We start from the raw sequence: 72,089 nt of genomic DNA, 5'->3' as shown, positions 1-72,089 counted from the left end.
CTTGGCTTTTTCCCTTGAGGCTGGTAACCTTCTGCTATACTTTGGCTTCTGGCTTTTTGCTCATTAATTGGTGATAGGAATCTCTTGGCTTTCCCTGCCCTGGCTGGCTTCAAATAATGATCCTTAAAATCAGCTTCCATAGTAGCTAGGATTACAGGAATGAGCCATGAGTATTTGCTATCAGTGGTAGTTATTTGATATACATTGTAGTCCCATCCCAGCCTACTCAGTATGACACTATGAAGATAATTGCTCATGATATTTCTAAGCAAAGAAAGAAGTCCAGAGATGTAAAAAATATTTTCCTTTTCCTAACTTACATCATCTTTGGTCCAAGGCTTTGGTGGCCTGATAATAAAATACATTGGGAAATCAATCTGTTGTGTTATCCCTGGGTATTTTTTTAAACTCAATACATAAAAAGTACCAACTGACATATGTTTTGGGGCTATATCACTCATACCATAGACACTTCTATGAATACTTTTATATTTTGGAATGTTCCATTTTATAATGCTCATGCTTTACATTATGCTTTGCATTTCAGGCTAGGTACAGATACTTGCTAATTGTACAAGAAAGCTAATTGTGCAAGTTAGAAACTTAGATATGACCTAAATCTTGATGTAAAAGCGACATGTTCACCTCACAGCATTCTGTTTGCAGTTTGTTCTTTGGAATATGAGTTGATAAAAGGGTTTAGATTTTTTAATTGCTATCCTTTTATTCCCTTCTTTCAAAATAATTGTTTTGTAGATAAAAGTCTTGCATATAACTCATTTTTCTACTTTAGACTCTCCTCTAGGCACTTTTCAAGACCATAGAAATGTAAAGTGTTTCCTTCTTTCCTACCTAGGATCTTCAAAATGAAAGTAACCATATAGTAGTAAAAATCAACACAGTAAAAACAAAAACCCACAAAAATAAACAAAAATTAAAAAAAAATTCTAAAAGGGTAAGCCAAATAATTCTGGCTCTTCAGCTCAAGGCCACCACCCAACCCTTGAGCCAAGCCCCACTCACCCCCATTTTCTAGAGGTTAATTGGAGATAAGAGTCTCAGATTCTTTTGTGCCCAGGCTGGCTTTGAACTTTGATCCTCAGATCTCAGCCACCTGAATAGCTACGATTACAGGCGTGAGCTTCCTCAAACCTGGTTTTGCTTATCTTTTTAAAACTGAGACTTCTGTAGAGAAATATTTTAATACTAAATACTGATATGTTTGACCCATTCAAATAGCCATTTCCACTGTCTTAATTCCAGAGTTGGTTGGTTTATTTATTTATTTATTTATTTATTTTTCTACAAAAATAGATTCTACTTATCCCAAATAACTTTCAAAATTAAAAAAAAACACTCCACATATAAGTCAGGTGTTTAAATTATCAGCTCCCACTCTGAACCTTACTGATTCCATTAGCATGGCATTCTAATTGACTTGGTTATCTAGTTTCCCAGACCACAACAGATTAGAAACAGTAAAGAAGTAAAGCGTAGAGACACAGTGACAGCAGAAATGACAGGTGACATTGCAAAACAAGAGAAAAATAATGCGGGCATAGAACTATATAACCACATTGTGCGGTAATGGATGCTCACAAAGATGAGCCCTAAATCATTAATTAAGGGGATTCAACAGATAATATTATGTTTAGAGAGCTTTCTAAGTGAAAGAAGGAAGTAATTACATGTCATAGAGATTCTTATCTAATGTTTCTTCTTGAAACTGATATAAGCTGAAAAAATACAATTCTCTAGACTAGTCCAGCAAAATGAAGTGTTAGTAATCCCATCACTAAATTATTCTACTGAGTTTCTAACAACTTGGTCCTAGTTTCCATTTTTACTGGATTTTAGTAGCTGCCTTGTTAGAAGAAAAAAGAAACCAAAGCAATTCTGAAGAAAGTTATTTTCTCATCCTACACAATGCTAACAACATAATGATTCTGAATAGAAGGAATGGAGAAGGCACATACCAATGACCTAATATGGAGTTGTGGAAAGTCTTGCATTCTCATTTTAACCCGGACTAAAAAAAGGACCAGTAGAAAGGTTGAATACAGAGTTTCAATTTTACCAAACTCAACAAAATCTGCAAATATTAATTCTCATTTAGATGCATAGTACTGAAGAGGCCATGACCTAATCAACCCATCATTCCAATACATCTCGAGAGAGAGAAAGTCTTTGTTTCACCAACTTAGTGCCAGCCCCTACCAGTGACCAATAAGTCTATTATCTTCTCCCTGGGGAGGGAAGAGGGCTATGGAGGGTGTAGTAAGTGCTTTCTAAGAAATTGCATTTGAGAGTATGGACTTGTTGGATGTTGACTTTTATGTGTCCTTTTAATGTGTTTTTATGTAACATTTTACAGATTACTTTTTTAAAATATTGTTTCCATTTATTAAAGAAGATAACAGCCGTATTTTGCAGAAGGACAGAGGACTGGGAACAAGTGAGATAGGTTTTATTTTCTTTTTTTTCTGAGTTATGTGATAATATGTTGCAGAGACATGATTCTTTTTCCAAATATATATTGTAATATTAATTTCTACCAAAGAAACTCCTGCTAGAATGGCTTGAGAAATGTGAGGAAGATGTGCTATAATTTCTGCTTACAGATTTTAAGTACTTGCATGCTGTAATGCTGTAATTTAGAACAGTGGAACTTGACCAACAAAGCATTACATCTTCAGGGAACCTATGTGAACATGAATGTATTACTGAAATTTACATGAGCATCCTGAAATGTTCTAACTCCACTTGGTGTAAAAAGGACCTTATCTTTAATGTTGCCTGTTTGCTTTTGATTTGTCTTGGCTATCGCCTGCCAAGAGGCTGTATAGCTTTAAAAGAATAATTTGTTAATAGGATTTTATTTAATCTAAGCATTTTTATTTCAGGTATGGCTCTTGTAATAGAAATAAATGGACTGAGACATCACAGAATGTTAAAGTGGGTCAGGGTCAACCTGTGTTTTTCTCAGAGCTGTCTGTTTGAAATGCTTGCTCTTCTCCACCTTTGTATCTACCTGTTTCATAAATTACTATAATATAGTTTGATTCTGTTGAACCAACCCCTAAAGAAACCAGTTAAATATTATTTTAGAAAAAGACATAAATGGTTAGTAATATAAAGAAAGGTTCTGTGAATCAAAGACCCTACAGATAATGTAGATGAGGTAAGGAGATTTGATGTATAATGTTAAGTGTGGTAAAGTTTGTAAATCAGTGAATGTCAACTCCCTTGAATTCACCATTGGAAACCAGTGCAGTTCAAGAATGCAGACTCAACATGCCTACATGCTTTATTTTTATTTTATAAATGCTTTTCACTTTCTTCATTCTCCCCCATTTTCCCCTTTGGCTATACTGAGATTTGAACTCAGGGCTTTGTATTTTAGTTAGATTATTACTCAGCTAACATTTATTGGGACACAGTTGCAATTTCCATGCTGATTTCCAGCTGTAATGTAACAGTGACCACATCTAGTAATTCAAATTCCTATAAAAGTCATTGACTTATCATTAAGTCACTTGCTGTTATTAGTGATAGAAGTGTCATGGCTGCCAAATGCACTTATTACTATTAAGTAGTTTATCAAAACAAACTTCCCTTTTTCCCTTGTACTTCAAGATTTGGGGGCTTAAACTTTAAGGTAGGAAACTACTAACCACAGTAAAATTTATCCAACATCCAACAGACTGGAAGTGGTTAATATGAGAATATTGCTTTTAGACTGGAATTTATACATTTGGGCTCAATACATTATTGTCTTACTAGTATTTACTAAAATGCATTTAGTACATAGAATGATGTTCTATGCCTGACCAAAGAATAGATACTTATTCATAAGCCTGTCTTTCATGGCTTGATTCTGTAGAGTGATCTTTAATTGTACACTGGCATAACTATATCTCAGTTCACTTTTGCTTGACCTCCAAGTAGAACACATTGTTTAGCTCAATGTTTAGACTGACTGGCAAAACAAGATAATGAGAATAGACAAGTTCTTGTGTTTAGTATCAATTTTTTTTAAGGGATCATCATTCTATTTGTACTTAATCTTGTCTCTAATGCAAGTAATCTGTACTTCATAGACATGAGACATTTTGATAAAAAAGTAGAGAATCAGATAGATTTGTGTATTATTCTTACTATTAGTTTCATAAATTTCAAATAAAGGCAAATCATGTACAAACTTATTTCCTTGAGAGACCAGCTTCTCTGGTTTTAATGTCTTAGATGTAAGTTCATGAATAACTTCTTTGGGGTTACAATACACAGTCATAGAGAAATAAGGGTATTCTTGGGCTCACTTCATGTAAAGACAGAGTGGATGTTTGTAGGTACTTATTTGAAAATAAAGTATTCTCAAGTGAAGTAACCTCCTTCATCCTCAGGCAGGTCTCAGTGAGCTACTAGGCCACAGCTGATAATCATTTGGCTATAATTGCTGCTGGGCCATTGTAGAATTGAATAGCATAAATTGAATCTTAACAGAGTATACTTTTTCTTCCCATTGCTTGCTTCATCTACTCTTTTAAAGTAGCTTTAACTAAATTCATCCCCCAAAAGGCAAATTCCATACTCTATCACAAACTATTTTGATAAAGCTGTGCTAATTTCTTCTCTATAAGATGTCTGTCTCTTTGAGGGTGAATATTACCTTGAGTGCTATTCTATATACGCTATTATTTTTCTTTTATTGTCAGTCCTGGGGCTTGAACTCAGGCCTGAGTACTCTCCTTGGCCTTTCTCAAGGCTAGAACTCTACCACTTGAGCCACTTCACTATGCTGGCTTTTTCTATGTATGTGGTACTGAGGAATCGAAGCCCGGTCTTCATGCATGCTAGGCCAGCACTCTAGTACTAGGCCAAACTCCCGGCCCAGTCTACATTATTTTTGACTCCAAAATATCTTACCTTTAGTTCTTTTTATTTTTTTCATATATTTATTATTGTAATTAATAGAAGGGTTACATTATATTTGCCAGATAGATGGTGCATTAATTCCCATACATTGATACCCTTTCATATGTCTTGGTTCCCATTTCGTTCTTTTTAAAATATTCAATACAAATACAACTTTCCTACCCCCTTAAAATGCTTGAGTGTGTGGTGTGGCTAATGAATTTGAGAAAAAAAATCATGTAATTTAAAAATGTTTAAGTACGGGCCAGGAGTTTGGCCTAGTAGGAGAGTGCTTGCCTAGCATGCACAAAGACCTGGGTTCGATTCCTTGGTACCACATACATAGAATAAATAGTCAGAAGATAGAGCTCTAGCCTTGAGAAAGTCCAAGGGCAGTGGTCAGGCCCTGAGCTCGAGCCCAAGACTGGCCTAAATAAATAAATAAATAAATAAATAAATAAATAAAATGTTTGAGTATGTATGTAATTCAGAACTGTATGTAGTCATTAGAGGCACTATAATTAGGTACTTAATGTCCTGTTTCAAACAGATAATGCTATGTTAAATTTTCTTAAACTTAAGTTTAAAAAGAAAGTCATTGTGATCCTAAGGTGACCTGTAGAAATAATATAACCTAAAGAGTAGAAGTCTATCATTTTCTTTTTTTTTTTTTTGGCCAGTCCTGGGCTTGAGCTCAGGGCCTGAGCACTGTCCTTGGACTTTCTCAAGGCTAGATAGAGCTCTACCACTTGAGCCTCAGCACCATTTCTAGCTTTTTTTTTCTATGTATGTGGTATTGAAGAATCGAACCCTGGTGTTCGTGCATGCTAGGCAAGCACTCTACCAGTAGGCCAAACTCCCAGCCCCAAATTCTATCATTTTCAACCTTGAAATGCATGGAAATTACTTCAAATTTATGAGATTCATTTCTTCATATATATTTCCTTAAGCAGTAAAATGAAGATAATTTCCTTTACCTTTTAGAATTTTATGAAGACTGTGAAAGTACAGAGGAGAAAACTCCATGGCTTACTGCCATTAGTTTTAATCATCAATAATAAGTATTCTAACTGATTGCAGTATGTAGACTTTGTATGAAGGAAGTTAGTAATCACTCATGACATAAAACCACACTAAAACCTTAATTTGGGGAGAGGCAAAACACTTTATATTTTGTTTGTTTATCATTTATTATTTTATTCATATTGATTATATCATTTTTATTTATTATTTATTTTGATTTTCTTAAATATAGAATTTAGCTTTCTTCCTTATTCTATATTCTCAACAAAAAAATTACTTCTTTTTAATTTTTAATTCTATATAGCCTGGTTATCTCCTGGCTTAATCCTGACCATCCAAGTGAGAAACAATCTAAGCTTCTCTCTGGAAGTCTTCCTAGGGAGAGGTCTACCAAAGCTCAAGACCAGTTATCATCTGCAGCTATACTGATTGTCTAGCACATCATTTCTTTATAACTTTGTGGCTTCTAATTTTCATTCATCTTGCTTTACACTTGCACATTTACTCTTCCCTTGGCTTTCCTCTCTCCCAATGGCCCTATTCATCTGATGATTCATATTGGTGCTAAATTGGAAAACGGAAGAGTATTGCCTATTTAGTATCACTTAAACATGTCTCCACATTGTTATATGATCCTATGTGATATAAAAGATATGTGGGAAGGCTGATGTGGCTTGTACTGGTAGGGTACTAGCCTTTAGCAAAAACTGTTCAAGGACTGTGCTCAGCCCTGAGTTCAATATCATGATGGACTTCTGTGACTAGAGCTGTATAATTACTGTCATGAAGATCCAAATTTAAAAGATGCTAAGAAATTGAAAACAAATTGATTTTTAAAGCCAGATTCAGAGAGACTCACATGTCTTCTCTCTTGACTTACCTGGTAGTGAGAGCTAGAATTTAAAAAACGTACTATGATGTTTATGCATGTAGATATAAGCAAACTGGCTGAAGGATGGTATAGTTAGGAGAGAAATCCAAAGGTATGACTCCTATGAAGAAAATGCTGCACAAAATGAATACCAGGAAGCAGAAACTTTTTTGTGGGGGACGTTCAATAATGGGGAGCCACATAATAGAGAGAAAGCAGGTGAAAAAAGGTTTTAATCATATCCAATACATATTTCTGTGGAATTGAGTTATATAGCCTGAGAATAAGGGTAGATCTGAGAAAATGGAAGGGAATGAAGGAAGGAGTGCCACTGAGCCAGATATATATTATTCATAATCTGACATGGAATTACAATCTCATTGTACAACTCCTTAATAATAAAAGCTAAAAAAATACATTTGCCAACTTTGGTCATTGGTGTGGATGGCTAAAAAAAATTGCAAGAGTTGATTCTAGTTGAAATATGGAAAATGAACATATCCTAGCCCCTCAAAGCATCACCTTATGACTTTTGCCATTGGTATTAGAGCTGTGTGTGCCTCATTATTACAAGGTTGTCATTTAGACTAATAAAATCCTTTGTAAAGATCATCATTGTCAACCATGAAACTCATCTATATTCTGCAAGGAAGACCACTTTTCAAGTGAAATAGAATGAAAATTGTGATGCAGGTGTACGCATTTGTGCTGTATTAATCTAAACAATACTTGATCAGAATGTGTTGGTGAACATGCTCAACAAATGTGTTCCACCAAACAAAACACCAGATGCAGAGCTGAGAATGGTGACTTGTTAAAATTAGACTCATTGGATAGAAAAGAAAGTGGAATGCTCTAAATAAATGCCATCAGCATTTCAGGGAATGGAAGCAAATTATCCTGATAATATCTCTGACCTTTTCTCAATTGACATCTTTAAAAATTGTATTTTGGGTGCTAGATAAGGTGGGAGAATAAAAAGTACAAATAAAATTTTACCATGATCATTTTTAAAATATTTCCTCTTCCTATCAGCTGTTTCCAATGTATTTTTCACATGTTATAGGCTATTTGTTCAAATGTAAAAGTTCGCTAATAATATTTCTTTCATGATATACTTCAACTGAAAGAAAGAGTGGACATACACATGGGAATAGAAAGAGTAGAGAAGGAAAATTTTCCCAACTATTTCCCTGTGAAAAGGAATACCTTATGTTTGGACTGATTTCCATGAAACTATACATGACCTGAGATGATTATAAGATGTAAGGGGAACGGTAGTCTCTTTTTTTATGGGCTCGAAAACTACATTCAAGTACTCTGGTGTTAGCCAAGTGAGGTTTAAAAAAATCAATTAATTCAGTGAAAGTTCTCCAAACGAATTCAATTAAGTAAATCGATTGTCTGTGTGACTGAATTAGGCCAGTAAATTTCATCAAAATGGTAGACTTTTTAACAGAAAACTCTCTAATTGACAAAAGAGTTACAGTGTTAGGGAACAGGAAAGCCAGAATCAGACATTAGTGTATTCAAGTTAAAATATTGCATCTGACTTGCTTCACGGTCTTCCAAACATGCCCTAGTTAAATTCTAGAAGAAATATCAATTACTCATGAATGATCACACATTCATTCATGTCTCAAGGTTTTCTAAAATGAAGCGTTATTTACTGAATCAAGCCTATGTAATATGTCATGACCGTTAGTACCTGATCTCAAGCAATGATTCAATGTTTTCACATGTAGTATTAAAATATATTAGTGAATAATTAATGAACCAGGGACTTGTAAATAGCTTCTGTTTTCTTTTCACCTCACAAAGCTTATGTGGTTTTTCAAGATTCAACACAGAACCCATCAGATTCAGGCACAATTTTCTGTGTTTTTTGAGAGCTTTTTGCATATCATCATCATTTTTCTCCTTAATTAGTACAATAATAATTATGCTAGAGAAAATATTTAATGGTTACTATGCATAAGGCACATAAGTAACACATTATCACAGTCCATATCTTTTTGTCTGTAATTTTCATAGCAACTTGGGAAGTAGACAGAACATCACATTGTATAGATGAGAAAAATAGGGGCTCACCAGGTATAATTACATTATTAAAGTTACACAAGAGTGAAACTGAGAGTCAATCCCAATAGTCTACATTAAGGCCTATACTTATACTATTTTCTTCTTAGGGACCATTCTCTCATTACTTTGCTTTAGTGCATATTTTGTCTTCTTGATTACATCTTAAGTTTGAGTAACTCAGTCTGAGCAGAATCTTCATAGAGCTAGCCACAGTACAGATTAACATTTACATATCTTCTTAGCTAACATTCCTCCATTTGATTTTTGTTGTTAATAGTTACTAAAGTTCAGGTTTATTAAAGAGTAATGTGCTTATCTAACAATGATGATAAAGTAATTCATTGTTCAATTATCCTTTCTGCATCTCCTGTGGATTGACCTTAAGTTCTCCTGGATGCTCATACACATAAACTCTACCGTTGATGGAATTTTGAGATGATGGAAAATATCACCTTATTTACACTGCATAGTAATAGCTTAAGTTAACATAGTTTCATCTTGTTTTAAAGGAATCTTCTAGTTTGTTATCATTTCACTGGCCAAGTGCAAATGCTGAAATCTTTTTTTCCAAATTATGTTGCTTATTTATGCAGACAAACCACATCTAGTTGCTTTCTTGAAAAAGCACAAATTTACGCTGTTTTCCAAACAGTAGTAGTCTAGCACAACAAATGACATCACACACTTCAAATCTGTCAGTGTTTCTGTAATTGACTGGTAGTCCAAAATACTTGAACATCTTTTAAAATTGAAGAGCAATGCCAATCAGTTTGAAAATTTGTTGAATTCCTCATATTTGTGGTTTATGTGATTGATGATTTATTGCAATTCTTTTTTATATGAGTATGTTTTATTCTCTTACTGTTAAGAATATCTGCCGCTGAAGCTATTATCTTCCCTTCAAATATACCCGTCTTTGTTTTCATTGAGAAGGCTCCAGAGCCACCCAACCTAAGATCACCTTATTCCCTTTGAAATGGCTATGAGTTCACAATGTGTTCCTATTTCTGCTCCCAAGCCCTCTCAAATGTCCGTCCTCATCTCCATTCCATTATTGCTGTAACAGACCTAGCATTCCTCTTTACCTTAGTCTCCAAGCTTGCCTCCCTGACTTCTATTAACTTCCTTTACATTTTCTACTTATTAAAACTTCATCGGAGCTATGGAACGCTATTTAATTCATGTGTTCCTGTATAAGAGTTCCTGATACTCGTTGGTTTGCCGTCTACCTATCCTCTACAGTACTTCCCCTTACCATCCTCCATATCTAATCCCTGCTCCAGGCATGCAAATTGTACTTAGCAGTTCTTCATCGTTGCCATGTTGGCGAAGCCTCATTTTGTTGTTAATTAGGCCGCAATTGTCTAAAAAGAAGAAATCACCCTTACTTTATTCTACCTTTCTCTTTCCTGACACCATCACCAAAGATCACCAAAGGTGCCTTATTCCTGTCTGAATGGTTTTATCCCTCATTTCTGTCACCTATCAGGCTTCTATTCCATTCCATACTGTGCTGTTTTTTTTTCTTGTAGAACATTTCTTGAAATGGGAGGAAACGGAACCTATGTCTCATTTGCAATTTTATTCAATTATCCAAGTTAGATCCAGCTACGTGTAAAGTGTTTAATCAGTGGGTAGATGGGCTGATAGGTTCCTATCTGAAATAGGTGCACCCATTTTTTCTATAAAATACTTTTTCTGTATCTGAATATTCTACAAAATAAATATCCTTAAATCAGTTTAAGCATTTCACATATGCAATAGTAATTCTCATTCTACTTAATGTTAAATATCTTTTAGGACACTTCTGAAGATGATCTTTTCTTTGTATTCTGCATAAAGAGCTCATAGTATTTTGTATTCATTTCCACATGGACGGATAATTTAAGCATGTCATCATTGTCTAATTGGCTTTATATAAAAGTATAAATTCAGTATCACTGGCTTTATATTATTTTCAATTAATTATAATTCAAAATGTGTTTGATACAAGGTATAGAGGTGCATGCTTATATTCCCAGCACTTGGGAGGCTAAAGGAGGAAGATCCTGAGTTCAAGACCTTCCTGGGCTACATTAGGAGTCTGTTTCGAAATATCAAAACAAAGAAAATTGGTAATAGGAAATAACACAGATAAATTTAACCTTCTCAGCCACATTTCCTCATTTATATTCTTCAAACAAAAGAAATCTGTTCTTCAAATTTCTTTCTTTATCTCTAACTATCACGCATTCATTCTTAAAACTTGAATTCTCTTAGTTTATCAAAATCCTGGAAAATATTTATGGATAGTAGATACTTCTATAAGTAAGACCTTATGATTCATGACATTGTATACACACTGCTAAAATAGCAAGGTTCTATTCCAACAATTAGTTCTTTATTTTTGTGCTTAAAATGTACCATGTCAGTGCAATATTAAGGCCTTTCCCCAGCGCAGCAAGCTTTCCTATACAACAAATCTCACTCCAAGTTCTTACTATTGATAGCACATATTTAGTTACAAGATGTGCATGTAATAATAAAATATTGATTTGTGACTTGAGGCTTAGTAAATATTTAATAATTTGGTATAGCAAATATTTATCATCAGGAGAAAGAAATGATTAGAAAATAATAAACTTGAAAATATAAAATTAATCATGAGTAATATAAGGTAGCAATATTTGGCTTCACTTTAGGTATCAACCAGGGGGAATGATTTATGATTTTTCCATATAGAAAGCCAAATAGATTAAAAAGTAAAAGAATCTATTAAGTTCCTCCTACATTGTGCAGAATTTAAAGTGTTATTAATCTTCCATATTACTGTGGTTTCTATAGCAACCTGAAAAATCTTGTTAAAATAAATTCCCCAACAGTTGTTTGTATTGTCCCAGAAAAAAATAGATGAAAGAAAGTGCAGTGTATCTGAAGATTGTGGAAATCAGGTTTTTAAAGACATGTTTCATGGGCACATTTTGGTTTGCAGAAAAGTATGTTCAAAACAACCAAGATCTACAGATGAATGCTAAAAGTTGTAGGCAAAAGTTTTAGGAGGAAAAGTATATCTGCATTATCTTAACCCCCACATCTGGGATTTTAGCAACCACAGAGTGAAAACAGTTATTTTTACAGTAGAGAAATATAAGTTACCAAGGCAAAGAACAACACTAAAAAGACATACAAACATCAATGTCTCCAGAGGCATATTGCTCTGGGTAGGGAGGGCCACTTCTGGAATGTTTTTGCAAGCATGTAATCTCAATCTCATCATGAGAAAACCTCATGTGAGAAACCCACATTGAAAGATAGCCTACATGGTTCCTCAAAAGACTAAACATAGAGCTCCCCTATGACCCAGAAATTCCACTACTTAGCATTTACCCAATCGTCCAAATACAAGGACATACTAAACTCACCAGCACAATATTCATTGCAGCACTATTTCCCATAGCAAAGATATGGAACCAACCCAGATGCCCCTCAGTAGATGAATGAATCAAGAAGATGTGCTATTTATACACAATGGAACTCTATGCTACTGTCAGAAAGAATGACATTGCCCCATTTGTAAGGAAATGGAAAGACTTGGAAAAAATCATATTAAGTGAAGTAAGCCAGACCCAAAGGAATATAGGCTCAATCGTTTTCCTTATTTGTAATAATTAGTACATAACTTGGACTCTCCTAGCAGAGGATTATAATAGCTCAAAACCTAGATACATAAAACTATATAGGATGAGGCTAAATGAAAGGACCTCCAGGATATGGAAACAAGAGCTATATAATGAGTGAATGTTTTTCTTAATGTACATTATTTCTCATCTCTTTTGTTATCCCTTGGTTATTCTCATATTGTAAAAGTATCTTATCTTGTTATCTGGTATATTGTACATATGTTCATTTATTTGAAAGAATAGGAAAGGGATAGGGAAAAACAAGATGAGGGGAGGGAGTGGAGGGAGGAAAATGGAGACAAAAACATGAGAAGGGGTATCAATGTGTGTGAAGTAATGTGCCTTCTATCTGACAAATATAACTGTAACCCTCTATCAATTACAATAATAAAAAAGAAAGCCTACAGAATAACTGATGAATATGGGTCCAAACTGTGTCTAGTACCCAAGTACTAAGAAAGACATCAGAAATAAATGTAATGTGGTATCCTAAAATGATTTAATTTCAGAATAATAGTATTAATGGAAAACTCTGGAGCCTACATCAAGTGTGTAGTTTGGCTCATAGTTTTAAACCATTGTATCTGGGATAGTGAAAATGGAAGATTTTAACAGGAGAAGTAGAAGCAGAAGACACACCATAGCACACCCCACTATCTCCGTAAATTTTCTGTGAATCTAAAGTTGTTGAAGAAAACTTCTATTTGCACCATGTTTGGATTATATCATAAAGTCCATAACCAAGTATTGCTATAATTAATGAACATATCCATAGCATTAATGGTATGTCCTTTTTAATAATTAAGAAAACAATGATCAGTTTGTCAATATTCAAAGAGCAGGTTTGTTTTTTGTCTGAACCTACAAGAAGCTTTGGGACATTCTGCCATATTTCTAGGAGTTAGCACGGGGTGGAAAGGTAGAGACAACTCTTAGAAAATTGGTATGGTGAGCAAACACTTGTGTTTATTCTTCAGCTTGACAGCACTCGTTGGGAGATTACTGTTCTAACTTGAGTTCAGGTTGATTCTGTTGTTTTGTTTAGTTTTGGATTTTTTTGAGTAACTCTATACAGCCAATGTATTTTTGTCCAGAACCATTATTTGTATCTCAGCCTTTCCACCTATAGACTACTTTTGCTGTAATAATTTAGACTGACTGTATTTTAACATATGTTAACTGGTTTAGCAGTAGATGGGTATGAAAATAAACTAATAAAAATTATTGGAAAAATGCGCTCGATTATATTTTAATCAAGCAGCAGGTAAACAGCACTTAAACTATATCTAATTAAATTTTCTAATGTGGCATTGTTCAGCTTTATAGGCAATTAACATTTACATGATGTATGTGGTAGTTAGGGAAAGTTGGATTGGGTGTCTGTGTGTGATGAAGGTACCAGTATCAGGGCCTGAACTGGTTAAGGGTAATATTTGTATCTGTATACCAGTATTTCTCTCAAGGATAGCCTGCAGTAGTGACTTAATTTGCAAAATATAAATATTCAAACAAAAATTGTATAAATACTCTGTATTCACCTCTGTGAGCCGTTCTCTCAAACAGAATATTCTCAGGCACGGAGTACTTGAGTTAATAATTCTATTTGTATATTTAATTGTCCCAAGTATAAACAGTGATACTCTATGACACAGAAATAAGATGAGATTTGACAGATCAAACTGTACTATTATCTGGATAACAGTACAGGAAGCCTTTTGTAGCAAGGAAAAGAGAAGGGATGGTAAAATGCTCTGTGTACTCCTAGGACTGAATACCATCCAACATGCTACATAATTCCCATTGTTCCAAAGAGGCATTTTAATATTCCAGGGAAACCTAGTAGAAACCATGACTACAGGAGCACTTGGTTGAAGGCATCCTGCTACATTTTTAGCCGTTGTCTGAAACTAGATGACATGTTAGGCAAATGAAAATCATGACAAAGGTGGTATAGACATGGCACATGAGACACAACTAAATTAGATTGGGATTTACTAAATTCTGGGAAGTTCTGATGAAGTTGTAATATGTAAAAGACGTGAAGATGGATGAGTAGATAGCACTGTAAGACCTACTAGTAACATCAGAATATAGATGGTAAGGGAAGAAAGGAATACAAATAATTACCTAAACTGCAAGGCCTTGGGTTCAATCCCCAGAACTGCACACAAAAAGAAGACAGAAAATCCTAAATGGAAACAATTGAGAAAGGTTTGCAGAGAAGCTAACAAAAAATAAACAAAGAATTAATTTGGAAGCTACATTGTGTCAGTGAACTTCCTTTGGTTATTAAAATTATATGATATGTTACATCTTAATCTTTATAAGTTAGCAAAATAGCCTTTAATCCATTCATGTATTACTGCTTGCAGAATGTTATTTGTTTTACAGCAATTGATATAGTGAAAGAATCTAAGAGCATTTTCTGTATCTATGAACATGTTTAAACTGTGCTATGCCCTTTCAATACTTTGAAGACCTTTATTCATCAAATGCTTTGTAACATTTAAGTAAATGTTAATAGACATTATGTTACTTCTCTGAATATTGCAATCGTCAATTTGTTCCTGATGAATAGCAGACCATGCTGATAATGTAAAAACTCCAGTTTTTTTGCCATAGGAGTCCCCTTAAGCAGGCACCAGGCACAAGTAGCCACAGCCCCCACCCCACCCCGCCCCCGCCCCGCCCCCGCAGAGGGCACAAGGGTTGTGGCCCGGGGAAGGGGCGTGGTTTGGGAGTCACAGGGTGGGGGAGCCCAGGAATTCCCTCCTCCTGAAGTCAGGCATCCCAGGCCAGCTCCTCAGTCTTGGCTGCAGCCTGCCGCCCCGCGCCCCACGCCTCGCGCCCCCACGCCTAGGAGGTGGTCCGGGTGGACGGGGAGAGCGGGAGGGCCTAGGCAGGCATCTGCTCCGCCCGCCACCCCCTCTCTGTCCGGGCCAGAGCCACCGCCACAGCGACCCATGCGAGCTCAGCCAGAGGGCAGGTAAGGACCCGGTGGGGCCCTGCGGGCAGGGACTGCTGACCCCGCTCCCAGCGGGGCTGGGCCCAGGCGCCCTGATTGCGGCTCTCCACCAGCCCGGAGTCAGGAAGTTGGGGAGAAACTTCTCCCCTCCCCCGGCCAGGCGGGCCTGTGTCTTCTGCCCGCACTACCTGCTGGCTGCGGCCTTGGTCCCCGGCCCACCCCGGGCTTCCAGGTCCCTGCCAGCGTCCTCCCGGGCGTCGTGTGCCCACCCCGCCCCCGACGAGGTGTGCTTGTGGGTGGGGGAGGGAGGTTGGGTGGGAAATGTGTGTGTGTGAGTGGGGGGGGGCGTTGAACCTTCATTTGGATCCCCGAGCCCGATCAGGGGTCGCGGGGAGCGGCTCCTTTCTGCCCTGGAGAGTGGATGGAGGTCAGCGGGCCGCTGGGCTCAGGGGGCCGCTGAGCCGGGCTGGGAGGACCTGGGCGTGGGGACGAGCGGGGTGGGGGGGAGCTCCAAGCACCCCGGGTTTGATAGAAAACCGCAACCTGTGTAAAGTTTTCCTTTGTTTTGCCTGGGGGGTGGGGAGATCCACCCTTCCGCGGCCACTCCTGCGGCACCGGGCCCCTCTGCCGCCTCCCCTTATGTTTGGTTTCGGTCCACATGGGCTCAAGGAAATTTTGTTTTAAAAGTGTGTGTGTGTGTCTGTGTGTGTGTGTGTGTGTGTGTGTGTGTGTGTGTGTGTGTGTTTTCTTCTTGGTAATGGCTTCCAGCTTTTGCTTTATTGGGCAGAGTTGTTTTAAGGAGCTCCTGGAAAATCGTGTCTGGTTTGGAGGGATTGGTTTAGTTTTTGTTTTGTGAGTGGAGTGGGACGCGGCGTAGTTCAGCCTGGGTTATTTTCTGCAAAATTCATGGAACCAGTCATGGAATGACGTGCAGGCTGGTCACCTTGTAAGTTGCTCAGTGAAAAGTCTTCTAGTAGCACTGAAGCTAGCACATTCATGCCATTTAGTTTGTCTGCTGATGGGGGGAGGTTGTCATAGGTAATTTCAAGAATGTATGTCATGGTCGTATATACGTGCATGGTTGTGCTCAAAGTGTTTATACCATTCACTTCCTAAGAGTTAAATTACACACTTAGGAAAATACTGCTAAATGTGTGCATGTGACTGCATTTGCGAGAAAATACGTATTAAATCTAGGATATCAACCAACACAGTGCCTTGGCACACAGCAGACAGGAAACATTTTGAATGGAATAGATAATAATGGAATGTCTTGAATTAGAAGCCAGGGTTCTTCTGTTCTTCACATATATTCGTACATTATACTTTGAGACAAAGTTACATTTCACCAAGGCCAATTTAAAAAAAAAAAATTATGTGCGAACCCTGCCATATCAAAATTTAGTTTTATCAGAATTTTCAGACACTAGCTGAACCTCAGTGAAAAATTGATATGTTTGTTGAGGACACAGAGGGTCTTAAATTTAGAAAAAAAAATAAAACCCCAACCAATTGCTTTTGGTCGCAATCTTAAACACCGGAATGTTCATATACATGTTTCAAGAATAAAAGATGAAAGGCTCCTAAAATATGTATTTAGTTATAACTACCGTAATGTTATAATAACTTTAATTTGCTGCCTTCATAAACCACAAAATTGACTCCTTTCTGTTTGAACGAAAGTGAAATTACAGCTTTTATCTGTCTTCCTGGGACAGGTGGAATTTGTCTTATGGTTAGAGTATATATAATATTAATACATTGTTGGGGGAAAATGTCTAGTTCAGGAATCCTGAAACTGAAAAAAAAATCAGTGTTTATATAAATGAATTTGTATCTTATTATATGTAGTAGTAAAAGAATAAATATACTAAAAGAAAAGCAGTGACTGAGTAAGATACTTATTACCAATCCAACTTGTTTATTCATGGTTCATTTTCGTGGATCTTAAGTTATACATACTTTTTATATGAGTAATTTTTTCCTTAAAAATATAATTAGCTCTTACGTTGGGCACTGGTGGTGTAAGCCTTTGGTCCTAGCTAGTCAAAAGGATGAGACCTGAGGATCAGAGTTCAAAGCCAGCCAAGGCAGGAAATTCTGAGCAGACTCTAATCTCCAGTTAACCAGTAAAAGCAAGAAGTGGAGGCATGGTTCAAAAGGTAGAACACTACTCTTGAGTGAAAAAGATAAGTGAGACCTTGCCCTGAATTCAAGCCCTAGCAAAAAAAAAAACCCACACAAATATATTTAGGTCTTAATCTAGTCAATCAGTTCCGTGGACATCCCTTATTAGTCCAGTTAAGAAAGAAGCCTAGTAAAACATCTTGAAAAGCATTGTTAAGATTTGCTGTCTAGGAATATACATCTGTCTGTTAAGAGATACAATTTCAAAGAAATTATGCCTTTATAAGTTAAATATTTGCTGTCTTGGAATGCAAACTTGGGTGGCAAGACTACATTAAGAAATAAAAGTCTGCAGGAAACTTATTTCATTAAAAGATAGGTTAGGAAGGAGAAGGCTGTGATTGCTATTTTGTTTCTGAAGTGGCAGGGTGTTTTTGTTTTTCCACCATTTGTTTTTTAACCTAGTTGTGGTGCAGTGGAGTTGGCCTTTGTGTAATGCATTAAGCCGAATACCTCTTACGTGTGCTTTTCTATATCTGGGCTTTATTTTAGGTGGAAGTTTTCTTTAAAGAATGTGTGTAATGTATATAAGATACTTGGATTAAGAACTAAGTGTTTGGTGATTGGATTTAGAACTTTGGTGGGGCTTTACTTTGCCTTAGGGGTATACTTAAAAAAAATGGTTGGGGTGGGGTAATGTATTGAGGGGTTACAGTTACGCCCGGCAGGTAGTGGGTATATTACTTTTTGAATTTTGATACCTCTTCTCATGCTTTTCTCCCTCTTTTGCTCCCCAACCCCCTCCAAGTCATCTTGTTTTTCCCCCTTTCTTCCCTATTTCAAATAAATGCATACAGTAACAACAGGTAGGGTTAGGTTTATTTAATCTTAATTTTTATATACCATTTAGTGTGTATAATTGCCTTGAAAATGCTATGTACTCACTTCCAAATGTATAATAATTAGAGAATTTCAGAAAAGATATTTGCAATAAAGTTCTGGGTTCTTTTAGGATGATAATTACTTGACTATTTTGAGAGTAGACACTAGGTTTACTTACTTTAAATGTAAGTGAAAAATAAAATAAATACTGTTGTGTTGTCAAATACCCTGTTTTTCAGAAAACTGGTCAATATATCAACACGGCATTTTGGCATCACGGGAGTAATTTTTTTTTACTTTTGTCCATTTTTAGTTTTCTAGAGCAGAATGCTTTTAGACCAATAAATCCAGCCTTACATTTGACATTTGACATTGATTGTTAGGAAATTCTGTGAAAAATAAGTTGTCATTACTTAAATTTTATGAAAGTGTATATCAGCGCAAGGAAGATATACATCTTCCTTCAAGGGATATGTTTCAGAAGGAAGCAAATGACTGTATGGTGTTAGAGTTTCAGAAATGCAGATGGAAAGACTTAGAAAAAATCATATTAAGTGAAGTAAGCTAGACTCAAAGGAACTTAGGCTCAATTGTTTCCCTTATTCGTCATAATCAGTAGAAACCTTGGGCTCTACTAGCAATAGAGCAAAATCTTGATACATAAGGCCATATAATGTGAAGCTAATTGAAAGGACCTCCAGGATATTGAAACAAAAGCCATATAATGAATGATTGTTGTCTTTTTCTTTCTTTTTTCTTATTTTTATTACAATTAATAGAAGGGTTACGTCCTAATTAGCTAGGATTATAGGTGTGAGCCTCTGTGCCCAGCAAGTCCAGTTTTATTTTTTTTAATATTGATCTTTTACTCAGTGGCAAGGCATATGCATATGCATATATTCCTTTTTTGTGGATCATGGGTTCCTCAGCTTTTCAGCTCTGTCACTTTGAGCCACAGAACCACTCCTAGTTTTCTGGTAGTTAAGTGGAGATAAGAATCTCATGGACTTTTTTGCTGGGCTGGCTTTGAACCACAATCCTAGCTCTCAGCCAGTACCCAGCAACATAAAGATTTTGAGCCAGGCACCAGAAACTCATGCCTGTGATCCTAGCTACTCCAGAGGCTGAGATCTGAGGATCACAGTTTGAAGCCAGTAGTGGCAGCAAAGGGTCAGAAGTGGAGCTAATAGTCAAGTAGTAGGATGTTAGCCTAGACTGGAAAAAGGGAATGCATAACATTTAGACTCTACATTCAAGCCCCAGTACTGTGAAAAAAAAGACAATCTTGTATTTCAAGTTATCTGCTTTTTGGACTTTAGTTAACTAAGCTGATTTAAACATCTAGAAAAGTTCTATTAGTGAAGAAACTAATTCTCGGCAATAATACTAATTGCATCCAAAGGAAAAATCATGAGAAAATATATGTTTATTTATTATGAATTAGATACTTTCATTCTTTACCTATAGTCATTGGAATGTCTTAAGTTAAAAGACTGAGATTAGCCAAAGACATCTAAGGCTAGTGTTGTAGACTCTGGGTTAGAAATGCCAAGTACTTATTTTCCCTTTTAATTATTACACAAGCATTTTATTAAAATCTTAGAAGAGATTAATAGAAATGAATATAAAGGAAAAAAATCTAAAGTCATACAAATTGTCACCATCCAAACAATTAGGCACTAACTCATATCCTTCTTTAACCATATGGTTTCCTGATGCCTTTGAATTTTAATATGTTCAGCTGATTCCTTCCTATATACAAATACATATGATTTATACTCATTATCTATCTATCTATCATCTATCTATTCTCTGGACTCTTTCTTTGCTTTTTTTCTCAATGACTCACTTTTTTATCAATGAAATAAGCATCCTAAGTATGATTCTGTACACAGGAAAATATGTCTGGACATGTTTGGATTACTGGTCAGTGCCCTCCACATCCTAAAAAGATATACTGGATATAGAGGGCATATATGAGCCCCTGTATTCATGTGCTTTTGTTTCACATATATACTTCTCACATTTTCCTATTGCACTCCTTCTAAAAGAGGAAGTTCAAGCATCTCATCAGAATGTGATTCCCACATCTTCCCACAGCTTATTGTTCATCCCATTATTCTGCAGACTCCTTGCTTTGTTCTTTTAAAGAAGGGTGCTGCTCAATCCTCTGAGGCTGCAGATCTAACAACACGAAGTCCAGTAAAGGCACAAGTTCTAGGTAAGAAGTCCAATTTAATTCTAAAAATTTATTTGATAAATTTTCTTTGTAACGTATTGGCTGCCATGTTTCATAATCAATAAAAATGATAGCTAACAAAGGTAAATTTAAAAGGTGGATCCAAGGAACAATTACAATGGCATACTTCATTTTTTTTTTTTTGCCCATACTGGGACTTGAGCTCAGGGCCTGAGCGCTGTCATTGGGCTTTGTCAAGGCTAGAGCTCTACTATTTGAGCCACAGCACCACTTCTGGATTTTCCTATGTATGTGGCAACAAGGAATCAAACCTGGGTCTTTGTGCATGCTAGGCAAGCACTCTACCACTAGGTCAAACTCCTGGTCCCCCTTTTTCCTTATAGGCCAAAAGTCATTTTGTAAATTGACCAATTTTTTATCATCAAGTTCTTTGAATAGGTTCATTAGAGTATGCCACAGAATTGGATTCCATAATGAGTTTCAATTTAATGTGTTCTGATACAATAGGAATGTCATGGGATCACTTACAGGGGAGAAGAAGTGATAAGCTCACTTAGACAAGAGACTAGATTTAGGAAAATAAGGTATGGATATAGAAATGGCAATGAGCAGATGAAGAACTTTGTTGAAAAAGGAAAGTCACAGTGGACAATTATGAGAAAATATCAATTCACTTTCTAGAACAGCATCTTTTTTAAGAAATATAATAAATCACTCTCTCAGAAATGATGCTTAAAGTTGCGAGAGCTATTATTAATGGAGTGTCTGATCTGAAACACAGTCCTAAAGGTGCATGGTCACAAGGCCGTTCCTCCCTGGTCTTGTCAGAGAAAGTGACACAGTAGGAACCACCTTGCCACTAGGGAAGTGAAAACCATCTAAGGAAATATTGTTCATTCTGAAAGTTTTAGATGCAGTGCAAATTTGATAAAGAAGTAAACTTCACTTCAAAGAATGCCCGATCTGGGCAAGTAGGGAAAAAAGGCATCTTTAATGAGTGTTACAAATAGTAGATTAAGTCACAAAAGAGGAAAACTGATTGCCAAATAAGAGAAGAAATAGTTCTTGAAAACACTTGCTGTTGAGGTGAAAACAATTGGAATGAGCTGCTGATAGGTTACTTAAATGAGGCAGATAAGAATAGGGTGATTGTGGTTCTTAATGTACAGTTATTTCTTTTTTCTTTTTTCCCCTTCTGGTTAATCTCATGTAGTTACTGTATCTGGCTTTGTTACCTGGTATTTTATATATACATTTATTTGTATATTTGGGAGGGGTGCGTGGTGAGAAACGGGAAAACATGAGAAGGGTTATCAATGTGCAAGAAGTAATGTACCCATTACCTGACAAGTGTAACTATAATCCCCTATACATTACCCTGACAATAAAATAAAAATAAAAATAAAAGAATATGCACTTTGAATTTGCTCTTTTTTATTATTTTTTTTACATTTTATTTTTAGCCTTTATGTGTTGGTTCACTTGTATCAAATAAATTAATCACAGAAATGTTTCCATGTCTTCCTCTCAGATGATATTCAGTATATATTCAATTGATGAAAATCTGGGTCATTAAAGTAATTCCTGAAGGGAGAAATAAAAGTATTTTGCTCAGGGTTACTTTGAACACTTGAGGATAAACTTTTGTTATGTCTAATTTAAGAATAGACTTCTTTCTTTTACTATCATTTATCTGACTTCAGTAGATGACTGGTGAAAAATATGGTTTTCTCAGCAGGCCATGACTCTCAGTCTATTGCAGCAGAAGAGCAAGAGAGTTGTGAGGGCAGGGAACATAAACAGCCTTTGGTATGTTCATCATTTACATTCTATCTTCTCCTACAAGTGTATTTTATTTATTCAATAATATAACCAAAGGAATTTATTTACCTCACAGACTACTCTAAACAATCAATAGTTCAAAATAACAAGTGCTCTATAATTATTTTACTAAGTATGAATATTGAGACATTATTGCATCTGAAGGAGATGACTAACAAGGAAGGGTTTATAATATTACAACACAAACAAATTTTTTTTTGCCAGTCCTGGGCTTGAGCTCTGGGCCTGAGCACTGTCCTTGGACTTTCTCAAGGCTAGAGCTCTACCACTTTATCCTCAGCACCACTTCTGGACTTTTCTCTATGTATGTGGTACCGAGGAATCGAACCCCGGTCTTTGTGCATGCTAGGCAAGCACTCTACCACTAGGACAAACTCCCAGCCCAGAATTTTTTACTTTAATGAATGGAATCAGAAAATATAACTAAAAATTTATAGATGGATTTAATGATAACTTAGCATATGTTGATATTGGGTAATCTGCCGTGATTATACACATATGAATGATGTAGAGATTACCAAGTTGAAGAAAACCATTAGCCAATGCATCCTACAGGAACTTAGGGCTTGGTTTTTTTATAGCACATTAAAAATTGGTATGTGTTAGACACTGAATCCATTTCCTTTCCTGAATAATTACCTTTGGAGAGATAGACAGGAAACAAACAGGATGAATATTTACATGAGAGAGAAGGAATCTGTCAGCAAAGAATTTTCATCTCTAGAATCCCTTCCAGTGAAGATGTTAAAAAGGATTTCATTTTCTTGCTTGCGGAAATGGAAGCCATTAGGAAGAAAATTCTATATTCAGACAATGGGTTCCCTAATATGACATTGTATCAGACAAATGAATATCTAGGATACATTATCCAGGGAGACAGAGCAGAGAATGCCTAGGTTCATCATTTTATCCTTACAGTCATAGATTGAGCAGTTGATAGTGAGATACTCATTATCCTGGCACCTACATTGTTACAATGAATAAGAAAGGAATGATGGCAGAAAGACAAGACACATTTTTCACATTTAAGAAATAGCTTCTTACCAGATACAGAGGCTGGGAATTGGAAGGTCCAGGTTCAAAGCCAACCCCCACAACAGTCTGGGAGACTCCTGGTCAACAATAAGTAGCCAAAAAGGAGGCAGGCAGTGTACCTCATGGTGTAGAGTCCCCGAGTGGTCTAGAAAGCTGAACAAGAGTAAGAGGGGCCCTCAGTGTAAAGGTTGGAACCAGCTGAATCTGAAAACCAAAGAAACAAAAACTGTCCTATTGCTTTCATTCTTAAAACTTATTATAACTTTTCCTCCTAGGGAAGAGTTGTATATTGTGATAAAACTTTCAGTATTGAAATGTAATGTAAAGGGGGGCCTGGAGTTTGGCCTAGTGGTTGAAGTGCTTGCCTAGCATGCACGAAGACCCAGGTTCGATTCCACGGTACCACATACATAGAAAAAAGCCGGAAGTGGTGCTGAGGCTCAAGTGGTAGAGCTCCAGCCTTGAGAGAGTCCAAGGACAGTGCTCAGGCCCTGAGCTCAAGCCCAGGACTGGTAAAAAAAAATGTAATGTAAAGAACAAAATTTCCATTGAGCTCTCTGTGATTTACTGCTTTCTTCTCACTGAAAGCTTTTCCTTAATATATAGGTTCTGTACTTCTGTCTTTGTGTATCTAGGACAATACTCTTCTTTTTTCTTTTGATGTTAATTCTGAGTTGTGATCTCAGGGCCCCTGCCCTGAGGGTATTTTTTTTTGCTCCAGACTAGCAGTCTCCCACTTGAGCCAGGCTCTATTTCTGGATTTTTAGTGGTTCATTGGAGAAAGAGTCTCACAGACTTTGATGCCTAAGCTATTTCAAACTGCGATTCTTTGACCTCAGCCTCCTGAGTAGTTAGGATTACAGTTGTGAGCCATTAGAGCCCAGCCGACATTACCTTTTCTTTTGCTTAATTCAGTATTAGGATCTCTCTTTATCATACAAATACATCTTTTGAGATGTAAGCTATTCTTCTCCTGGAAAGTGTTTTTATATTTAATTCTATCCCAGTGAAAATAGTAGTACTTTTAAAATTATGTATTTGATACCCTATCCTCCAAAGCTCATGGGATATGCACGATTGCTGTCTATGTTCTTGAGTTAGTTGCTTGCTGAAATACTCCCACCAGCCATAGTTCTGTGCATCTGCTGGGTTTTTCTATAGTTACACGCTTGAATGACATGATCAGTGACCTGACGACAACCACAGCAGCAACAACAGTTGTTTCACATGCAAATCAGAAAGAAATAGCCACTGCAAATAACAGGGTCCTTTTTAATGAACGGTAGCATTTACCCTTAATATTGAAAAAGTAATTAAATCATAGCTAGTATTCATACTTAAAATAGTATCTTTTTATCTTTATCTTATATATTTGATTCTTGATTTTTCCTCTAACCTTACATGAAATGAGTTCATTTCAGAAGGATCTTTAGTGCAAATATAAAAAGATGAATAATTACCATATTTGTATATTTGATATATGGCATTAGAAGTATTTTCAGAAACATACACATTTTGAAATACTGTTACTTACTTTATAGAGCACAGACCAAATCAATGGAACAGGTGGCACTAATGTCTTCTCTAAGTCGTCTGAATCAGTCCCAGAAGAGTCTGCATTGCCTCATTATGAGCATTTCTCTATGCAAAGTAAACAACACAGAATGGAAGGTGAAGGTAGGGCCACAGAATACCTGTAAGATCCTTTTTTAACCAGTCCTGGGACTTGAACCCCAGCTTGGGTACTGTCTCTGAGCTTCTTTTGCTCAAGGCTAGGACTCTACTACTTGAGCCCCAGTCCCATTACTCTTTTTCTGAGATGAGACCATTATGGAACTTCCTGCCTTGACTGGCCTTTAACCCAAATCCTCAGAACTCAGATAGCTTAGAATACAGTTGTTGTGAGTCACCGGCACCTGCCTTCTAAGGTCTTTTAGATTACTTACACTAGCACTGCTTATCACTGTTATACAACACCAATGTGTTGTTATTGCATTAGTGTCACAAATATGCCTCAGGTTAAAGTAGAATGAGGGCTACACACTTTGCCATAGAGAGATGATTCCCACTGCATCGCTCTCAGTGGAAAATCCCTCCTGTATCTTTTTACTGTTCTTCTCCTCTATGCTCTCCCATTCTCACGGAGGGTCACACCTACAATACTACAGGAACTTTAGGTACCTTTCACTTTCACCCCAACTTAGGAGACCCTAGTCAGCTCTGTAAATGCTAATCCCATATTTAGTGCCTACCAGATCTTTTCAAGCCTTGGTTCAAAAGCCAGCTACTGTTTCTCATTGCTACAGATTTCTCTAGATTTCTCATGTACCTTCCCATATCCATACAGGAGTATTCTTGCAGTAGAGCATTTAGTTTTCTGTTACTGATGCCTGATGAACTACACATGATATGAAATTTACAGTTTATTTTTTCACTATTGTATTCCATATATGTTTATTCATGGCCACTAAAGGAGCGAATAAACATCACTCACAAAATCTCTTCATGTTCCTTTATGTGACTTTATTGGGAGCTTTCCAAAAGCCAGGCAGGGTGACATGTATTTGTTTTGTTTTGTTTTTTGGCCAGTCCTGGGCTTGAGCTCAGGGCCTGAGCACTGTCCTTGGACTTTCTCAAGGCTAGAGCTCTACCACTTGAGCCTCAGCACCACTTCCAGCTTTTTTCTATGTATGTGGTACCGAGGAATTGAACCTGGGTCTTCATGCATGCAAGGCAAACACTCTACCACTAGGCCAAACTCCTGGCCCCGGCAACATGTATTTGTAATCCCAGTGCATCTCTGGCTAAGACTGGATTTAAAGTTTCAGACCAGCTGGAACTACATAGTGAGGCCCTGTGTCAAAACAAGTGGGGAGGAGGTGAGTGGCAGAAAGGAAAGATAAAAGTAAGGAAATTTCCAAAAGTTATGTAAATTCTCATTGCCATTAGCTATTAACATCAACATTACTGGTTTCCTTTTCTCTGTTTTTACAAGTACACTGTAATGTGACATTAGTTGTGAGTTTTAGCATTTTAGCTGGTCCCTGCCCTGCTGCATATCCAAGTCCTTTCATTGCATCACAGACACATGCTGATGGTTGCTATCCTGCCAGGGCCAATTCTATTTGTGTATCATCTCTGGTGAATTGTCTTTCCACAGCTCATCCTGAAGAGTTCAGATCACCGTTACTCTAACAGCTTTCATTTTCAAGAGGATACATTTTTGGCTTTATTTTTAAGCTCTTAATATGATCACTGTGTGTGTGTGTGTGTGTGTGTGTGTGTGTGTGTGTGTGTGTGTACACGTGTGTATGCACAAGTGCAGAAAGTCTGGAAGTCTGAGGCTCAAATGCTTGGCATTTTGCTTTTGGTTGGTTCTCTACCACTTGAGTCTAGGCTCAACCCTCTGGGGGTTTGCTAACTAACTGAAGATAAGGGCCTCCTGTATTTATTTACTTGCCCACCCTGATCCTGTGAGCCTCCTGAGTATCTAGGATTATAGGGTTGAGCTTCAGCATCCAGATCTATCAGCATATGATTTCTTTCTTTTATTAAGTTCTCCCAAGTGCAGAATAAAATGTATCAGTTGGGACTACTGAGAAAACTACAGAGTAATCACGGTGGTTAATACATGATTAGTTATGCTCATCAACCTTCTGTATGATTTCTGTAATGTACAACTTGATTTCTTGAGCCCTATTTTTGGAAGCAAGTCACTTTCAGATAAAGTTGGTTCTTTCTGTCTTGGTTTCATAAATTGTTAAGATATTTCAGGACAAGATTTATTGAGGGTTAATTCTGCCCTGTTGAAGCAAGGCCTTTCTGATGTCCTCTGTTCTATAAAGACATCAGTGTGTGAACAATAGGTAATTTTCTGTCATCTCTTCATGTGTTTTATTCCTCAATGCCAGGCCCCTTTCTGAACACACGTGATCCACTGCTCTGCTACATATGCAAGGGGGTCCTGTGTAGCTCTCCTGAATTCCCCTTGTTCCTCTCTGAACTCTCCAGTGCGCTCTCACGTGACACTCATCCTCCTTGCTTCCATCAGCCTGTTTTCCTCACCACTGCATCTTGGGAACCTGGAGTATGTACCACCTAGCTCTCTTCTTTCTGTGCCTTGGTCTGTACCCCTCTCACAGAAGGGCCTGGGCACTGGGAATATTTTCTTCACTGTCTCTCAAGACACTCCTCTGCAATAGTTTAGCAGTGCATTCACTGACTCCATTCTCTCAAATATGTTGTCTTCAAAGTGCTTTAGTGTGGTTTGCTTGAATATTTTTGGATTGGCTTCAGGCAGAAGCATAGCTCAACACAGTTTACTCCATCTTAGGTAGAAACAGACTGCCATGAAGCATCAATAACTATTGTAGATTGGATAAATATCAGCTCATAGTCTCTCTTCCTGTCTCCTTTTTAGTGTTTAATTATCAGGGTAGCTGTTTTCTTCTGGAAAGTACTCCTGTGCCTAATAAATTCCTAGAACAAGGAGAAAATGCATCTAGTTAATCGACAGTGGTCATTTTTCTGCCTTTCCACTGCCCTAGGCTCTAAGCTAACCCAGAACAGGGATGTAACCTGCAGAGCTTTGTACAGTGGTTTCATATGGGGTAGAGTGTCCAGAGTGAGAATGAGAGATTATGGGTACATCTGGTCCTTTATGTGCCCAAAGAATTTTTTCTGTTTTCTTTCAGGTCAGCTATTTCAGACCCAGGATGCAATTCACTCATATAAAATAGCTTCACAACTTAAAAAAGACAGTGTAAAATACATATAAGAATATGTTTGGAAAATGTATTGAAATGCCAGGAAAAGGAGCGAGCAGAAAGCAAAGTATTATCACAGTTACAGTGTGAAGAAGAACAGGAAAGAGAATTTTGTCATTGGAGGTATGTATCTAGTTGTGTGGAAACATTTGAGCTCCATTTAAATACATACAGAAAAGAACTTTTGCTGTGACTGACTTCCCTCTCACTTTCTTCAGGGTTTTGTTTTGTGGTGCTTGATATTTTTTGATGAGTTATTTACCATTGATACATGAAGTAATTAAAGGAATATTTTTATTGCCAGTCCTGGGGCTTGAATTCAGAGCCTGGACACTGTCCTTGGGCTTTTTCCTCAAGGCTACCCTCTACCTCTCAAGCGACAGTACCACTTCTGGCTTTTCTATGTATATGGCACTGAGGAATCAAACCCAGGTGTTCATGCATGCTAGGCAAGCACTCTACCACTAGGCCAAACTCCCTGCTCCAGGAATATTTCCTGAACCTCAATTTTAATGATGTAAACAAAGTAGAACAGACATCTCAGTATATTGCAAAAACTTTTTTTTCCAGTCCTGTAGCTTGAATTCGGCCTGGACATTGTCACTGAACTTTCTCAAGGCTAGCACTCAGCACCACTTCCAACATTTTTTCTGTGCATTTGGAACTGTGAAATCAAACCCAAGATTTCTTCCATGCTAGGCCACTTCCATACTCTACCTCTAGGCCACACTCCCAGGCTGCAAACTCTTTTTGAACCTTAATTTTTTTAATTAAAACTGATGCTGATGAAGAATATTCTTCATATAAGTAATTTTATATATTTCTAATTATTTACTTTCAATAAATGTTATGTGTAGCAAATATGTCTACCTGTGTAAAATATGAGTAGATAAAGACTTTGATCAATATTTCAAAAATACTCATAGAATGTTTCTATTCTTTCACAATTCCTTACAATATACAATTGTCATTTCTACTCAGTAAAATGTTTTTAAAAATTATATATTTATTTTTCTACAGCTTGTTCTGGGGATTAAATCCAGTGCTTCAACTGTGTTAGATTCTTCTGTTTCTCTGAGGCTGACAGGAGCAGTCACTTATTCTCACTCAACAACAATGAAAGAAAAAGTTGATTAGAAAGTAGTTCTTTGGGGTGGGCCGGAGTGTGACTTAGTGGTAGAGTACTTGTCTAGCATGCAGGAAGCCCTAGGTTTGATTCCTCGGTGCCATATATATAGAAAAACCAGAAGTGGTGCTGTCGCTTGAGAGGTAGAGGGCTAGCCTTGAGGAAAAAGCCCAAGGACAGTGCCCAGGCCCTGAGTTCAAGCCCCAGGACTGGCAAAAAAAAGAATTCTTTAATTATTTTATCTACTATCTCTATTATATATGCATATCTAAATATTAATCTATGCTAGAAAAGTTACTGTTTTATTTTAGTAACTATTGTATTATTTAAGTTTATCATTTAAGTTCTTCCTAGTATTCATACTGATATTAATCAGTGACACTGTTACATAAAGGAAACATGGAAGTGTGGTTGCAGATATTAGAAAACTTAGCTTGGCTTGGGGTTCTGGTACTGGGTAGATACATGTTGTGTGAAAATATCTTAAGGGGCTACCTTACACTGCAAGTCATTCTTTGAATCATTGGAAAGATTGTATAAAGATAAAACTTTTTTGTAGAAAATGTATGCACATTTGTGCACATTAACCTTCAAACTTATTAGCTACATTGTGTTACCTAGTTTAGTTGAGAGAACAGTAGGATTATATAAAAATGACTTTCATCTCTTATGAAAAATATTAGAGTTTCATTTTCATATTTTATGCTAGTAAAAGTAGCTTCCTAAGTAACAGAATTATCTTTAATTGTTCCTTTTCTACTGTGGTAGCTTTTGGAAGAGATTTAAGTGACATACTACATAAGGCTAGAAAGGAAGGGATCATAAAAGTTTTATTATGGTAACATGTGAAGAGATATCGGCCAATGAGCTTTACATTTTCTAACAAAAGAAATTTTACAACTGTATTCATGTCTTAAGACTAGATGACAAGAAGACAAGTGCACATTGCTCATCTGAACAAAACAAGGAAAGACAAGATAATAAAGAAGGCAATCAGCAACCTTGTTCATGTGATATGGAATTAGAGACTTTACGAAATGCCTTGATTCAGGTAAATAAATCTGCTACAGACATCCAATTGCTATGTTTATTTCATTCATTTCATTGCCAATATTATTTTTTGTATCCCTTTGATTTAGTATATTCAGCAGGCACCTGCACAAGGAACTGCATAATTAGGCAATTTCATCACTGCAAAACCATCAGAAGGATGCACTTCCACACACTTAACACACCTGCTTCATCAGTAGACTTGCTATCCTGTGGGTCCACCTTTGTATGCCTGGCCTGTGTTTGACCAAAGCTCTGTTTATGTGATTTGTTATTGTTTCACTTAAGCAGGACACAGTGTGTCTCCTTCTAGAAATAATGATATTTAAAACAAATAATTGGGACTAATTCTTAACATCTAACATGTTTAGTATATATTATCCCTTCCTTCTTTCCTTCCTTCTTTCTTTCCTTCTTTCCTTCTTTCTTTTTTCTTTCTTTCCTTTTTCATCCTCTGCTCCCCTCTCCTTACTTTCCCTCCTTTCTTTTTTCTTCTTCCCTTCCTTTTCCCTCTTTTTGTTTTTGCACTACTTCTGGCTTTCTTCTATGTATGTGGTACCGAGGAATCGAACCTAGGTCTTTGTGGGTGCTAGGCAACCACTCTACCACTAGGCCAAACTCCTGGCCCCTCCCCTCTTTTTTTGAGCAACTGAAATTGAATTTAGAGTTCGAATTTGTTGGAGAAGTACTCCACTGCTTCAGTCACATTACCAATCCTTTCTTTTGTTTTTTGCGTGATTGTCCTGAGGCTTGAACTCAAAGCCTATTCACTGTCCCTGATCTTTTTGCTCAAATCTAGCACTTTATCACTGAGCCACAGCTCCATCTCTGGTGAGGTGTGTGTGTGTGTGTGTGTGTGTGTGTGTGTGTGTGTGTGTGTGTGTGTGTGTAATTGGAGAGAAATATCTCACAGACTTCTATGCTATGGCTGGCTTTGAACTATAATCTTCAGGTTTCATCTACATGAATTGCTAAGATTGCAGGACGATCCACACTGCCTAGCTGCCAGTCCTTTATGTGATTTAGTTGCTTTTCTCTTGGTATCCATTTTGCACAGAGATGGCCACAGACTATGGTCCTTCTTATCCTTGCCTATCATGTACTGGGATCTCGAGTACATTCCAACATGCCTGGCTTGCTGGGTGATAAGGGAGACTCATCACATTCCCTCCTACACCTCCTTCCAAAGTCTACCTCTTACATACCTAGTGTGAGCTCCTGTGGCAGACCCTCGTGTTCTATGTTCTTTCTTTCTTTTTCATTTTATTATCAGGGTGATGTATAGAGAGGTTGTGGTTAGATTTGTAAGGTAGTGAGTACATTACCTCTTGAACATTTTCCCTCTTCCCATGTTTTTCTCCCACTTCCCATACCTCCACCACATCCCAAGTTGTAAAGTTCATTTGCAACGTATTTTCTTGTGAATATTCCTTTTACACTGCTTCATCCTTTGGCCTTTGTCTCAGCATCTTGCTTTTCCCCTTTTCTTCCCTGATTCAAATAAATAAATAAATATATGTATAATACATCAGGTACCAAAGTCAGATACAGCAACAACAGGTGATAAACAATAAGGGAAAAAAGAAAAAAATAGAACAATAAAAATAAAAAAGCAGAGTAAAGAAACAGCTTCACATAATACATTAAAGGCATCAACCACAAGGACATATCTCTTTTTTCCATATCCTGGAGTTCATTTCACTTAGACTTATATTTCCCTCCTTCAGTGTATATGTTCTAAAGGAAGGAGTAGAAGGCATATTGATTTTAATCACTGGAATAAATATGAATATAGGTATTTTAATGTTAAAGCTTTGAAAGTATAATTACACTAGTCAAATATTTTGTGAGGTGATTACGTTTCACAGTAGAATCTCATCTCTGACCGTATTAAAGAATTATTTTTGATTGTTGTCAACATTGTGTCATAGGAGAAATTAAAGTCTATGTAAAGTATATTGGATAAAGGACCTTAAATTGTCAGATGCGCAGGTTAATACTTGTAATTTCTGTTAGTCAGAAAGCAGAGATGAATAAATCACAGCCTGGTAAAAATCAGGAAGCCCCAATCCCAGGAAATAACTGGGGCCTGGTGAAGCTTTCCTTTAATGTAAGCAACACAGGAAATATCAGTAGGAATATCATGGCCCGAGCCGTGCTCCCCCCCCCAAAAAAAAACAAAATAGCTTAAAAGTAGAGATGTGGCTCAAATGGTTGAGCAATTACCTAGCAATTAAGAGGCTTTGAATTTGAGCCACATTACAAGCAACAAAATGGTGAATTAAAATAAGCACTGTTTCAAATTTAAGATCTGCTCCTCCCAGTTATAGCATGACACCAAAAAATTAAGAAAATGTATTTCTAGCTTTCAGAGGAACAAAAAGAAATCAAGAGGGAACTTTCCAAACTAGCAAAAGACAGAAGACTAGAAACTGAAATCTCATCAAATTGTCTTTGCCTGCCAAGGAGATACAAATGGAGCAACAAAAACTGAATTCTGAGGTATTCCCTTTAGTCATTTCCAAATATTGTATGTTTGTGCAGATGGACACATTTTAAGAACCAGCTCTGTGTGTTATGGAATTGCATGTGTGTATGCAATTGTTGGTCTCATCACATGAGGTATAGTGCAACAATGACAGGATGACATTCCCAGTGGCCTCAGCCAAACAAGAGGTTTTTGGGGGGGAAGGAGGAGGGGGAGAGCCATCCAGGGTTCCCTTGCCCAGCAAGTCACAGGCTATGTTCAAAATACTGCTATTGCCAAAATCCAAAGACAGCCAGGCACAAGTGGCTCATGGCTGAAATCTTAGCTACTCAGGAGACTGAGATTTGAGGATCGTTGAGGATCGTATTTTAACGTCAGCCTGACAGAAAAGTCCCCGTTAGACTCATCTCTAATTAATGACTCAAAACTAGAAATGGAGTTGTGGCTCAAAGTGTAGAGAGCAAAAGAGCTCAGAGACGGTGCTCAGGCCCCAAGTTCAAAGCTCAAAAAAAAATCCAAAGAGAAAAGAGAAATTTGTAAATATTTTCCAAGAAGAAAATGGGTATTTTATCTTTTGTATCAAAACTCTTGAAATCAACCACTTGTATTCTAAGTTTTGATGTGTGGATGTGGACGTTAATTTCTTCCTTCACTTGTAGATAAGAGAACAGGGAGCTGGGATGAAACCCTACTGTAAAAGTCATTTCCTTCCTTTGAGAAGAGCCAGCCTCTACCTCACATAACCTCCTATTTCAGTCAGAGAGCTTTTGGGAAGTGACGTGTGACAACAAACCCTCAAGCTGAGTCCCTTCCACAAAACCTCATTCTCATCCCTGACTCCATATTCATTTGGTTCAGTATTTCAAGATAACTTGTAAAGAAATGATTTATGAATTTCCCCAGAATTGCAAATATATCACATTAATTTTTCTCTCATTTTACACCTAGAATAAAAGGCGTGAAATGTTAAGCATACGTAAAATCTATAAGTAGTTGATAAAATATCTACATTATGCTATTGGATTTCTTTTTAAAAGAATATTTATGTTAGCTGGGCTCAGTGGCTCACACCTGTAATCCTACTCAGGAGGCTGAGGTCTGAGGATCGCAGTTTAAACTCAGCCTGGGAACTAAAGACCATGAGACTATTATCTCCAATTAACCACCAGAAAACCGGATATAGCACTGTGGTTCAAGGGGTAGGGCAGTAGTCTTGAGCTGAAGAGCTCAGGGACAGAGCCTAGGTCCAGAGGTAGAAGAGTAGCCTTGAGCCAAAGAGCTCAGGGACAACACCCAGGCCTAGAGTTCAAGTCCCACAACTGACAAAAAAACATACTTTTACTGAACAGTTGTCATTATTAAGGAATTGTTACTAATGGAATTATTTATTCTCAAAAAATTGACATACCAAGGTTTTTAAGCAATAACTCTTAAGCAATTATATATCAAAACCACATAAGGTAGTATAGGGTACCTATACTGTAACTGTACTAAGGTAGCTTTTTAAATAAATGCGCATGGTTTTCTCACAGTAGTAAATAGAGAGCTTGTTTCCTTTACTAGATATTACCATATCATCTCACCTACAGAAAGAACTGCCAAAAAAAAAAGGACTGCCTCTCCATTTTCTGCTAGGTCCCATTTTACTTTGCACCTTTGCATCTGAGTGCTTGCTAAAGTTGCCCGTCATGAGCCCTGTCTTAGAATGAATTGCTTTGAGGGGAATCTTGACTTTAGAGTAGAGTTCAGCATTTCAGGTGCATGGCTTTCCCCTGCCTCTGATTGTCAGCTCCATTACTTGCCGTCCAATGGAGAAGTGCCATTGTGCTTTCTGCTGCATGATCATGACCCCCTGAATAGCACTGAGAACAAGACATCTATCTCTTGCTTCCTGTGCCTAAAACCACTGCTGCCTATGGCACCTGTAGATACTTGCTTTAGCCATGGGGATTGATTCTGAAACCTTGTGCTCTCCACTTTCTGTCACCGTTACTGCTGTGAAGAAGGATTGGTCTCCTGAAGACTTCTCCCACCCACATGCCACTTCCTAAAGGATGGCATGTTATCAGAATATAAAATGTGATCATATGCAAATGCAGACAGTTCTCTGTGCTACTGGCCCTTTCTGGATGTTTCCTAGCTTAACATTTCCAAAGCCAGTGAATTCTATACTGTTCTGATTTTCATGGCACCAATGGAGAATTGAAGACACAGGCATTACCTTGCATGATAACACATACTAATTAGCTGAGGAGGGTGGTTCAGAGGCAGGCACTGTGCAAACTATGAACATGCTACCACTCACACTCTGAGATGCAGAGCCCATTTATTACAGAATAACATGCTATTCCATCCCAAGCGTAGCCTACTTCTGCATATTTGTATATGTGAAAGTTTCATATTCTATACAATGTGTTAGTGCTTTAAATTCCAAATATAAATGTTTTCCACAAACACTTCCCCATTTTGCCAATTAGAATGTCTGATAAAAAAAACAAACCTTAAAAATAATGTTTGAGCAAGAAGTAAAAGGAGAATCTCTTAAAGGAGGAGGACTGGGATCATGTAGAGAGTAATAGGAGAAGCTAATAGAAGATATGATTAACCTAAAATATGTGCAAAGAAACCCATTGTTCTAATACGCACTCAAAACATTTTTAAACTACAAAAGTTCTAGAACAGGGTCATAATTATGTCTGTACAAGGCTAGCCAGTATAATTGTAGGCTCTGTGGACCATGTGAATTCCTTGAAACTGTCTTAGCGAAGTACACAGTATGAGCCCTAAAGTGGACCAGAACAGCATGGGGATGAAGGGGTCTCACAATGCTTGAAACATGCCAGCACGAAAACAGTTGGTGTACAAAAGTGTACCAGAATGTTGCTAAAATGTTTCTCATCTCTTTTAGTTGCAAGAAGGAAAGGAGGAAGGATGCACAGAAGCTGTACCAAAGGCAAAGGAAATGGAAGATGAAATGCAAAAGTATAAATTGAAGCAGCATAAATTACATACATCTGTGTGAAGCTAAGGAACCTGCATTCTGAGTTCCTAAAATGCATATCCAGGGGTTTGGGAAGTAGTTCAGTGGTTGGGAAGATGGTTGGCTGAATGGGGGCTTTTATAGGATCCACAACAGAACAAGAAGAGAAACATGATATGTGTATAACATCTCAAGTTAATCCTAATTTTGCACATTTTATATGAAACAAAAGTATGATTACTAAAATCTTTTGAGGCATTTCAGAATTTCTATAATCATTTATTTAGAACCTTGTTTAAAATTATATGAAACATTTAAAACTGGATACGTGGAAATAATTTTAAAACCTGCCTTGTAGGCTTGTACTTCAAAATTTCCTATTGAAAGCTACCATAGAAAAGAAAACAAAGAAAATTTGAAAGACTTCAACAAAAGCTGAAAAGACAAAGGGCAAAACTGGCAAGCTCTCCTTTGGTGAGTCTCTTCCCAAAGTCTACCACACTAAAGAGGAAGACTTCTTTTTCCATTGTCAGAGTAAGGAATGTTTAAGTCAATTTGACAAAGGTTATTGATGGCCGTATTTCTTTTCTCATTGGTTGTGGGGCTTGAACTCTGGGCATGGCCACCGTCCATATCCAGCTCAAAGCTACAGCTCTACCCTTTGAGCCATAGTGCCAATTCCGTTTTCTTACTGGTTAATTGAATATAAGAGTCTCACAGGACTTTTTGCCAGGGCTGGCTCTGAACCTAAGATCTTAGCCTCCTGAGAAGCTAGGATTAGAGGCATGAGCCACTGGTGCAGTATTTCTTGTATTCACATTGGTGCTTCATCCTCTTTACAGCTGTTGCGTTGATTTGATGGCACTTGAATTCAAAAAAGTTGATGAAGTTTGTAATAAGATGCCAAGGAAACTAGATCATTGTAAATGAAACTTTTATGCTCACTTAATGTTATCAATGGTTAAATTTTGCCATCTAGAACTTGGTGTAATATCAGTATCAGAGAGTATTTTTAAATTAAAAAAATAAATTTATTGTAAAGATGATGTACAGATGAGTTACAGTCACATAAATCAGGTGATGAATACATTTGTTTTTGAACAGTGTTACTCTCTCCTTCATTTTCTCACAAGTTGTTCCCTCCAGATCTCTTGACCCTCCCCATAGTTTAGTACATTTACAACGTACAGTTTTTGATATTACAAGAAATTTAAGTAAAAAACAAACTTGTACTAGAGTCCTGAGTTTGTCTTTATAATCTAATATTTCAGTGATGTTTTGCAGAGGAATCATTTGTAATCTGAATTCCTCATGAAGGAATGTCCCTAGGGAACACTTTTCCCTCTAGAATGTTTTTCTCTCTGGCATCTGAAAAGAAAACCTAGCTGAGCATGATGCTACATACCTACATGAACTCAGCCCATGGGAGCCAAAATGAGGGCAGCTTCTTTAGGTGGCTGTGGGTGCATAGGAAATTAACATTTCCCTATCTCAAAACAAACTGGGCATGCTCATAATCATGTTCATAATCTCATGTCTAAAATCTCAGCTACTTAGCATTGTTTAAGCATTGTTGCTTAAAAAGTATTCCCAGGTTTTATTCTTTGTTGTTGTTTTTGTTTCCTTTTTTTGTCTGTTGATTTATCTGTCTTTGTGGGGGTAAAGGAGAACATAAAGATGGGGAACAAAGAGTGAACAAATGTAGCAGTGGTACTCAGTAGATTGTATGTTGAAAATGAGTTGTACAACTTGTGGGTGGGAACGGGAAGGAGTGACATTGTCCAAGAAGAAATGTACTCATTACCTTACTTATGTAATGCCAAGCATTCTGTACTTCCCCTTTCTAATATCAATTAAAACTGAATATTAAAAACTAAAACATGAAGAAACTATTTCACTTGGTTCATCAGACTTTCCAGGTCTTTCTTAAATAGCTCATCTCAGTAGAAATTTTTGAATCATTCAACATGCCGATGTATGGAGAGAACTCTAACCTACATAAGAATTTAGCAGGAGAAAGTGTCTCCCGTCACCCATGCTTGCTCCTGTAATGATCAAGAACACAAGATGGCATGGGGAGGACTCGATGCGAGTAGTGAGGTAGTTGTCTCCAGGAACTGATTCTGGATATAGTAGCTGTTTGCATGCAGTTCCATTATACACATAGACATTTGTGATGACTGATCTCTCTGAAGGCTGAAGAAACACTAAAACATATGAATTAGTACCATTTAAGTGGCATACTTTGATACGCAGGACAGGAAAATACACTGATAAAAGGTTCTCCAAACCAGGCACTGATGGCTCACTCCTGTAATCCTAGCTACTCGATCAAGGTTCAAAGCCAGCCCTGGCACAAAAGTCTGTGAGAGTCTTATCTCCAACTAACCACTAGAAAGCTGGAAGTTTGCCATAGCCTTGAGCTGAGGAGCTCAGGGACACCGCCCAAGCCCAGAGTTCACGTCCCGTGACCAACAAAAAAAGAAAGAAGAAAGGAAAAAAGAATAAAAAAGTGTCCTCCATGAAAGAGACTGCCAGGTTACATCAGATACATCAGGTTCTTAGAGAAGTGTATTAAGGAATTGAAAGTTATAAAACGTGTAGTTCTACTAGTCATGTTCAAAAATAATAAGGGATTTGTTTTTGGTAATTCCCAAAGATGTGAAGTAGACATGTGGCCTAGGTTTATCAGCCACTTTGATCTCTTCTAAGATTCAAAAGTTCAATCTGAGATCTATCCAGCTGTATCCCTAACTCCTCCAGAGGTGCTCATGTCAGAGCCCATTAGCCAGGGATTCTGGGTGAATTTTTTTCACAGGCACTGTGTTAACATGGAAAAACCAATCAAGAATAGGCTCTAGATATCCAACCCTGCAAATAATGCGGTTGAATATATGTCTGAAAGAAGCTTTAGAGCAAGACCATGGCAAAAATAGGTCTCTAGAAAACTGCTCACCAAACAGAATAGGGGCAAGTCCTATAAAAAAAGTCAGGGATTGTGGGTGAAAGCCAGACAAAGAATGATATTCAGCATCTTCAGGAAGTTTGTCCTCCTACACAGGAGACCAGAAAATCACTGCTCACAGCAACATGAGTTAGAATGAACAAGCAACATGTGACACCATCTACAGAAGGGACCTCGGCATGTAAAGGTTTTTGTAGGTCTGTCTACAAGTACAGTGGCAGGAACAAATACCATAGAAGTATAAATGATCTCCTTAAATAGGTAAGGGCTGGAAATGTACATGAGGGAAATGAGTTTAGCCTTGAAAGGCTATGGAAACCAGAAGGGGTGGAACCAAATGTCAGAGATTGCTGCAAGTTCAATAGGAGTGGCCAGACGCACAAGGGAAAGGTGTGGCCACTGTTTGTAAGTGGAAGTGATGAGCAAAGCCAGACGATTCCTCTGCTTGGGATGGCTTTCCACGCATGCTCCTCAGAACTCAGCCTCCTGATTGTCTGGGCTTACAGAAGTGAGCCATTGAAATCATTGTTACAGTAGCTGTTTTCATGAAGTTCTGGGCTTTGCATGGCCAATGCTGTAATGCTTAAATATGTATTTTAATTTGATTTAGAGCCAAGGGCATGTTCAAAAGGGTTCAGAAAATTTAATAGAAAATCAGATTGAATGCAGGCTTAAAATGTTGGAATCTCAAGTTTCTCCACTAAAACAAGGACAAGAGATGCACAAAATAGAGATTCAACATTCCAAGGAGTTCTGTGTAGAGAGAATAACCCATAGAGAGACTCAACATTATGAACTCAGCAAGTAAGTAATAAACTGAGAATGACAGAACATAATCCAAGGTCAGTGACTGTGTCTCTAGAGAAATGGTTGATGACATTAGTAGGCTATGAGACATAAGTACTATGACTTTGGAATATAATTTAGTAAATTAACTTGTAAAATGTTACTCAAAAATGGGTACTATTATTTTCTTTATATGGATTTTCCCACTTAACTCTCTTATATGATGAATTTATTCTCTTAAATTATCTGCTACATATTCAATGCTAGTAATTAAGAAAGATACGTTGTTGTAAAATTCCTTTGCAGATTTGATATAAATAGAAATGATGAATACAACTGGGTTTTTTTGCAAGATTCTACCCTAATTATTTCTCATGGGGATGTAGCAGAAAAATACTATTAACTTCAAGGTGACAGACACTAGGGTTAGTCTTCTAAACTAAGACTGGAATTGGTCAATTCCGCGGCTGCATTTTTGTGTGTGGCCACTTGAGGGAGGCTGGAGATAAAATGCCTTTAGTGTCGCTCATCTGGGTGGGATATGTGCCTCTTCTTCCAACAATAGGACAAAATATTTTTGGGCAGCAAGTACGTCAGCTTCCTGGTCTCTTTTGTTATGCTCAGCACATTGGAAGCATCGACAGGAAGCATGGCTTGTTCACAGGCTTAACTCCAAGACTGTGTTCAGGAGCCCTTGGAACTGTGGTCCGTAGACACAGGAACTGGAAGTTTCCATAGAGAAGCCTCATGTTCCTTTGACCAAGTTATCAAAGAGACACCTCGAGAGATGATGGCTCATTGTGCTGCTACCCTCATTACACATCCCCTCCACGTGATCACTCTGAGATGTATGATACAATCCATTGGCAGAGAATCCAAATACTGTGGACTTTGTGACTCCATAATAACTATCTTTCGGGAAGAGGGCTTGCTGGGATTCTTTTCGGGTCTCATTCCTCACTGCCTAGGTGACATCATTTCTCTGTGGTTCTGTAACTTCCTGGCCTACCTCGTGAACAGTGGGGTTTCTACCATGAATGAAATGAAAAGTGATTCCCAAGCTGTCACAGCATTCTTTGCCGTATGTTGACCTATCCCTTTATGCTTGTATCTAATCTTATGGCTGTCAACAACTGCAGGCTTGCTGGTGGATCCCCTCCTTACTCCCCACTGTATACTTCCTGGATAGATTGCTGGTACATGCTGCAAAAACAGGGAAATATGAGCCAAGGAAATAGCTTGTTTTTCTGGAAGGTCTCCTGTGGGAACTCTTATTATTATGACCTGAGAATGTTAATTTGAAGATGTGAGGCAGGGACAGTGACATTTCTATAGTCCCAGATGCACAGAATTATGGGAGAGAATGTTGATTTCTATACAGTGTGGCATGCTTTTTAAATAATCATTTAATCTTGGAAAAATGGAAAAAATGCCTTTGTTGTTTCTCTACTGCACTGAAAGGAGAAATGAAGAAGGAGTTAAAATATTTCCTTGTTCAGTGTGATGGCAAGTGGAAGACAGAAGGGGCAAGTCCTGTCAGGCCTCATTGAAGATAGATAAAAGGAAGAAACTGCTCAAGAGCTTTTAAAATGATTTCTGATCCTGCATTCAGCTCTTATTCGTCCCAGAGTTTGTGACTGAATTATAATTCAGTGACAAATGCTTGTTTCCGCTCATAGTATATAGATAGATGATGAGACTGAATGTTTTCTAGTTCTTGGGAATATTATCTAGACACTTTTAAGTTGATTTGCTAAAAGGAAATTGTTCCTTAGGCGTTCTTTATTGACTAACGAAATGCTGGTATTTGTCCTTGGCAAACCTCACAGGACTGTGGACAGCATGAAGGAGGCCATTGAAGGAATTTCCTTGGTGATTGCCCACACTCAGTCTCTTGCCCATACTCCTGTCACAAGGCCTAGCAGCGAGGGCTCTTTTATGGAAAACTTTCCACATGATGCAGAATTGAAGGGAAGTTTCCCTCCTCTAGAAAACCATGTGACTTCTTCCTCAAATGAATACACTTCAGTTGAGAGCCTGGACCAGTACCTGAGCAGGGTCAGTTGCATTTCAATATGTTCCACTGGCTTGCAGTATTTGAATGATTGTTCTTCAGTTTTTGAAATCCTGACTTGTTTGACTGCTTTGTGTTCAGTTAATATTGCTAGCATTCAGTGTTCATAATAGAATTGGAGATCTGGGCATTTTTTAAAACTTCAAGCTCTCATGCTGAATCTCTACAGTTATTTTGTTGTTGTTGTTGTTGGTATGTCTTTGTTGTTTACAGTGGTGCTTCCAATATCCTCCATACCTGTGCTCTCCACTCTCAGAATAATTTCAACAGTTGTTCTGGTTTCATTCATACTATTATCAAATAGTATACTTAAGAGCATTTCATACATGTCCCATACCTTCTTCTGTCATGTCCTCACTCCCCACTGCTGTCCCTTCCCCCAAAAGTTCCTCTTGTACATTCCTATTATTCATCTTTAAAGTCTAGATTTACAAGGTAGAGAGAACCAGTGACATTTGATTCTCTCAGTCTGGTATATTTGGCTTAACATGATAAGCTCTACTTCTATTTTCCTGCAAATGATATTATTTCATTCTTTATAGCTGACTGATTTTCTGTTTTGGCCACATATTGTATTTATGCGTGTGCTCCTTGATGAACAGGTACTTGTTTTGATTCTGTGTTTTAACTCTTTTGAAGAGTACTAATATAAGCACAAAGGTACAGTGAGAAAAGATATGTTTTGTGTAACTTGCCTCCATAAGGATATGGAAATTGGCATTTTAACTTTCTGTGGAAGCTGCATCTGAATTGGTTTGGAAATGAACACTGCTGTCTAGACACATCACTGACTGTGCTTACTACCTGCGTGACTTCACCTCACAGAACCTGATTGTCCTGCACCATCTCAAGCTTACCATCCACTCTTGAACTCATATGCTTACAATGTCAGCAGAGAATTTTATAGACCTGTAAACTTAAAAACTGAACTTTGTTTCATGGATAAAATTGTGTCATTTGTTGACCTACATTTTTTGTTGTTGTCAGTTGTGGGACTTGATATCTAGGCCTGAGCGTAGTCCCTGAGCTCTTTAGCTCAAGGCTACTGCCATATCCCCAAGTCACAGTGCTACTTCCAGTTTTCTGGTGGTTAATTAGAAATGAACAACTCACAAACTTTAGTGCCCAGGTGGCTTTGAACTGCAATCCTCAGATCTCAGCCTCCTGAGTAAGTAGGATTGCAGGAGTGAGCTATGGCACCCACCTACAAAATTTCATAATTACAATGTTCTTGACAAGAACAAGTTTTCCTAAATAACATTTATTATTCTCATTCTTTTGGAAGTGATGATATATTTTCATTGAATTTTAAGGAAATAAGTGAATTTTACTATACTCTATTTCCAACTTCCTGTGCCACACTTGTGAGCTCTATTCTTTGTCTTTAAATTCTGTCATACCATCACTAGAATGCCTGATGGATAAGTGAGTAGTAATAAATAACTTCTATGTTAGGGATGGCGAGCTTAAATTATCAATTTGTTTCTCCTATTCAGATTCTGTGCTTACTGTCCTCCTCTCATCTATAGGTGTCATGTAACCATTTCATCCCACCTTGTGATACAGACCCGGTAAGTCCCCGTGTGTGCACCCCTGGAAATGTGCAAACTGTGACACATGCCAGTCACTGCTGAGTGTGTGAGAGTACATTGATGACAGTTTTGCTATTTATCCACTGTTTGAATATTTCTAGACCAAGATTAAAAATTACAGAAGCAAAATATTTATTGGAACACATAGACAAATATGTCATGTGACCCAGCTGTTTAGCCATTTACATCAGTGAGCCTTGGCTCAGAGCTCTGATGGGATACTCTAGATGTTTGAACACATAGAGAAGTCACAGAGGTCTGGGTTAAAAATGAAATTCAGCCACATCTTCCTGTTCAGCTCCTGCCCAAATGGACTTATAGAAGGAAAAAAATGAAAGATGCCCAAACATGTTTTAATATATAATTCATGATATCCTAGCTGGATAGTGTTTGTTTTGTTTTGTTTCAGAGTTTTTCATCAAAAAAAAAAAAACGAGGCTCCAGGTATTCATGATACACAGTCATTTACTGGACTCATCTGGCACAAATGAGGAGCACACAAAAGCTTTCTACTTCCCCATTGTTAGGCTTAACATAAATGTGGAATATTCTCCTTAGCACTTAGCAGAAAGATTAGAGAATTATTTTTCAAGAAAATGATGATTGAGTATGAAAAATGAATACATTGACCCAAGCAAGATGTAGGGGAAAATAATTTACATAGTTGGAGGCAAGTAGGTTTTTGCTGATTTTTAATGGTATACAAATCATAGAATGTTTACATAGAATCTAATGGATATCATGTATGCACGATTATGCTGTGTGGAATTTGACTTTTGACTTTGAGTCTTTGATATTCTTTTATTGTTGGGATAATGTATAGAAGGGCTACAGTTACATTCATCAGTTAGTAGGTGCATTACTTCTCACACATTGATACCCCTTCTTGTGTTTTTGTTTCCATTTCCCTCTCTCCACCCCCTCCCAGTCATCTTGTTTTCCCTCTTCCCTTTCCTATTTCAAATAAACAAATACACATATATATAATATACCAGGCAACGAAGTCAGATACAGTAACAATATGAGATTAACCAAAGGGCAAAAAAGAAAAGAGAAATAGTACATTAAGAACAACAGTCACATAAGATAAAGCTCTTGTTTCCATATCCTAGAGATCCTTTCATTTAGTCTCATCCTATATGACTTTAGGTACCTAGGTTTTACACTATTGTAATCATCTGCTAGGAGAGTCCTAGATGTGTACTAATTATTACAAACGAGGGAAACCATTGAGCCTATAGATTCCTTTGGGTCTGGATTACTTCACTTAATGTGATTGAGTCTTTGATTTTCTTATTCTTTGAAATATCAGATTTCACGAGTCCTGATCTAGGAAGAGTTCAATACTCTTTTAGAATCTCTCTCTCTCTCTCTCTCTCTCTCTCTCTCTCTCTCTCTCTCTCTCTCTCTCTCTCTCTCTCTCTCACAGACTCATACACACACAGATACACACACACACACACACACACACACACACACAAATGGGTTTAAAGTTCAGAGTTAATTCATCTGTTTTAAATATTTTAAACTACAGTCCTCCTTTGTTCCTGGAAACAAGAAGAATGCCCAAGAGAAGTAAAAGATTGCTGTGATGCCAGAAATCTTTAAGAAAAAAGCAAAGGAATATCACAGAACCTCATGAAAAATGTGACAAAAAGAAACTATTTGCCCAAAGGATGCTGTGAAAGGCAAAGAGGAAGATGTTCATGAGTACCCAGGAATGTCCCAAACTGAGATCTGAATGCCTGGTACAGCACAAGAACCTGGCCAACTTCTAGATACCTGGGCAAAACCAAATTGGCCTTTCACATCAGAATCAGAAATTTCAATGTAGTGAGCCTAGAGTTCCTAAAGGTTTTACAATATGTCTGTTTTGATAGATTCCAATAACACTTTTGTTACGCTCAATAAAGCTTCCATTATCATGCTTGTTACACAACAAAAGACTTTTAATTTCTACTTCTTGTTATTACTGCTCTTACTCCTCAGTAGAAAGATGGTCAGAGGTGGTAGATGAGTTTGGGAATAGGTGGAGAAAAGTGAGATAAGATAATGTTGGGTTATTAATAGAAGAGAGGAACATTGTTTTCATTGGTGGTGGTGGTTGGTGGGGCTTGAACTCTGGGCCTGGCCATGGTTCCTGAGCTCTTTTCTCTCAAGGATAGTTCTCTACTTTGAGTCATAGCACCACTTCCAGTTTTCCCAAGCCCTAAGTTTAAGCACTGGGACTGGCAAAAAAAAAACAAAACTTGGGACTGGCACTATCATTTTTTCCTCTGGAAGCACAGATGATAGTTTAAGTCTATAGTTTTCAAGAATACAATTCTAATTAATCCCAAATAACTACAAAACCAAACAACAACTAAAACTTCAAGCCTATCAAGTTCAGTTAAGTTTTGGGGGGCTTATTTATTTTTTGGTTGGTCATGGGGCTTGAACTCTGGGCTTGGACCTGGTTTTGTCCTTGAGCTCTTCAGCTCAAGGCTAGCTCTCTACCACAATGACACTTCCAGTTTTCTGATGGGTTTAATAAGAAATAAGAATCTCATGGACTTTCCTGCCTGGGCTAGCTTTGAACCTTGATCCTTAGATCTCAGCCTCCTGAGTAGCTATGATTACAGGTGTGAACCGCCAGCATCCAACAAGTTCAGTTTAGTTTATCTTGACTTTTCAGATTTATCTCCTACTCTTTTGAGGAAAGAGTATGGTGAGCAGTTATGATGGGACAGTTGGGTAGATGGACTCAACAGTTCTTGTTCTCTAGTGTGTGGGGGAACTCTGGTTACCAATAATTATACATATCAATACAGATAATAGAAAAAATTGGGGGTTTGTACTGATGGATATGCTATTTACACAGTAGGCCACAACTATTTACAACTATGTACCAAATAAAACACTTAACGTTGTTGTAAATTGGTGAGTCTATTGGATAAATCCCAGAGTTTGATGATCGTAGCCCAGTGACCACTGATTTCTCAACTGCAGTTGAGGTTGGAGGTGGTGGGAGTCTGGGTTTGTTTCATTTCTGCTTTTAGGAAGCAGCCCTTTGCTGTTTTGAACTGTGATCTTCAGATCACATCCTTCTGAGAAGCCAGAATTACAGGCTTGAGCCACCAGTCCCCAGAATACTGTTTTTGATGCAAACCCCAGAGCCTAGAGTTATTAAACAGACTTAGCTGTGATCATAGCTCAAATCTCCCTGGAAGGCCCAACCCTCTATCTCCCTGATGCTTTCTCTCTGGTGATCTCAACCAGACACTGTGTAGAGTGCATCCCTGTTTCTATCCTGTGAAGAACAAGACAACAACTTCAGCCTCTGGGAACACACAGGCTCCTTTTTTGAGGCTTCTTCAGTTCCTCTTGTATCCCCATGAGTCAAAACAGAGGAGTGCCATGTACAGAGAAACTTGAAGGTCTTTTATTGAAGACAGTGGGCCTAGAGCTGGCTATTTCCAAAAAGATTCTCTCAACCAGGAAGGGAAGTTGAGCTGGGTTTTGAAAGTCAGCAAAGCTTAATTGGCAGCGAGGCTAGCTTCTGACCAATTAAGCAGACAACTGGGGCAATGAGGAACCAGCAAGAGGTGTGCTTTAACTCCAGGTGGCCAGAGGCCAGGACTGGGTTAGATAGTTCATCCCCCCCCCCTTAGTGGTAACTAATGGAAGCATTGGTTTAGTTTGAAGTCATTCTCAGTTGTTAGGTAAGGTGGTATAATGGCTGAGGAGGTACCCTGGGGTAAAATTTGTCCTGGGTAGTCACAGCTGCTCTTGCCACACAGTTTCCATTCTGTACGACACAGCTCCCGTCCCTGTAGAGGCTGACATCCACACATAGCCATGTGGTTCTTGCAGGCCAGGGTGAGTCAGCTGGCTAAGGTCTAGCAGGGCTGGACTGTCATGAATGGGAGCCTCTGGGTTGTCATCAGGAAGAAGTGGGGCTGGGTTTAGACATCACCTGGGTGCAAACTGGAGCTGAGGCTGGTACTACATGTATAATCATGAATCATCTAAGTCTCTATGGTATGAGGGGTGATCGGTGTCAGCTTCTTTTTTTTTTTTTGGCTGATCCTAGGACTTAAACTTGGGGCCTGGCTGCTGTCCCTTAACTTCTTTTGCTCAAGGTGAGCACTCTACCACTTGAGCCATAGTACCGCTTCTGGATTTTTGAGTAGTTTACTGGAGTGAGAGTCTCATGGAGTTTCCTTCCCAGGTTGGCTTTGAACTGCAATCATCAGATCTCAGCCTCCTGAGAAGCTAGGATGAGAGGTGTGAGCTACCAGTGCCCAGCTAAGACACATTTCAGGTATAATCACTGCATATTTCTAATACAGATTGGTTTACCCAAGAAAGTAAAGAATAAACTACAGCGCAGCTCCATTAACCTAAGAGTTAAATTTTAATATCAAAGATGTAGCCAGCAATGAGCATGCAGGTAACCATCAAAGACATTGTAAAGATAAGTCCCAAACTGCTCCTCTCAGTGAAGTCCTTTGTTGAGTCACAGCATAAAAGACTACTGGGACCTAACCTAAGAGTGTGCTCTCTAATTTAGGATGGAAATCCCTTCTGTAGTGGTCATGAGACCTGTAGTCTTCTCATCTAGTTGGTTTTCCATTTCATTGACTGCATCTCCATCATAATTCCTCCAGACAACTGTTCACAATGCTTGTATCTGGAACCCAAGAGGCACTGCAGCTTTCCACCTGAAATACACCAGCTTGTGTCTGTAAAGAAATTTAGCTGTAGAAGGCCAAATAACGGTTAAAAGAACATCAAATCCAGAACCTCATTGGAAACAGAGTCCACTGAAAATACACTAGCTATAGTTTCATTATATTATTTTCCTCATTTTCAACAATTTTCTGTTACCAATCATCTTATGCCTGCATCTTTTGGTTTTTTTTTTTTGTCAGTTGTGGGGCTTGAACTCAGGGCCGAGGTGCTGTGCCTCTTTGTGTTTGAGGATAGTACTCTGCCACTTGAGCTACAGTGCCACTTCCCCTTTTTGAGTGATTAATTGGAGATCAGTATTTCATGGGTATTTTTTCTGTCCAAACTGGCTTTGAACCATGATCCTCAGATCTCAACTTCTTGAGTAGCGAGGATTACAGGTGTGAGCCACTTGCATGGCAGATATGAGGGCAATGATAGAAAATAAAATTTTGCCATTCTCCCCCAAACTACTCCAAAATAGGAAAATTATTTTTATTCATGATTGATAGTACTGCACGTGAAGTTCACTGGGTGAATATAGTGGGAAGGAAATGCCAAAAGTAACCACAGATTGTTTCCATTTATGTGATTCCAGACATGTCAGAATAGAAAATACTTCTTCCAAAAGCAAAAGAGCAGAGCAACATAGGATAAGAGGAGAGGAAATAGAGATGATGGGAGCCAAGAGAACATTCTAGTAATTAATGCTGCATTTCAGAGACATTTTTACATGAAATGAATATCTAAAAGCACTACCATCAATAAGCACATTTCAGTTTTCTTTATTTATCCTGTTTCATATGAATATTGTACTTTTTATACAAAAAAGAAACTAAAGTCATATCATAGTAATGAATTGGGTATATGGTAGTTTAGGATAATATTTTACAGTTTACTGATCATAAGCTGAATCTATATAATAGTGATATTTCTGATTCCTGACTCCATTTTGAAACCCACTAAAGTGCAAGAGTATCACTCTTTTTATTTGCCTCAAATTTTCTTCCTTTTTTTTTGCCTTTTTTGGGGGGGCTTGAGTTGAGGGCCTGGGCACTGTCCTTGAACTTTCTCAAGGGTAGAGCTCTACCACTTGAGCCTCAGCACCACTTTCAGCTTTTTTCTATGTATGTGGTACCGAGGAATCGAACCCAGGTTTTTGTGCATGCTAGGCAAGCACTCAACCACTATGCCAAACTCCCGGCCCAAATTTTCTTCCTTTTAAGTAGAAAAGAATCAAGTCTCAAAAACTTTGAAATTCAATTGTGTTACAGTACTTGCTCCAACAGATGTGTGAGGATATTTGTGAAAGGCAGTTGAACCTCAAATTATAACACATTCAGAAGCTTGTTTCCAAAATGAAGGGTTGCTGCAGTGGTAGCAAGTAATATTAGCAATCTCAAGTCATTTTGTCTGAAGCCAAATCTAAGGAAGACAGAATTGTAAGGAAAAACAGTTCATGGGACTCTTTTCTTCAATACATTATCGTCTTTCTCTACATATAACATGTCAAATTCACCATCATGAACTTTCTGAAATTGAGCCATGTTTTAAAAAAATGGTTTAAAAATCACACCTTTCATCCTTTTTCTTTAGTTAAAGTTTTGAACTGAAATGTTATGTGTGACAAGTAGCTGGCCCAAGTGATATAAACAAGTAAATCATATTAAACTTCTTTGTCAATATAAAGAGCTACATCATTCTATCATACTTGCCTTGAATTTAGGCATGAGAAAAACTTATCATAGCAATTCAAAAGGAGCGGATCAAAGAAAAGGAAAACTGTAGAAGAAGCAAAGACTTGATGAAAGCAATATTTGTAAAACACTCAGATCTGATAGTCAAGTATTAAAAATGCTCTAAAGGAGATAATGAACAAGGTCTACTATAACAGTCAGAAAATAAGACAATCTCACAAAAAAGAAATGGCATTGATAGGCTCTCTGCTGTTAAATGTAAAGACTAATGATCCAGTCCACAATTCCTTTTGGATTCTCAAAGGGGTTCATTTGAACATTATAAATCTCTTACTCTATTTTTCTCTTGGTTCTTTTCAGGGAATAGTTAGTTAGAGGTAGCGGAGAGGGAGAGACAGAGAGAGAGAAAGAGAGAGGAAGAGAGGGAGAGAGAGAGGGAGAAAGAGAAGGAGAAAGAGAGGGAGATAGAGAAGTTTCAGTATCCTTCAAGGGCATAAAGTAACTCAGCTTGCAGAGAAACACAATGGTTATAACCAATGTGAGAAAGCCTACCCTTCCTCTACTTACCTTAAAAGCCCAGGAAAGAATTCACACTGGAGAGAAATCCTAGGAATGTAAACAATATGAAAAAACATTCCACTTTTCCAGGGTCCTTTAATGAACTTACACTGGAGAGAAGCTCTATGGATGTAAGCAATGTGGGAAAACCTTCATTCTTCCCCATTTCCTTAAAAGACAGGAAAGAATGTACACCAGAGAGAAACTCTGTAGATATATGCAATGTGGAAAAACATTCTCTTTGTCTTGTTAACTTGAGGCACAATAAAGTAGTAACACTAGAGAGAAACCCTTCAATGTGAGTGATGTGGGAAAACATTATTTCTGGTTATCTTTGAAGACATGAAAAATCTCACACTGGAGAGAAATCCTAAGGATGTAAGCAGTGTGGAATAATATTTATTCATTCCTGCTACCTTCAAAAACATGAGAGAACTCAGACAAAAAACCCTATATGTGTAAGCAGAGTGGGATTTTCTTCACACAACTCTCTCACCATTAGAGACATGAAAGAATTCACACTAAAGAGAAAAACCTATTTGCATAAACATTGTGTGAATAGTGTCTCTTGTCTAAGTGCCTTGCGAATCAAACTATACATGATGGTGAGAAACCATGTGGACATAAACAATATGGGGAAGAATTCACTCCTTGTCATTCCCTGTAAATCCTCCTCTTGTTTTTTTTTTGTTTATTTGGGTTTTTTGTCATGAGGCAGAGCAGGAACCAGAGCACTGAACAGTGACCCTGCAGGTCAACCAGCTGCCCTTTGCCTCCTGTCAGGCCCTCTTCTGTGATGATGAATTAGGCAGTAATCCTTTCAGGGAGGAAATTTCATTTGTTTGGTTATTTTTAAGTTTTATTTGTTATTGTTATTATAAAGGTGATATACACAAGGTTACAGCTACGAAAGTCAGATAATGAATGCATTTATTTTTCTTTTCAAACTTTTACTAGTCAGGGGGCTTGGGCACTGTCTTTGTGCTCTTTTGCTCAAACATTTTACCACTTTGAGCCACAGCACCATTTCTGGTTTTCCGGTCGTTCGTTGGAGATGAGTCTCATGGACTTTACTAATTGGGCTGGCTTTGAACTGTGATCCTCAATTTCCGCCTCCCGAGTACAAGGATGACAGGCATTCGCCACTAGTGCCCAGCTGTCACAGGTTCACTTCTTTTTAGACAGTGTCAGTCTGCCCTTTCTCTCTCCATTTATTGTTTGTGCTCATATTTGTATTTGAAATCAGCCTTTGGCATTGTCCCTTAGTTTTTGTTATCAAGGATAGTGCTTTACTCCTTGTGTCACAGCTCCACTTCTGGGTTTTGGATAGTTTGGTCTTATGGTCTTTTCTTTCTGGCTGTCCTCAGATATCAGCATTCTAAGTAGCTAGGATTACTGACACTTGGCACTCTAGAGCACAAATCTTATGTCAGAAGCATGGATGGGCATGGAGGAATCTTTCTCCTCTGGGTCTTGGTGTACCAACACAGGAAGGTTGGCTCATAGGTGGTGATCACCTGATGCCAGGGCACCAGAATGTGATTACCTGTAATGCAGAAGGGCCTGCGGGGCCATATCTGGGAACACTTTGGCTGCCACACCTAAGGTAGGTGCTTCTTACATGAAGATGGAGGCCCCGGATGGTGTTCAGCACACTACAGTGCCCATGACAACCACACAGAGAACGATCCCATCCCAGTGTCCACAGTGTTTCCTATAAAGGGGGTGCAGGAACAGAAGCCCATAGACCAATCAGGAGCTGGGTCAGACCCTTCAGAAAGGCACAGAGACCAGGAAGCTTAATAGGAAGCAACGCTGTTAATCCCTGCCACGTGAATTGTTACTTGTTTTCTCTGTGCCTCAGTTTCCAAATGTGCAATATGGATATCCCAGTTCCCGGTTTGAAGTCTTTAGAAGGACGACTAGGTGAAGTAATCTGTTAAAAATTCAAACATCCAGTTCCCAGTGCCTGAAATCTGAGCTAGTTTAGGGCTTGAGAGTTGAGGATTGTGTTTTAAAGCCAGTCTTGACCAAAAAAAAAAAAAAAAAGGAAGCTCAGGGACAGAGTTCAAGCCTTAGGACACACACGCCCACACACACACACACACACACACGAAAACAAGAGTTTGAGAGGGGAGTGCTGCAGCTCTGGATAATTTACAGGAAGCGACTCAACTTGTCTCCTCTCTTCCAGATGACAGCCAGTGGTTGGCAGAATCTAGTTCTCCCATCCTATGCTGAGCCCTCAGTGAGGAAGCCCTAGACCTTAGCTGACTGGCCAGAGGCCCTGGCATTGGGGCTGTGCTGTCCCTGCCCCCTTCCTCTGGGCTCCGCCCCCACACTCTCGGGCATGCCCACTCTACATAGGGGACAGTGGGTGACAAGGCCTTGGGTTCCTTGACTGGAAACCTCCTTGCACTGCTCTCTGGGTAGTGGATGCACTTGGGAGCTTCAGGAGGATGCAGCACCTTTCTGCCATGCTGCTCACTTGAGCGCCCGGTAGGATCAGGCCAAGTCTAGTTCCTCAGGGCTCCTCAAGGCCCACAGCCTTCCATGTCCCACAGGAGGCTCAGAACCCGGCATGGGCCCCCTGGGCTTCTCGCAGAGCCCACATGACAGACCTGAGCCACAGCATCCAGCTTTTTATTGAGCTGAAACTTGTGATATTTTGCTGTGATGTCCTTGGACTACCATACTCACTTCTCAGCTTCCTGGGTAGCTGGGATTATAGATTTAAGTCACTGCACCTGTGTTAACCATTCTTCTCTAAGTCTTTCTGCACATACATTTTTTCATTTTCTTCAAATTAACATTTTATATGGACGTTTCATGTTTTTGTGTTCTTCTTTGGATCTATACTCAAAATGTGATTATGATTTGTGCTTCTGATATGCCTCACATGATAAAAGTTTAAATCCAAATCAGCCTTACAGAGCAGTAGGAATTAAGAATCCTATTTTGTTTTTAACCCTTAGCTTCTTACCAAATGAAAATAATTCTAAAGGCTCCAACTTCATAATTTCATATTAATATCATTAATGCCCAAGATAAGGGTGTAAATATACCATGTAGTGTCCAAGTGTTACCTTCAGTGTATAGATTGAGGGAGATAAGAGTCTGACATAACCTAACTTCTTGTGTCTGAAGGAGATAATTGAAAGGGTGTCTAATATTGCAAAACAAACAGAATCTTTCATTTTAATGAGTGGAATCAAAAAAATACAATCAAGTGTTTATAGACTGATGTAAATACAGCTTAGCATAGATTTACATTGGATATTCTGCTGTGAGTATACACAGATAAAAGACCCTGTAGAGACTATAACCAAGTTGAAGGAAACCATTAATCCACATATCCTATAGGAACATAGGAATTGGTAATTTATGCCATGTTAAAATTCTGTTATTTATAAAATTACGTATAAAATTGTGTTACATTGTATATTTGCTATGTATAGACACTGAATCAATTTCTCCTTCTGAAAATTTACCGCTGGAGAAACAGTTAATCAGTGAACAAACAGGATGCATATTTACATTGTAGTGTTGTATCAGCAAAGAATTGTCTCCAGAACCCCTTCAATGTAGGAATTGAGAAGGATTTTTCTTGGTGGCTGAAAGGAATACCAGTAGGAGGAAACATTCATATTGAGATTATGGCTCCTCCAGAGAAACAATACTGACAGACATGCCTCCAGGGACGCAGAGCAGAGAGTGCCTAGGTTCATCATTTTATCCTTCCAATCAGGGAATGAGCAGGAGGCAGCTAGAAAGATACCCATTTCCTTGGCATCTATGTTGTCATAATGAATAGGAAAGGAATGATGGCAGAAGGAAATATTTCTCACATTTAAGAAATATTTTCTGAGTAACACACCTACTATCTGGTGAATGTAACTGTAATCCTTCTATACATTACAATAATAATAATAATAATAATAATAATAATAATAATAATAATGAAATATCTTCTGGAAGTCGTGCTGTGGTTCAAGTGGTAGAGCACTAGCCTTGAGCTAAAGAGCTCAGGGACAGCATCCAGATCTAGAATTCAAGCCCTACCACCGGAATAAAGAAATATCTTCCTACCAAACACAATTTATACTTTTGTTAATCAAGAGGCTGGGAACTGGAAGGTCCAAGTTCAAGGCCAATTCATCACAACAGTCTGGAAGACTCCCTGTCCATAATAAGTAGCAAAAACGGATGTAGGCATTGTGCCTCAAGTGGTAGAGCCCTGGAGTGGTCTAGAAAGCTGAGCAAGAGTAAGGGGCCCTCATTTTAATGATTGGAACCGGCTGAATCTGAAAACCAAAGAAACAAAGAATTGCCCTTTTGCTTTATATCTTAAAGCTTATTATAATTTTTTCTCATAGGGGAAAGATGTACATTGTGGTAAAACTTGCTCTATTAAATCTAATGCACAGAACAAAGTTTCCATTGAACTCTCTGATATGATTTACTACTCTCTTCTCACTGAAAGCTTTTCCTTAATGCATAGGTTAATATGCTTTTCTGTCCTTGTGTATCTAGGACAGAGCTCTCGTTTTTCCTTTTGGGGTTGCTCCTGAGTCTTGAATTAGGGCCCAGGCACTGATTATTTTGTTCCAGGTTAGCAGTCTCCCACTTGAGCCACAGCTCCATTTCTGGATTTTTAAGTGGTTCATTGCAGAAAAGACTCTCACAGACTTTGCTGCCTAAGCTGGTTTCAAACTTTGATTCTTTGATCTCAGCCTCCTAAGTAGTTAGCAGTACGGTGTGAATCACCAGAGCCCAGCTGGCATAACCTTTTCTTTTGTTTAAATCACTATTAGGAATTCTCTTATCATGGGAATATCATCTTTTTATATATAAGCAATTCCTCTCTTGAAAAATTTTTATATTTAATTCTATCCCAGTGAAATAGTAGTACTTTAAAAATTATGTATTTGATACCCTATCTTCCAAAGCTCATGGGATGTTCTTGAGTTAATTGCTTGCTGAAATATTCCCATCAGCCATAGTTCTGTGTATCTGCAAGGTTTTCCCATACTCACATGCTTGAAGGACATGACCAGTGACCTGACAACTATAGCAGCAACAACACTTGTTTTCAATGCTTATCAAGAAGAAATTGCCTAAATGATAAAGCCAGTTCAAACAAGGTCCTTTTTATTGAACAGTATTAATTAATATTGAAAAATAATTTAGAAATAGTAGCCATTGTCATCAGAAAGAAGGATATCCCCCATTTGTAAGGAAATGTAAAGACCTGGAAAAAATCATATTAAGTGAAGTAATCCAGACCCAAAGGAACATAGGCTCAATGGTTTCCCTCATTTGTCATAATTAGTACAAACCTTGGACTCTCCTAGCAGAGGATTACAATTAGCTCAAAACCAAGTTACAAAAAGCTGCATAGGATGAGGCTAAATGAAAGGACCTCCAGGATATGGAAACAAGAGAAATATAATATGTGATCGTTGTTCTAAATGTACTATGTTATTTCCCAACTCTTTTGTTGTCCCTTGTCATATTGTTACAGTATCTTACCTTGTTATTTGGTATATGGTATATACATTTATTTGTTTTTTTGAAATAGGAAAGGGAAGGGGGAAACAAGATGAGGGGAGTGGGTGGGAGGAGGGAAATGGGGACAAAAACATGAGAAGGGGTATCAATGTATGTGAAGTAATGCACCTTTTATCTGGGGAATATAAGTGTAACTCTTCTATTAATTACAATAAAAAAAGAAAAAGTAGAACATATAAAAGAAATAGTAGCCATTATATATAGCTAAAGTAATATCATCATGTCTTTATCTTATATATTTGCTTCTTAATTTTTCCTCTAACCTTTAATGAAATGTGTTCATTTCAGAAGTATCTTCAGTGCTAATATAAAAAGATAAATAATTACCATATTTATATATTTGATATATGGCATTGAAAGTACTTACAGAAATACATACACATTTTGAACTACTTTTACTTTATAGACCACACATCAAATAAATGGAACAGATGATTCTTTTTGGTATTTTTTATTATAATGTTTTGAGGGGTTACAGTTACATTCGACAGATGGTAGGTGAATTACTGGAACAGATGATTCTAATGTCTCCTCTAAGTTGTCTGAATCAGTCTCAGAAGAGTCTGAATTGCCATATTATGAGTATTTCTCCATACAAAATATACATCAAATGGAGGGTGAAGGTAGGGCCAACACATTGAAAGGAGGATGAAGTTTGGACAACTAAATATGTCAGAGGTCTTTTATCCTTTTTTTTTTTGACCTGGGACTTGAACTCAGGCTTGAGCTCTGTCCCTGAGCTTCTTTTTGCTTAACACTAGGGTTCTACCACTTAAGCCATAACCCCATTACTGTCTTTTTCTGAGAATCTTATAGGATGTGAGGGACTTATGGACTTTTTTTTTGCCTTGGCTGTCTGTCTTTGAACCACAATGCTCACATCTCAGCCTTCTTAGTAACCAGGATTAGACTGTGAGTAACCAGCCCTTGAATTCTGAGGTCTTTTAGATGACTTACACCACCATTGCTTACCATTGTTATACAATACCAATGTGTTATTGTTGCATTAGGGTCACGAATATGCCTTAGGTTACAGTAGAATGAGGGCTACACAGTCTGCCATACAGAGATGCTCCCCACTGCATCGCTCTCAGTGGGAAATCACTCCTGTGTATTTTTCATTGAGTGCTTCTCCTCTGTGCTTTCCCATTCTCACAGAGGGTCACACCACATACAAATACAGTACTGCAGGAACCTTAGACGCCTCTTACATTTACCATAGCTCTGGAGACCATGGTCAGTTCTGCAAATGCTAATCCCATAATTAGTGCCCACCAGATCTTGAAAGTTTCACTTCCTCTTTCCCTATTTGGCTCCCCTTTATGCTTGCTTCTTGCCTTATTGCACTGGCTAGGAATTCTAATACTATGTTAAAGAGGAGTGGCGAGAGTGGGCATCCTTGTCTCGTTCCTGATTTTAGAGGGAATGGCTTTAGCTTTTCGCCATTAAGTATAATACTAGCTGTGGGTTTGTCATACACAGCCTTTATTATATTGAGGAATGTTCCATGGATTCCTAGTTTCTCCAGAGCTTTTAACGTAAAGGGGTGTTGGATCTTGTCAAATGCCTTTTCTGCATCTCTTTAGACAATCATGTGATTTTTGTCCCTGCTCCTGTTGATGTGTTGAATTATATTAATCGATTTGCGTATGTTGAACCAGCTTTGCCTCCCTGTGATGAAACCTGTTTGATCATAGTGTATAATTTTTTTGATGAGTTGTTGTAGACGGTTGGCCAGTATTTTGTTGAGAAGTTTTGCATCGATGTTCATCAAAGAAATAGGTCTGTGGTTCTCTTTCTTTGATGAATCTCTGTCTGGTTTGGGGATGAGGGTTATACTGGTAAGCTCTTAATATGGTGTGTGTGTGTGTGTGTGTGTGTGTGTGTGTGTGTGTGTGTGCTAAGATTTGAAATCTGAGGCTCAAACATGGCTTTTTGATTATGGTTAGTCTTGTTCCACTTGAGTCAAGCCTCCATTCTCTTGCCTTTTGCTGGTTAACTGAAGATAGTGCTCTCTTGTTGTTACCTGCCCCAGGTGGCTACAAACTCTGATCCCCTGAGCCTTTTAGTATCTAGGAATATAGGGATGAGCCACTGGCATGTCATTTCTTTATTAAGATATATTGGCATGCTGTTTTTTTCTTTATTAAGTTCTGTGCCAAATGTCACAGGGAAGCATATCACTTACAGTTGGGACTACTCAGATAAGACACGGGTGGTAAACACATGGGTAACTTTAGTTATCGTCATCAACATTCTGCCTGATTACTATCATAAATTGGTACTGCATAATTTGAATTTCTGAGCCATAATTTTGGAAACAACTGAGTTACTTACAAACAAGTGGATTCTCTGTCTTAGTTTTATAAATTGTTAGCTATTTCCAGGGTTGATTGTTAATTCTGCACTAATGAAGCATGTTAATTCTGCACTGCTGAAGGAAGACCTTTCTCATGTCCTCTGTTTTGTAAGGTCATCATTTGCGTGCAGTGTGTGTGAATAACAGGTAGTTTCCTGTCCCATCTTCCTGTATTTCTATCTCAATGCCAAGCCCTTTTCTGAACACATGTGAATCCACATCTGCTAGCCATAAATTAATAAACTACCCTAGGCAGCTGGTCCTTTAAAGAATGAGCAAATGTCAGTGCTACAGTTGAAGAACCTTAAGAATGAGTTCCTCCTAAAAGGTCTCCTTCCCTTCCTCACTGCCTCTCCATCCACTACCCACGGGGGATATGCATCTGTCCTCATTGGATATACAGCCTTGGGCTGGGACCCCGCAGCCTTCAGAACCATAAACTTCTCAGAGTCAGGTCTTTTATTATAGCAACAAAAACTAAGACATCTACCATTTCCTCACACTCACACTATTTTCTAGGTCAGGAAATGCAACTGTTTGGAACAAGTAGAGACAATTTTGAAAAATACATACAAGTATAATATTTGATTTTTAACAGACTGTATGAGTTTGAAATATAGCAATCTGATGTCCTCAAATATACTTGAATGTTAACTGCTGAAATTAGTATGTCATTTGCCTTTGGTTTTGAGTTCAGTTTTTGGTGGTGCTGAGGTAGTCTTTACCACACAGCTGTGTCCTCAGCCCACAGCACAGCTTCTTATTATTAAATGCCATTGCACAATATCTCATTGCAATTGAACAATTTGGGAATTCTTCCCTTATGATTTGGGGTGCTGACCAACAGAACTTATTCTTCATTGGGAAAGGCCTGTCTGTTCATTATGAACCACATGTTGGGCCTTACTGATTCTACTTTTGAGTGGAAAAGCAATATTCACTTCTGTGGTCCTAAAACCATTTTGAATCCCTGGCTGAATTGAAATAAGAAAAAGATGACATAACAGATGAGGGATGTGTCTCAATTACATGGCATCACAGGCCGTAATTTGCCATCTGGTACCCATAAACTTGGTTTCACCCAAGTGTTAAAATTGTCACATAGAAGCCAGGAGAGTGGTGTTGGGGTAAAATGCTTGCCTAGCATGCACAAAGCCCGAAAATTGGTTCTTCAGTACCAAATACACAGAAAAGGCCAGACGTGGTGCTGTGGCTCAAGTTGTAGAGTGCTAACATTGAAAAAGCCTAAGGAAATTGTCCAAGCCCTGATTTGAAGCCCCAAGACTGGGAAAAAAATATGAAAAATTGTCACACACACTGGAATGAGTTATAAATATGGATGTTCTGCTTATTCTATTTCTAGTGTTTTATCTGTAAATTTTTCCACAATAATTCAGACTACTATGTATATTGTATGATGAAACTGTATGGTAAGAAAAGTTTTAGTGACTATACCCATGGTGACAATGAGATTCTACCATGTCAGCCAGTCTATTTTTTTTTAAGATAAAAATGAGTTCAATAGCCCGGAAGTCATTAAATATAGACAGTTTTACTGGTAAACTGTTTATATTTTCATTGTTTCACTGAAATATAAAAGTTCCAACATTCACTTTGGTAAAGATGGCATGGTATAAATTTGATTGTGCACGGATGGAAAAAATGAGGTCTGAACATTCAGTAGAATATTTTTCATTTTCTCCATCTCTCCTGTCTCTATTTTAACTGCTGCGCTTTTATGATCCACAGTGCCACCCCTGGAATTTTGCTTATTTAGAGGTAAGAGTATCTCAGAATTTTCTGCCTGGAATGGCTTCAAACCTGGTACAAGTGTGAATTACTGGCACCCACTAATTCTCACTAATGGGAAATATGTTCACAGCCAAGAAATGTATGTAGACAGATTGATGGATGGATAGGAAAACAGAAAGACAGATTTTTCCAACAATTCTTTATTGAAAAAGACACTCAGCCAAGTTCTCTTTTGGGGAAAAATGAACAATGGAGGCCTCAAGTTTGCTTTTACCAGTTCTCCTGGTCACACAGAAAACCCTAGTTCTGCATTGTTATTTTGAGATTATTTTGAGGTTATTTTTGATGTTTGCCTCTAGTGTGGCTAGACAGTGATCCTACATTCTGCTTCCTCCCATAGCTGAGATGATAGGAAGGTGCCACCATGCCCAGGTTTTCTGCTAACATGAAGTTTAACATGAATTTTTTTGCCTATGATGATCCAGAACTACAATCCTCCCAACCTAGCTTTCTACACAGAAGCTACAAGTGTGAGGAAATAAATGCCTGTGTTTAGGATCTCTGTGGTAGTGTTTAATGGCAAAGTTGGATAACTAATATAACAGGGATGCGGAAACATAGCATGGAGAAAGGCTGAGCCAGGGTAAGAGGACTACGAACCAGGTGAGGGACAAAGTGAGAAGACAGCGTGCAGGGAAGGTCAGGGAGCAGGCAACAAGGAACTGTCATGCCCCTTCGCCAACTGAGAGGCCAAGCATCTGATTACCTTTCCACCTCAGGAGAATGAGAGGAGCCGATGTGATGATTATTATTTTTTCTGTGATTATTTCTAATTAGTTGTACAAAGAGGTTTTAACTCAGCCAATGAGTTAATGAGTACACTGCACCTTGATAATTGTCTCCTTCTTCCCCATCTCCCTCAACCCTATGTATCTCCCCTCATTTTACTAGGTTCCAGTTTCATGGAACTGCATTGAAGAGTATTATGCTATCAATCAAATCCTTATGAATTTTATTTACTTATTTAATACCTGAGTTGAATTCACTCACAAAATATGACCCCTTTCTAGATGCTTTGGATACAATGCTTCTGTCGCTGTCCCTGAGGCACTCACTGGAGGAGAAACCAGGCACATGGGCATTAAGTGTTACAGCAGAGGTGTTCACAGGGTCCTGTGGGCACGTAGTGCAAAAGAGGGCCTAAGTCACCACCACCCACATAATGATCATCAGTGACAAAGAACTTTCAGGATCACACACACATACACCAGACCTTGAAAAAGTGCACTCACTGGCCCCTCATGTCTTGCAATCATAGTTACTCAAGAGGCTGAGATCTGAGGGCTATGGTTCAGACAGCCAGGAGAGGCCATGAGACTATTTTCAGAAAATGCTGATAGTAGTACATAGCTCAAGTGATAGGTGTAGCTTTGGGCCAAACAAGCTCAAGGATGGAGCTCTAACCCTGAGATCAAGCCCAAACACACACACACACGTGATCTAGAGGACTAGTGCTGCCCCTGTGGGTAATTTACCAGAAGCAGCTCATCATGTCTCCTCTCTCAGGGATGACATCCAGTGGTTGACAGGATCTAGCTAAACCATCAATGCTCAGTCCTCAGTGAGGATGCCCCTAGACCCTAGCAGACTGGCTGGAGGCACTGGCATTGGGGTTGTGCTGTCCCACCCTCTTCCTCTGGCCTCCGCCCCCACACTCTCGGGCACGCCCACTCTGCACAGGGGAAGGTGGGAGAGGAGGCCTTGGGTTCCTTGGCTGGAAATTGCCTTGATCTGCTCTCTGGTTAGTGGATGCGCTTGGGAGCTTTAGGAAGATGCAGTATTTTCTGTCATGCTGCTCCCTTCAGCGCAAGGTAGGAACAGCCAGGTTCAGTTACTGGGTGGGGGGGGGGAATCCCATGGCCCATAGCCTTCCATATCACACCCAAGGTGCACAAGCCTGCATGGGTCCCAGGGGGCCATGGTAGCCAGGGTACTGCTCTACTATCTGAGCACACACTTGCTTGCTTTCATTCTTTCCTCCTTGATTTTCTTTCCAATTGTTCTCTTTTTTCTTCCTCTTCTTTCTTCTGGTTAATTAGAGATAAGAGTGTCAGCCAATGGATATTCCTGCCAGGGCTGGGTTTGAACCTCCATCCTCAGATCTTAGCCTCGTGCATAGCTAGGATTACAGATATGAGCCACCAGCTCCCAGCCTGTTCATGTTTTGAAACAGTCAATGCTTTTCCTTCTTATGGTTTTAGGTACAGCATATTCAAACATAAAACAAAAGCGATGGTTTGAGGCTCACACATGTAATTCCAGATAGTCAGGATCTGAAGATTGAGGTTCAAAGCCAGCTGGGGGAGAAAAGTCTGAGTTTCAACACTACTTAACCAGCAAAATATGCCAGAATTGAAGATGTGGCTCAAGAGGTAGAATTACAGCCCTGAGTTCAAAAGCTAAGTAGCAGTGCCCAATTCCTAAGTTCAAGCCTCAACACATACTTGTGTGTGTGCACGTAACACTCGCACACAAATGCACACTTACACATACACGGAGAGAAAAGTTACATGTTCAGTAGTACAAAATTAATGCTTTCTTTTGCTGTTTCTTATCACCCTGGGTTAGTGAGACCCATTGTGAATAAAAGACTGAGGTACATTCCTACCAGAACCTCCTCATCCACCCCTCATTCAGCTGCCAGACTGGTATCTTCCAGGCAGGCTGCTGGTATTTGTCCACTTTCTTCTGGAAATCCCAGGAATCCCATCCCTAGCTGGAGACTTGGCAGATGCCTGTACTTCAACAGCCAGCCAGCTACTCTCCCAAATCTCAGGATACAGAGGTTCACTGGGCACTATTCCTGGGTTGGTTTATCATTGTCGAAAAAGAGCAATCTATGCCTAGAGCTCTCCACATCTCAGGATCTGAAATAGCAATAGCAACTGTAAGGATACACAGGAAACAGCTTCTCCTCTTAAAGAAAAATCACTAGCTGTAAGCTACCCAGGACTACACTAACAGTGAGAGGCTGTCTCAAAAGAGCAAAACAAGCCAGAAACCAGAGGTTCATGCCTAGACCTCTGGAACTTTTCATACTCAGATAATAAGAACAAATGTTTTTCCACACTGCTTACATTCATACGGTTTCTCTGGAGTGTATACTTTCGTGTCTTTGAAGATGATAGGGAAGAGCAAATGCTTTCTCACACTGCTTACATTCATAGGGTTTCTTTCCAGTATGAATTTGCTCGTGTTTTCGAAGGCGAGAGGGGAATGCAAAAGTTTTCCCACACTGCACACACGTGCAGCATTTCTCTGCAGTGTGAATTCTTTCATGTTCTTTAAGGGATCTAGAGGAAGAGCATGTTTTCCCACATTGCTTACATCCATGGGGTTTGGGTTTCCCTCTAGCATGAGACTTTTCATGTTTTCGAAGGTCACTAGAAAAAACAAATGTTTTTCCACACTGCTTGCAACCATGGGGTTTCTCTCTAGTGTGAATACTTTCATGTCTTTCAAGGTAGCGAGGAAGAATGAATGTTTTCCCGCACTGCAGACATCTATAGGGCTTCTCTTCAGTGTGAAGTCTTTCATGTCTTCGAAGGGAACAGGAAAATGCAAATGTTTTTCCACATTGCTTACACTCATAGGGTTTCTCTCCAGTGTGAATTCTTTCATGTGCTTTAAGGTAATGAGAGGAAGGGAAGGTTTTCCCACATTGCTTGCATCCATAGGGTTTCTTTCCAGTATGACCTCTTTCATGTCTTCCGAGGGTGCTGCTAGAAACAAATGCTTTCCCACATTGCCTACATTCATAGGGTTTCTCTCCAGTGTGAGTTCTTTCATGTGCTTTAAGACAACTAGAAAAAGGAAAGGTTTTCCCACATTGCTCACATTTATAGGGTTTCTCCATGGGAAGAGTTCTTTTGTGCTCCTGAAGGGTAGTGGAGTTAGGGAAGGGTCTTCTACAATGCAGACATTCACAGCAGGGTTCAACTTCAGTGTCGATTTCTTCATGTCTGTGAAAAACACAAGAATGGCTACAGGAGTTTTCACATTGCATAGCTGCAAATGGATTTTCCTCATGGTGCATTCTATGGCCAGTTTGATCCTGATGGGATTTCCTGCAGGCTCTCCCACATTCTTTATGAGTGGTGGGGATTTTCTCCCATTCATAATTCACAAAGGCTGTCTGTCCTGGGTGAGCTCTGAAAGGCATACCCATGGGGGAAGGAGTAAGGATGGTTTCTCCAAACACATGGGTATTAAAGGGTGCTTCTCCAGGTAGAGTCTTCTTATTCAAAATGCTTTCTGCATCCTGTTGGAAGGCTTCTTCACACTGACTGCCTTGTTCATGTTCATACACTCTCTCTACAAATTGAGTTCTGTGAAAAACAAACACACACACACACACACACAGAAACTGAGAACTGCTTGCAAACTAGTAAACCATTAGAAAGTGTCTCCTGAGCTTTCATGATGTCCTCTAAATGCTCCCAATATTGGCATATTTTTTTAGATTCCTGAATTTTCTAGTTTTGGAGCTCCATTTGTATACAGTTTAAAAGGAATGTTTTCTAGGATAAAATCAATTTCTATCTGTGTGCATTTGTATAGCAGCTTGGTTTAAAAATTTCCTGCCACTCTGCATAGTATTATCTCTGGTTACTGCAATTACCTTACTTCCTCCCTGGGATTTTTGCAGTTAACTTCAGTCTTTTCTTTTTCTTTCTTCTTTTCTAAAATGCAAACATAGAAATCAATGATTTTTCAACAATATAAAAAATATTAAGAATACAACTATCATCATGAATAATGTGATCACAGTATATTTATAATCATATATTCACCCACATGTTCAGTTTTTCATTCCAAATCATGCAGCATCACTCAGGGCAGGAACAGCTCACAGGTTAAGTAAGGCAATATTTACCTAGAGAGGCCAGATTTCTAATGATTTCCCCCATCACATCTCGGTAGAGCTTCCTTTGAGAAAGACTTAGTAAAGCCCATTCTTCCAGGGTAAAATTGATGGCCACATCCTCAACGTTCATAGTCTCCTAAAATATTCCACAAAGAATTCCAAAGCAGGAGTTAAAGTCACAGAAATGAGATGAGTCTCATCTTATTTTTTTTTCAAAAAGGTACCTAATGTTGTCTATATAGTCAATTATTAAATACTCACCAGACATCTTTTCTACATGGTACTTCTCACATAGTACTTTGTTACTTTTTCCTCCCCACAAACCCACAATTCTAGCACTCCTTAAACCTGAGAAAGGAAGAAAGAGCTAAACGGAAAAAATATGATGTAACAGAGGAAGAACAAAAGAACTTTAAATTTGTTTAGATGATATTCTACAAAGTGACTGGCAAAATAGATCAAAGGAGGGGACATGAATCCTTACTAGGATAAAACATAAATTCATTCAGGACACAGTTGATAGCACACAGTAAGAGCAAGTCTACAATCTGACATTTTTGGCAATCTGGTATCTATCGGGAAACATGTACTTCGTTTCTTTGTATCAGAGACATTAATTAAATTGTCTTGAAACAGGAAAGCTAAAAGTAGAACACTTTCCCCTACATAATGGCAAAGGCCTAAAATTTAAAGCATGGAGAGGATGATGTAGCACAATCTGAAGTTCAAGGTCAGCAAGAGCTAAATAATTTGTTTCAGACTCATGTATTTTTGTCAGGGCTTCAACTCACAGCCTGAACACTGTCATGTAGCTTTTTTCCTCAAGGTGAGTGCTCTACCTCATGAACTACAGCACAGCCTCTAGTCATGTTTTGGTTAAGTGGTGAAAGGAGACCCATAAACTTTCCTACTTAGGCTAGCTTTGAACTCTACCCCTTAGATTTCTGCCTTTTGAGTAGATAGGATTGCAGGAATGAGCTAATGGACATCTGGCCTAGCTCCAGACTTATGTCCTAACACTTTTGTTGCAAAGTATTGTAGCCAATAAAACCTTGTCTGTAATAATATTACCCAACACATGGAGTAGTTTAATATGTGTAAACTAAGGCAGACAAAAGAAAATTAGGTGCTGAACATATTAATCCTTCAAAACAAAGGATTAATATGTTCAGCACACTAATGAATGAAACTATATAAAAATACACAAGGAGGGGGCCAGGAGTTTGGCCTAGTGGTAGAGTGCTTGCCTAGTATGCACGAAGACCCGGGTTCAATTCCTCACTACCACGTACATAGAAAAAAGCCAGAAATGGTGGTGAGGCTCAAGTGGTAGAAAAGCTATAGCCAAGGACAGTGCTCAGGCCCTGAGCTCAAGCCGAGGATTGGCAAAATAAATAAATAAAAGAAAAAAAAAACAAATACACAGGAATGACTTGCTAGTCAAGACAATTTTGTACATATAAACAAATTTTCCTGGGACTGACTCACAATCACAAAGTAAAAGGTTATGCATAAATAAAATTGAAAATGATGCACACTTTACTAACTTTATTGGCTAAAATTAAAGATCTGAGCCATTGGCATCGGGACATATGCCACATTTTTTTATGTGGCCAGTCCTGGGGATTGAACTCAGTGCTTGAGTACTGTCCTTGGACTTTTTCAAGGCTACAGCTGTACCACTTCAGCCTAGCACCACTTCAAGTTTTTTTCTATTTAGTGATACCAAGGAATTGAACCTCAGACTTTGTGCATGCTAGATAAGCATTCTACCACTAAGCTAAAGTCCAGGCTCTATATGCCATCTTTTAAAAATGTTATTATTGTAAAGGTGATGTACAGGAGACCATGCTTATATCAGTCAAGGACTAAATACATTTCTTTTTGGACAATGTTATCCCTTGCCTTTTCATCCCAATCCACAAGTTTTAGTTCATTTTCAATATAGTTAAACATACCACTGTTGCATTTATTCACTGTTTGCCTGGTCACTTCTGTTTCTCCTTAACCTGTTAAAGACATATATACACAAAGAAAGAAGATGAAAAGAAAAGAAAGCAACAAGAAAGAAAAAGAATCCCCATTTCCACATGCTGGAGTTCATTTAGATAAGCATTATTTTATATGATTTGATGCACAGAGGCATTGCCCCTTCATGTTCCTCTCCTAAAAATGTCCTCCTTTGGTCTCACTGTGGTAAATGACTGTAGTCCTGTGAAACATGTGCCATCTTTTTAATATCCAGAAAATGTAATGTGGATTTGTTTCTCTCGCATATATATGTGTTTTGAAAAGTCATCTTAAATGGCCCCCACATCAGGACCACCTTAATAAATTAGGAAGCAGGCTGTCTCTAACCTCATACATGTGTGAAACCTACAAAGGCAAAAAAAGATCCTAGGATTTCATCTGGAACAACTTCAGCATTTGCTTTTGGAACTTTCAAGGGTCAAAAGTAAAAGAATAGTGTTCAGTGTGTAATCATAGAGAGATACAATTAAAAATAGAAGGCCAGATGCTACCACCTCATAGCTATAACCAAGCTACCAGGAGGCTGAGATCTGAGGATCACAGTTCAAAGTCAGGCAGGGAAAGAAACTCTGTAAGACTCTATCTCCAATTAATCACCAAAAATGCCTGAAGGGAAGCTATGACTTAAAGAATATCCTTGAGTGGAAAAGCTGAGGTTAAGCTTCACTACTGACAAAATTAAAAAAAAAAAAGTTCTAAGTGGAAAGCCAGGGCTCCAAGACCTATGAAAAGCAGACAGGAGGGCCGGGAGTTTGCCCTACTGGTTAAAGTGCTTGCCTAGCATGCATGAAGACTCGGGTTCGATTCCTCGGTACCACATACATAGAAAAAAGCCAGAAGTGGTGCTGAGGCTCAAGTGGTCGAGCTCTAGCCTTGAGAAAGTCCAAGGACAGTGCTCAGGCCCTGAGCTCAAGCCCAGGACTGGCAAAAAAAAAGAAAAGAAAAGAAAAAGAAAAGCAGACAGGACAAGGGAGAGCATGTACACAGGAATGTGACAGTAGAAACTAAGAGACTGCAGCTCTAGCCCTGGCTGCACAGGAAGTGAGTCTAGAGGCCCCATCCTCATCACAAGGTAATATGGTGGCAGACCTAGTTAATGAAGTGACTTCTATTCGGAGCCTAATTACACTGTTTGGATCTGGCAAGGTAGTGACTCTCCCAGCATGGGACACATGACACATTGGTAAGGATAAGACAATCTATCTTCTCATATTGCAGAAAGCTGAAGAAAGCATTATCTTGGAAGAGGGCCTTCTGTCAAAGACTTAAGTACTTGAAGCTATTGAAAACAGGAGCAATCTCAGTTCCAGGAGTCTTAAGAGACCTCAGCACAGTGTCTGAAGAAGACATGGCTAAAAGGTTTCATGGGGCTAGGGTTAGTAGATCATGCCTAACATCCTAGTTACTCAGGAGACTGACATGTGAGGATTATGTCACAAGTCCAGGATAAACAGGCCAGTCCGTGAGACTCTGATTTTCAATTGACCAGCAAAAATCTGGAAGTGGGGGGAATAAGTGGTAGAGAATCAGCTTTGAGTGAAAAAAAAACAAGGAACATTGCCCTGCATCTAAGACCCCGGATTCGCATTGAAGAAAGGAAGAAAGAAAGGGAGCATGGCCTAGTGGCAGAGTACTTGCCTAGCATGCACGAAGCCCTGGGTTTGATTTCTCATTACCACATAAACAGAAAAAGCCAGAAGTGGTGCTGTGGTTCAAGTGGTAGAGTGTTGGTCTTGAAAAAGCCCAAGGACAGTGCCAGGCCCTGAGTTCAAGCACCAGGACTGGCAAGAAAAAACAGCAAATAAATATTACAGCTGGGAATTTTGCCCAGTTGTTGAGTGCTTGTCTAGCATCCAACAAGGCCCAGGTTCGATTCTGAAGCTCTGTCACAGTGTACATGTACTGTCCAATGGGGAAATGGCTTCCAGAACCAGTAGTAAACACGAACAAGTTTTGACTTGGGTGAGCTGAAAGATCCAATGGGAATAGCTTGGAAGCACCTACTTAAGAGCCTCTTAAGGAGTTGGCAGTTTGACTCTGTGGAAGAGCACTTTCCTAGCAAGTATAAGGCCTTAAGTTTGGTCCTCAGCTCTGAAAAAAAAATATATATATACATATATATATACATTTCTATGTATACTTCTAGATTAAAAAATTAAAGCTAAGTGTTTCCTAGGCAACAAAGAAAAGTGTTTCCATAGTGAAACAGGGGCCAGGTTCTAGGAACTCTGAAAGCTGATAAATGAAAGCAGCTCCAAGATGCTGGACAGTGGTGTGCCTTCTGATCAGTGGACTGGGATCCCTGGAGGAGAATCATCCAAGCCTTTGGAAGGAAGAGAGTCAGCACTCAGGATCTATCTGCTGCTCCTGGGTGCTGGCTGCTAGATGGGACTGAAAGCAATCAGCAACACATATGGCAGCAGGTGGCCCCCTCCCCCTACATGGGTGAGATCTGAGAGAACTGAAACTGCAGGGAGACCACCTGAACCCCTCACTGCTAGAAGTAACAGTGCCAAGGTAATGAAAAGCCCTGGAATGAAGAGATTCACTATAGAATTCTTCCAGACTAAAAGAAGTATCAATAATGTCTCACTAAATGGAAAGAAAGGAACTCTGTCATTCATTCTATGAAGTCACTGTTACTCTAACAAGGAAACAACATAGACACGTTACTTTTCTTTTTTTCCCTTTTTCTTTTGTCTGCCATTCCTAGGGCTTGAACTCAGGACCTGGGCACTGTCTTTGGACAGTTTTTGGTCAGGGCTAGGAATCTGCCACTTAAGCCACAGTACCACTTCTGACTTTTTCTATGTATGTTGCACTGAGGAATTGAACCCAGGGCTTCATGCATGTTAGGCAAGCACTCTACCACTAGAGTGCTGGCTAGACAAGATGTGTTTACAAAGTATAAAGAATGCCTACGTAATTCATCTTTTGGCCAATGTGGATAGAGAGAAAGATTACATTAGAAAGAGAGACCAGAGTGAGCATGGTCTTACATTCACCGACAGTGATACTGCACATGTTAATAATCTCATGCACATTCAGCTTGAAGTAATCAATTATAAGAAATCTGTTTCTTTATTCTATGTTCTCAAGTCCTGAATAAGAAAATCTCTATCTTTCACTCACTTCCTAACAGAAACTTCTGAAATACATATGCAAAACAGTATTTCTTACGTGTGAGATTTCTGTCTTATTTTGCTGACTAGAACAATAGATTGTGTTCACTCTGTCCTTTGGGGCTTTTTAAATAGTTGACTCTCAGATCTGAGTGTTTCAAAATTATTTGTTACATTTATCATCCATTTCTTTTCTCTATGGTTTTCCTTTTCCTTTTCAATTCCTTCAGTAAGTTTTTCTCATGGCTATGATGTTTAAGGCAACTATACAAGAATTGTTGTAACTGTCTATGTTGGAAAGAAACTTAATGTGATTTAGTCTTTTTTTTTTTTGCCAGTTCTGAGCTTGAGCTCAATGACTGAGCACTGTCCTTGGACTTTCTCAAGGCTAGAGTTCTGTCACTTGAGCTTCATCACCACCTCCGGCTTTTTTCTGTGAATGTAGTACTGTGGAATCCAGCCTGGGTCTTCCTGCATGCTAGCCAAGCACTCTACCACTAGGCCAAATTCCCTGCCACTGGTATAGCCTTTTATAGAAGTTAGGACCAGCTATTGTTACATGTAATGTTTCAGTTAAGAATTTGAAATGGGCCGGGAGTTTGGCCTAGTGGTAGAGTGCTTGCCTAGCATGCACGAAGACCCGGGTTCAATTCCTTGGTACCACATACTCAGAAAAAGCCGGAAGTGGTGCTGAGGCTCAAGTGGTAGAGCTCTAGCCTTGAGAAAAATCCAAGGACAGTGCTCAGGCCTGAGCTTAAGGCCAGGACTGGCAAAAAAAAAAATTGAAATGAAGAAAGTGGAAGAAAAGCATGTGATCTGTACCTTCTTTTTTTCTAAAAAGGAAAACAATACAAAACAAAAATGTGAGTCCAGGGCGGGGAGTTTTGCCTAGTGGTAGAGTGCTTGCCTAGCATGCACGAAGACCCAGGTTCAATTCCTCGGTACCATATACATAGAAAAAAAGCCAGAAGTGGTACTGAGGCTCAAGTGGTAGAGCTCTAGCCTTGAGAAAGTCCAAGGACAGTGCTCAGGCCCTGAGTCCAAGTTCCAACTGCCAAAAAAAAAAAAAAAACAACCAATAATGTGAGTCCATTTTAGAAATTTCATGGTAGTTGAGTTTGACATGTTATGTATATAGAAACAGGACTAATAATCTATATAAGTAAATTATTGAGAAAAAGAATCTGTTTATCCTTACAATTTTGTCTTTCTTTCTCCCATTTCTCCTTCAAAGTTGGCATCAAGAGACAAAGTGGTTCAGTGTTCTAACTTAGGCTTTCTGATTATTGGTTCCTGCTTGCTAACCCCTTTTTTCTTCTTAACCCTTCATTCTGGAAACATGTTCTGTATATGTTACAATTCTAGGTTCATTCAACACCCACAAACATCCTCACACACCTGGTGGAAATTAAGGTTTGACTGTTTTCTATCTAAAAGGAAAGATATTTGAGGTGAATAAAAACAGTCAGTCCACTGAAGTTTGGTGGGTTCCAAAAGAGTCATGGATGAGAACTATAAGTATGACATAGATGTAGCTTATGACCAGTAAGCTGTAAAACTTTGTCCAAAGTTAGCACCTTAGAATTGTGGTGAAGGATAGGAAATTCCTGAAAACTCTTAAGAGGTGAGGCCCCACCCACCCTCAGGGAGAGGTCTGCATGAATTCCTAGAGGCAGGGCTAGGGGCTTGGACCTGGCAGACCTGCACCAGGAACTCATCTCTTTTGCCATCCCTTGGTTATCTCATATTATTACAATATTTCACCTTGTTATCTGATAATTTTATATGTGCTTAATTGGTTATTTGAAATTGGATAGGGAAGAGGGGAAATCAAGATGGGGGGGAGGTTGGAAGGGAAATGGGGACCATGTCATGAGAAAGAGTATCAGTGTTTGTGAAGTTATGCACCTTTTATCTGGTGAATATAATGTAACC

At 38.6% G+C, this 72,089-nt stretch overlaps 2 protein-coding genes and 2 pseudogenes across 12 annotated transcripts; 2 read left to right on the top strand and 2 right to left on the bottom strand.

Annotated features, from left to right (window-relative positions):
• The first annotated feature begins 15,778 nt into the window (after nucleotides 1–15,778).
• LOC150039887 (ankyrin repeat domain-containing protein 26-like) lies at nucleotides 15,779–45,371 on the top strand. 11 transcript variants are annotated; one of them, XM_090327529.1, is made up of 12 exons: nucleotides 15,779–15,798; nucleotides 20,651–20,744; nucleotides 22,459–22,532; nucleotides 28,295–28,489; nucleotides 30,411–30,543; nucleotides 32,908–33,044; nucleotides 35,939–36,012; nucleotides 36,369–36,484; nucleotides 39,586–39,779; nucleotides 41,591–41,819; nucleotides 43,365–43,406; nucleotides 44,962–45,371. In XM_090327529.1, exons 9-12 carry the CDS (start codon nucleotides 39,652–39,654, stop codon nucleotides 45,004–45,006), a joined length of 444 nt encoding a protein of 147 aa, XP_090183655.1. In that variant the 5' UTR covers nucleotides 15,779–15,798; nucleotides 20,651–20,744; nucleotides 22,459–22,532; nucleotides 28,295–28,489; nucleotides 30,411–30,543; nucleotides 32,908–33,044; nucleotides 35,939–36,012; nucleotides 36,369–36,484; nucleotides 39,586–39,651; the 3' UTR covers nucleotides 45,007–45,371. The 11 variants fall into 11 exon arrangements, with proteins under 11 accessions (XP_090183655.1, XP_090183656.1, XP_090183660.1 ...); XM_090327530.1 differs by lacking the exon at nucleotides 15,779–15,798 and having other exon boundaries at nucleotides 20,606–20,744; nucleotides 22,462–22,532; XM_090327534.1 differs by lacking the exon at nucleotides 15,779–15,798 and having other exon boundaries at nucleotides 20,606–20,744; nucleotides 30,416–30,543.
• Nucleotides 40,429–41,171, top strand: LOC150039888 (mitochondrial carrier homolog 2 pseudogene; annotated as a pseudogene).
• Nucleotides 45,372–62,235: 16,864 nt separating the features above from the next.
• Nucleotides 62,236–65,132, bottom strand: LOC150039885 (zinc finger protein 627-like). The gene is made up of 4 exons (XM_090327527.1): nucleotides 65,011–65,132; nucleotides 64,756–64,816; nucleotides 63,972–64,462; nucleotides 62,236–63,001 (listed from the first exon to the last, which is right to left on the bottom strand). The coding sequence occupies exons 1-4, from the start codon at nucleotides 65,129–65,131 to the stop codon at nucleotides 62,922–62,924; spliced, it is 753 nt and encodes a 250-aa protein (XP_090183653.1). The 5' UTR covers nucleotide 65,132; the 3' UTR covers nucleotides 62,236–62,921.
• On the bottom strand, nucleotides 63,174–63,963 carry LOC150039886 (uncharacterized; annotated as a pseudogene).
• Nucleotides 65,133–72,089: the final 6,957 nt, after the last annotated feature.

The sequence above is a fragment of the Megascapheus bottae genome, unplaced genomic scaffold (genome assembly GCF_031878675.1).
Source record: "Megascapheus bottae isolate mThoBot1 unplaced genomic scaffold, mThoBot2.hap1 HAP1_SCAFFOLD_403, whole genome shotgun sequence".
Classification (NCBI taxonomy): Eukaryota; Metazoa; Chordata; class Mammalia; order Rodentia; family Geomyidae; genus Megascapheus; species Megascapheus bottae.
This window is presented reverse-complemented; position numbering and strand designations above follow the sequence as displayed.

Excerpts from the sequence above, each read along its gene's own strand:
- LOC150039887 (XM_090327529.1), top strand. The coding sequence starts at position 39,652 with ATGTTGGAATCTCAAGTTTCTCCACTAAAACAAGGACAAGAGATGCAC. Across the intron at positions 41,820-43,364 it reads TGGACCAGTACCTGAGCAGG|GTGTCATGTAACCATTTCAT; the intron begins GTCAGTTGCATT and ends TCTCATCTATAG. Across the intron at positions 43,407-44,961 it reads CACCTTGTGATACAGACCCG|TCCTCCTTTGTTCCTGGAAA; the intron begins GTAAGTCCCCGT and ends TTTAAACTACAG.
- LOC150039885 (XM_090327527.1), bottom strand. The coding sequence starts at position 65,131 with ATGAACGTTGAGGATGTGGCCATCAATTTTACCCTGGAAGAATGGGCT. Across the intron at positions 64,463-64,755 it reads AATCCCAGGGAGGAAGTAAG|AACTCAATTTGTAGAGAGAG; the intron begins GTAATTGCAGTA and ends TGTTTTTCACAG. Across the intron at positions 63,002-63,971 it reads CATGGAGAAACCCTATAAAT|ATCCTGAGATGTGGAGAGCT; the intron begins GTGAGCAATGTG and ends TTGCTATTTCAG.